This window comes from Scyliorhinus torazame, chromosome 6 (genome assembly GCF_047496885.1).
Source record: "Scyliorhinus torazame isolate Kashiwa2021f chromosome 6, sScyTor2.1, whole genome shotgun sequence".
NCBI lineage: Eukaryota > Metazoa > Chordata > Chondrichthyes > Carcharhiniformes > Scyliorhinidae > Scyliorhinus > Scyliorhinus torazame.
In genome coordinates this window covers 233,211,198-233,283,286 of record NC_092712.1, presented here as the reverse complement: position 1 = coordinate 233,283,286, position 72,089 = coordinate 233,211,198, and positions in this window count along the sequence as shown.

Genomic DNA, 72,089 nt, shown 5'->3' with positions numbered 1-72,089 from the left:
TCAGCATCATTGGCAGCAGTGCTAACCACTGTACCACCGTGCTGCCCCTCATTCTTCCTTTTGCCTATCGTTCTCCCTCCCACTTAACTGATGGTAAAATGTGTAAAGCTGTATAAAGTCACAACGAATGTCATTCCAGGCATATATATGCTCATGTCTTAGCAGATGAAATGACACATGAACATTATGCACAAACATGTGCAATTATAGACAAAATATGGGTGTGCAGTCTCCATTTGAGACACTAAGTGCCGATGCTGGGACTGAATGGCAGCTGTTCCACGGTCCCGATGGCGGAGCGAGTCCCAGAGCAATTCAGAACATGTTAATGTGCCAGCATTCACACCACGTGGAACGACTGTAATTCCAACTGATGCCGGCGTCAGATTTGCTGCGGTCAGGATTGGCATTGAAGAGCCTGACATACAAGCGCACCATTCCTCACACACTCTCATTCCAGCCGAAAAGATGGCAGCACAAAAAGGGGCCCCGAGATCCGCGGATGCAGAGCTCACGATACTGCTGGAGGCCATGAAGGAGAGGCAGGACACCCTGTTCCCCGGGATGGAAAGGAGGCTGCCACATAACCGAGTCAGATGCGGGTGGCAGATGCAGTTAACACCGTGGGCCACACTGCAAGGACTTGACAGCAGTGCCAGAGAAAGCTGCACGACCTCGCCAGGGCAGTCCAGTTAGTTACCACCTCCGTCCCCCTGGCACCATACACCCCAATCCTACACCCCTCACTCCCAAACCCCCAGAACCCATGCAGCCCCCACCAGGTGGACCAGTAGGCAGTGCTGGGTTAGAATGGGCAACCCCCCAGGCCAGACATGGTGCGCCACTGCACCATCCCTGGCCCACTCACACTCACCCCGCATCCATCACCCCCCACCATCCCACCCACTGGCAGCCCTCGCACTCCAACCTGCACCACACGGCAGTACCCGTACCGCTCGACATGACCACCTGTGCTTCCCGAGTCCAAGTCTCACACTGTGCATTATCTGTCCCCTCAGGAGTAGGCGGCCCACAAATGCCAGAAGAGAGAAAAGGCTGGCCGGAACTGCGGCTCCTCTCTGTCGTGGAGCAGAGGCCGTTGGACCTGGTCGGCGGGGTGGTAAAGTGGGTAGTCATAGAGACGGAGGACGCATGTGGCAACCAAGTCAGCCCTAATGCATAGCAAAGTCCGGACTGCACGTGAGTCATCCTTCCCCCCCCCCCCCCCCCCCACACCACACCTACCTGTGATCTCACCATGCATCTTGTATTGTATCTTGCAGGGTCACGATTAGACGATGCGAACCAGCAGGTGTCGCCCACTCCCAAACACAGCTCTGCGGTATCCCAGAGCACATGTCCGGGGACACCACCGAATTCTCGTCACTGCTGTCACCGGCAACCTCCACCATCCCAGCGACACTCGACTCGATTGAGCATTTTAGTGAAGAGGCTCCTGGGCACTATCTGGTGTGCACCACACACATGTAGCGGTACATTAAGTGGAGGAAGGACATTCGGAGGTTGGCCCAACCCCAGTGACTAGCTGCCGTCCAGACAGGTCTAGAACTTCTAGAAAGGACGGTCCCATCAATGTTGTAGATGCAGGTTCAGAGCCGGGGACTACATGAGGGGGTGTCAGCAACCATCCAGTGCCTAAAGATGCAGTGCAGTTGGAGTAGTCCAACCGTCCACAGGGGAAGGAGGCAGTGTCGACAATGCATGCTACCTAGGCCAACACCACACAGGTGGCGTCCACGGTGGAGGCCTTGGGTGTGACGGTATCAGCCATGGGTCAGGATGCTCAAGGCCTGGGAAACACGGCACGGGTGGTGACTGAGAGGCATAGGAGAAGGCGGTCATGTCACAGACAACCATGTACTAGGCCCACATAGACATTGCTGCGGCACTCCAGATCCACTCCGCCCGATCACAATTCGCGATTCAGGCATCGTTGGACAGAGAATCCCACCCCGTATGATGTCTGCTCAGAGTTTTGTCCACGATTTTGGTTACATGTTATGGGAAGAATTTAGTGTCATAGAATGTTTGCAAGGGTTTTCATGACAGAAGATAATTCCCTCACCGTATCTTGGGTTTTACAGGTGAGGGTTTTCTTCTGTGACATTGCCAAATGTTTATGAACGAGCGTGCAACCATGTGAATTCCTCTTTTGCCGTAAAATAAAGTTCACTATCAATTATCCTTGATTTCAGAGATTTCTTACAGCCCTACTGTATTCCCCCCAAAATGGATAATTTACATTTCTTGTTACGCGTTTGCATATACTAAACTGCTTACTCCCCAATGCAAACTCCTCAATAGTTAGCAGTCTGCTGACATGCTGACTTTTATAATTGCTACTGCATGAGTATTCCACATGATAGAACTTGCTCAATCTCTACAGGTGCAACAACGTACAGTCAGGCAAGAGCTTCATTACTGTTCAGACTTAAAACTTCCAAATGTTGTCATGGTGTTCACCATCAATTATCCTTGATTAAGGCCATAAGACATAGGAGCAGAATTAGCCCACTCAGCCCATCGAGTCTGCTCCGCCATTCAATCATGGCTGATATTTTTCTCATCCCAGTTCTCCTGTCTTCTCCCCACAACCCCTGAACCCTTTATTAATCTAGAACCTATCTATCTCTGTCTTAAAGATGCCCAGTGAATTGGCCTCCACAGCCTTCCGCGGCAAAGAGTTTCACAGATTCACCACCCTCTGACTGAAGCAATTTCCCATGGATTTCCCATTGAAACCACCCCACACTGACAGGAAACCTGTGGATGGGGTTGTGTTTCCGCCGGGAAGAGAGAATCCCAACGGCCGGGGAACTTTGGGGCCTTATTTTTAAACTGTGTCCCCGAGTTCTAGTCTACCCTACATGAGGAAACATCCTTCCAGTATCTAGCAAATCCCCTGAGGATCTTGCTTGCTTCAGTAAGATCACCTCTCATTCTTTTTAAAAATAAATTTAGAGTACCCAATTCATTTTTTCCAATTAATGGGCAATTTAGCATGTTCAATCCACCTACCTTGCGTATCTTTGGGTTGAGGGGGCGAAACCTTCGCAAACACGGGGAGAATGTGCAAACTCCACACGGACAGATCGAAGCTGGGACCTCGGCACCGTGAGACTGCAGTGCTACCACTGCGCCACCGTGCTGCCCTACCTCTCGTTCTTATGAAGAGAGCTCTTCAATAAGATTACCTCTGTGCACACCAAACTTTTGTGATTCATCTACCAGGACACCCAGATCCTTCTGTAGCATCACATTCTGCAATATCTCTCCATTTAAATAGTAGACTGCTTTTCTATTCTTCATGCTAAAGTAGATACGTTCACATTTTATCACATTAAACTCCATCTGCCAGATTTTTTTCCCATTCACTTACTTATCTATATCCTTTTGTAGATTCTTCACCTCCTCTTAACAATTTATATTCTTACCTACCTTGGTATGATCAGCAAATTTAGCTGCCATGTATTTAATCTCTTCATCCAAGTCATTGATATAAATTGTAAACAGCTGAAGCCCCAGTACAAGACCCTGTGACAGTCCATTTATTATTGTTGATAATTACCCATTCATCCCAACTCTCCGCTTCCTGTCAGCTAACTAATGCTTTATCGATGCTACTATGTTACTCCCTGAAAATTGTGCTCTTAACTTGTAACCTTTGAAATGGCACAATACAAATGATTTTTGGAAATCCAAGTACACCACATCTACAGTTTCCCTATATCCATCTTTCTTGTTACTTCCTCAAAGAGCTCTCATAAATTAAACATAATTTCCAGTTGATAAACCATGTTGACTCTAATTGATTCTGTTATGAATTTCTAAATTTTCTTCTATATCAACCTTAATAATGGATTCTAGCAATTTCCCGATGACAGATGTTAAACTAACTGGCCTATAATTTCCTGAATTTTGCTTCACCCCTTTCTTGAATAACAGTGTTACATTTGCTATTTTGCAATCCTATGGAACCCTTCCAGGATCTAAGGATTTTGGGAAGTTATAATCGATGCCTTTTCTGCCTCTGTCGCCGCTTCATTCAGGACAATCGGGGATGTACACCATTAGGTTCTGGGGACTTGTCAGCCTTTTGGTTGAATCATTTCACCAGTACCTTTTTCCTGGTGATGATGATTCTTTTAAGTTCTTCCTTCCTTTCACCCTTTGATTTTCAAGTATCTTTGACATTTTTTCTAAGTCTTCGATACGGAAGACAGACACAAAATATCTGTTCAGTGCTTTCACCACTCCTTTGTTTTCCATTAATTCCCCATACTCACTATCTAGAGGCCCAACATTCACTAATTATAATTTTCTCTATTAAATGCCTGTAAAACTCTTATTATCTGTTCTTATATTTCTAGCTAGCTTTCTCTCAATTCTCCTTCATTCTTTACTTGTTCTAAAATCTGCCCAATCTTCTGACTTGCAATTAATCCTTGTAGAATTGTACAGTATTCTTTCAATTTGATACTATACTTAACTACCTTATTTAACTATGAATGACGCATCCTTCTCAAAGAGTCTTTCATTCTCACTGGGAGAATCTTTGCTGAGAATTATTTAATATCTACTTAAATGTCAGCCACTGCATTTCTGATGTCTTACCTTATAACTTAGTTTTCCAGTTCACTTTAACCAACTGTCTTCATAACTTTATAATTACCTTTATTTAGATTTTAACTACTAGCCTTAGACCCACACATCTTTACTTCAAATTAGCCATCAAATTCTAACATGTTATGATCACTATTACCTAGAGATTCCTTTACTGTGAGGTCATTACTTAATCCTGTCTCATTGCACATTGCCAGTCTAGAATAGCCTATTTCCTAGTTGGTACTAGAAAGTACTGCTGTAAGAAGTTGACCCGAAAACAGTGCTTGATCTTATTTTCTGGGTTATTTTTGCCAATCTGATTCATCCAATCTATATGTAGATTAACATCACCCATTATTATTGTTGTACCTTTCTTACATACCCCATTTATTTATTCATGTATACCCTATCCTAAAGTGTAACTACTGTCCAAGGGCCTATGAGCTTCTCCCAATGTGACATCTTACCTTCCCTTCTTACCTGTACCCAAACTGAGTTTACATTTTGCTCTTTTGAGCTAAGGTAATCTTTCACTACTGTACCAATGCCATCCTTAATTAACAGAGCTACTCTGCCACTTTTTCCACATTGCTGTCTTTCCAAAATGTCAAAAGCCGTTCAATATTAGGTTGCAGCCTTGGTCACCTTGCAAACATGTCTCTGTATCGGCTATCAGGTCATATATACTTATTCCTATATGCGTTGACAGTTCATTGATTTTGTTACAAATGTTGCATGGCACATGCAGAGTCTTTAACTCTCTTTTTAACAGGTTTGAAATCTCTGGCCTTAACTGCTAGTGCACTCTTATGTGCGTAAACTCTGACCCTTCTTGCCACACTCTGGTTATCATCAGCCAAATTGCTACCCTGCTCTTGTCATTTCCTTTTAACTTACCACATTTCACCTCACGTTATCCCTTCCCTGCACTCTTTAGTTTAAAGCCATATCCATTGCCCTAGTTATACAACCCACCAGAACACTAGTCCCAGTACTGGTGTCAGTGCCCGTGAATCAAAACCCATTTCTCCCACACCAGTCTTTGAACCATGCATTGGTCTCTCAGATCTTACTTATCCCCTGCCAATTTGCTCATGGCTCGGGAAATAATCCAAAGATTACCTTTGAGGTTCTGTTTTTTAATTTGGCTTCTGTGCGGGTGGTGGGATCCAGAAAATCCTGTGGCGGAGAGGGTGTAATTATGCTGCGGGGGGGATGGGGGGCCCAGCCTACCGGTTCTTGCTATCGGGCCGCTCATTCAATATGGAAGCCCAATAACATGATTCGCGAGGGAATCCCTCGCTGTTTTCACCCAACATAAATTTGCCTGGCAATGATAATGAATAGCCTCTGGATTCTCGCTCCCAGCAAATCAAAGGTGATTCATTTCTGCCGGGAGAAAGTCTCCCAAACAGAGAATTCCGGCCTGACCTCTCCCTTCTTACTCCAAGAAATACCATTTCCCTGGAAGTTATAACATGGTATATATGAGTGATGAAGATGTCACCTGTAGATTCCACTTATTTCAATAAAAATAAATCTGCCCCAAAAAAGCAAGAGGTTATTTTGGGACAAAAATGAGGAAAAATATGGGCAAAATATTCATGTAATGCAAAAAGAAAATTTAGATTTATCTGAAAGAAACACAGTATTTTGAATGATTTTTTTTGTACTCAAAAGTTTGACATGCAGCTTGACAAGAAAATAACATGGAGATATTTCAATCGAGGTTATTGCGTATCAGCAGACAACGAGTATCCTGCTGACAGAGGAAACTTACGTTTTTGTGCAATTAATTCATAAAAGCAGTGCCATTTCTATGAGGACTGAAAGCACTTCAGCTCCCTCGGCAATAACACCTTGACTAAAACAAACAGCTCTGGCATGTTAATCTTCAAATGTGAGTTTGAAATTGTTTCACCAATGCATCTTTTAGACAAGCAGGTTCCATTCCCCACGAGCAATAGCTAAGACAATGAAAAAGAAGAGGAATTATTAGATTCTCCCTCCCCTCATATCATCAAGTGTGTTTCATATTTACTTGCACTTTTTATCCTGCTTTTACATCCTTTCTTCTGGTTTGTCACCAAATCAAGGCCACTGTGAATAACCTAATGTAGACACTGGAAGAACTAAAGTCCTTAGGGAGGCTGGTTTATTTTCTTTTGATTTTCATCTTGCAATTAACAGTTTTCCATATCAAACAAGACTGCTTTCCTCTGTTTCACAGTGACCAGTTCAGTTTCTAGAGTGTCCCATTATTTTGAAGGTGCATTCTATAAACAATCTTTTGTTTATTTGTAATCTTGAAAGCACAGTAAGAATAAGAAATAATTCAACAGAGAAGTGATAGATGATATACATTATTAAAATTTAATAAGCTGTTCCCAGGACTGAGTTAACAATAGACACACATTTGTCACATGGAGGCATAGCAGATATCGGACATGTAGAAATGCTGCTTACAATACCTAAAAGGTTAAAATAGTTTTTTTTAAGCTCACACAGCCTAAATGATATTTTAACCTTTGATATTTGTGGGAAGGAAGATCAATAGCATTTTAAAATAAAATACATAATCTTATGCTATGTGAAAGAAAAAGACGATTTTGTATTTGGTCTCAAAAAGCTTAATATGAAAGTCATTCTTTTCATGCTAAAGTACAACAATAGAAAACTCTTTTACCAAGCAGATTAAGAAGAAAAACAATGCAAGGATAATGCTTGAAATGGTAATAGCTGAGCACACAGATCTTTGAAAGCTTTTCATTTATTAAAAACACGTTTTAAACTTTTTAAGCCTGGCTTTTGTTTTGCTTTTTGAAAATGTTAACTTACACAGAAGCTAACAATATAGAAAGGGACAAAGATAAAGTAAAACTGGCATCAACAACATATGGTACACAGCAGAATAGCTATATTGCACCAGTAATGATAGAGATGGTTTTGTAATATTTTAGACTTTTATTAGAGACAATATTAGATTTATGTCAAATTCCTCATTTAAGAGAGTAATTTAAGAGAGTCAAGAGATGACTTGAAATTATCTGAAATGTTAACTCACTAGCTGAAACTCGGGTTGAAAAAAAAAGTGGCTTTGCGTTGGGTAGGGGTGACATTAACATCGAAAAAGCCCAACTCAAATCCACCCATTTCCAGCTCTAACGAAAGTCAGAGATTGGTCAAGCAGGCAGCCATCTCCAAGGAGCTGGGTTAAAACATTAAATATGACAGTGAAGCTGCTTCATTGAGGGAGGATTTGGTGGATTCAGCAGTATGACAGCCTTTGTACCCAGCTCCTGGATTCAGATAAAAGCAAATCACTGCAGTCGCTAGAATCTGAAACCAAAGAGAAAATGCTGGAAAATCTCAGCAGGTCTGGCAGCATCTGTAGGGAGATAAAAGAGCTAACATTTCGAGTTCAGGTGACCCTTTGTCAAAGCTGGATTCAGATGCCTGTCTGAGGATCACCTCTGCCTCCACCCACCAACCGCCCCCCCCACCCCACTCACAATCGACCTTCACTCGAGGGCTCCCATTTCACCAGGAGGTATCTGAATTATCCACAATGAGCTCCCTTTGAGTGACCCCCTTCCACACCTCAATGCACCACTCCTCCTTCCCCTGTGCCAACTTAACTGCTGCTGTGGCCTTCACCAATTTGGCTCACCAGCTTACGGAAATCCCCCAAAATGCAGGCTCAGCAGTCTCTGGAGAACCCCATATAGGCACCTCCAAGACAAGGTCAGAAGCCACAAGTACCTAAGCCAGTAGTACATAAAATGGAGTAGGTCACCTTCACCTTAACCTCAGCAACAAGGGGAGTACCATGCAGAGGTGGCCATGAATGCAAGGAACTGGTTGCACTTTTTTAAAGGTTTAACAACATTTATTTGGGAACAGATTGCAAATGTTTCCTTCCAGAATTCTTGTCCAGTGGATTATTGTCATCAGAAGGGATCATTTTAATGCCACATTGCATTTACTACAACCATTTTAGTGATAACGCATTACAACTTAACATACAGGACAACAAGATCGACAGCCCTGTTGAACAATAAAACACTTTCAGGCCAATCAGGATGATGACCTTGCAAAAAACTAGGGAGAGGAGAATCTCCTAAATTTGAGTGAGAGCATGCATCAGTCAAAGACAAAAGTTAGCAAACTTCCTGTGGTGCAAACACTGTGAAGCTCCAGTTGATACAGTCTTCCTCAGCGAACCCCATTACTTTGAGAATTCTTACATCCCATTCTCCTGTGTCTTACCATGATGAGATGAAAACATACAGGTCCACCTGAGTGCAACACCATGCCCAATGCTTTATCATTTAACAACTCTCTAGTATTCAGACTAGAAGCACACAAGTTATGCCCAAAATGACATCGGCCAAGCAGTAGACTATGTGGACCGTTGCTCCCACAAAATGTTTTCCCTTGTGGAGGTAGTGCCTGACTGGGACTGCGATGCCTATGGTGGTCAGCCTCATGAGGAAGGTGCTGGGGGGCTGCTCCAATAGCTGCTGCTCGCGAATCACTGCAGAGGAAGGTTTTATCACAGGGGCTGATTCTGCAGATGCAGCACCCATCAGAGGGACCATGGTAGTGGATGGTGGTAATGATATCCTATGATAGTCAGCCCCCTCATCACTTTCTGTCATCAATTCAGACCTTCCAATGTGCCTTTGATTACTAGAGAGAACCACCAGTTGGAGAGCAACCAGCATTCAATGTCCCGGAATTGATGGCTTGCCAGGGCATTCCAGAGGGCATTTAACAGTCAACTATATTGCTGTGAGTCTGGGGTCACATGTTGGTCTGACCAGGTAAGGGCACAGATTTCCTTCCCTAAAGACATCAGTGAACCTGATGGGATTTTACAACAATCGACAATGGTCTCATTAGACTTTTAATTCCAGCAGCATAGTGGCACAGTGGCTAACACTGCTGTCTCACAGCGGCAGGGACCTGGGTTCAATTACGGCCTTGGGTGACTGTGTTGAGTTTGCGCTTTCCCCCCGTGTCTGCATGGCTTTCCGCCGGGTGTTTAGGTTTACCCCCACAGTCCAAAGATGTTCATATTAGCTTGACTGTCCATGTAAAATTGCCCCTTAGTGTTCAAAGGCATGTGGGTTAGGAGGTGATTAGGGGATAGGGCTGGGGAGTGGACCTAGGTCGGGTGCTTTTTCAGAGCGTTGATGCAGGCCGAGGTGCCGAATGGCTTCTTTCTGCACTGTAGGAAATCTGTGCTTCTATATTTTTATTGAATTAAAATTTCACCATCTGCCTGATTTGAACCCGGGTCCCCAGAGCATTATCCTGGGTCTCCAGACCTCTACGTCAGTGACAATACCACTGTGCCACCACCTTCCCTAACTCTGCCTTGTGGGTACACAAAACATGCTGGTTCTCCAAAGAGCTGCCCGTTTCATGTCTCCCGAGGTGGTGTATCTCTGTCCTGTTGAGTGTGCCAGTGTCTGCTTTCAATCCTCTTGGGGGAAATGTCCACAGCTGACCCAACCCCTCAGACCCCTTCAGCTTTTAATTGCAGTTTGAAACACATCACCCTCAATCATGAATAGTAATTAAAATGAAGAGCAAATAAGACGGGATTAAGAAAAAGATGCGAAAGGAGAGAAATCATTTCATACGTTTATTTCTTTTTAATCTTTCATAAATCTGCAACAATAATTAAAACCAGAAGGAATGAAGATCTATATTTATAAAAGTCAATATCAATGCCAGAAGTGCTGTTAGCAATAATTAAGACTGAACACACTATTAAACAGGATTATCAGGCTAGAATGGACAAAGCCTAAATGTTTATCCAGGGATGGCGGGACTGTCATATGAGCAGAGATTGAATAGGTTGGGATTGTTCTCGCTGGAGTTCAGAAGAATGAGGGGGGATCTCATAGAGACTTATAAAATTCTAACAGGACTAGACAGAGTAGATGCAGGGAAGATGTTACCAATGATGGATGTGTCCAGAATCAGGGGTCACAGTCTGAGGATTCAGGGTAAACCATGTCGGACAGAGATAAGGAGACACTTCTTCACACAAAGAATGGTGAGCCATGGAATTCATTACCACAGGAAATAGTTGATGCTAAAACTTTGAATATATTCAAGAGGCGGCTGGATATAGCACTTGGGGAGAATGGGATCAAAGGCGATGGGGAGAAAGCAGGATTAGGCTATTGAGTTGGATGATCAGCCATGATCGTGATGAATGGCGGAGCAAGCTCAAAGGGCCAAAAGATCCCCTGCTGCTCCTATCTTCTATGTACCTATGTATGTATATTATGTAAGAAAGCCATTACATAATGGGGGGATTTTCCGACCCCCTGCCGGGTCGGAGAATCGCCGGGGGGCGGCGTGAATCCTGCCCCCACCGGCCGCCGAATTCTCCGGCACCGGAAATTCTGCGGGGGCGGGAATCGCGCCGCACCGGTTGGCGGCCCCCCCTCCCCCACTGGCGATTCTCCGGCCTGCGATGGGCCGAAGTCCCGCTGCTGTCATGCCAGTCCCGCCGGCGGGAATCAAACCATCTACATTCCCAGCAGGACTGGCGGCGCGGACGGGCTCCGGGGTCCTGGGGGGGGGGCGGGGGTGATCTGGCCCCGGGGGGTGCCCCCATGGTGGCCTGGCCCGCGATCGGGGCCCACTGATCTGCGGGCGGGCCTGTGCCGTGGGGGCACTCTTTTCCTTCCGCCTCAGCCACAGCCTCCGCGATGGCCGATGCGGAAGTGACAACCCCCCCCTGCGCATGCGCAGGATTGACGACAGCAGCCGCTGACGCTCCCGCGCATGCGCGGACTTCCGCTGCCCGGCGCAGTCCCTTCGGCCCAGGCTGGCATGGCGCCAAAGGCCTTTCCCACTGGCCGGCGGTGCGCTAACCACTCTGGTGCGGGCCTAGCCCCTCAAGGTGAAGGCTTGGCCCCTAAAAGTGCGGCGAAATCCCTGCCCCGCCGGGTAGGGGAGAATCCCGGCCAATGTGTTTCAATGTCATGTCTCTGTGATGAGGTACTGAAAGTTTTGGTGGAACAGGGCAACTCCAACAGTAACTTCCTGATTTCAGTGCTTCACTGCGCAAGGGCAGTTACCAGATGTTACTCCCAATGTATTCTTTATTGACAATGATTACTGATAGTCTCACTATCATTGTTTACTCAACATCAGGGCCAAAGTTCTGAAACATTGATCTCGGAATCTATTGGGCATGCAATATATTCAGCACTGGATGTGTGTTACCCCTTATATTGGTAATGGGTCCTAAAATTACAGGTTATAATCTTAATTAAAATTTTGATTCCTGCTTATAAAATCTTCAGGAGCCCGAGAAGGTGATTTAAACGTAAGTTTATTTGTAAAGCAAAAGTAAAGGCTGCAAATTGGTGTTGTGTAATGAGCAGGGATTAATTGATGACATCATAGTTAAGCATCTTCCAGAGAATAGTGACCATGGTATGATAGAATTCAAAATTCAGTTTGCGGCGAGAAAGTGGAGTCCTACACTAGCGTTCAGAAATTAAACACCGGTCATTTCACAGTCACGAGGACAGATTTGGCCCAAGTAGAGTCGGCAGGAAGGCTAAAAGGTAGGACAGCTGATGAGTAATGTAGTTGTTGAAGGAGATACACAATTCCTCACAACTAAAATAAATTTCAGAGAGGAAGAAAGATGGGAAGAGGGGTAAAAAACATACATGGCTAAACAAGGATGTTAAGGAAAATATAAAGACAAAAACTAAGGTATACCATATTGTAAAGACCAGTGGTAGGCTGGAAGATTGGGAAACTTTCAAACATAAGCAAAGAGCTACTAAAAAAGTCATAAAAAAAGCTACAGCAAACTATGAAAGAAAACTAGTGCAAAATATCAAAAAGGATAGCAAACGTTTCTATAAGTACAGAAAAGGAAAGAGAGTCGCTAAGGTGAATGTTGGTCCCTTGGAAGATGAAACCGGAAAGTTAATAGTGGGGAACGGAGGAGGGCGCGAGTACCATTCCTATAGGAACGGGCAATTCAGAGGTAATAGAAAGGGTGGAACTTAGAACAATCAGGGAAACGGTGCTCAACAAACTATTGGGATTGAGGGCAGACAAGACCCAAGAGCCTGATGGCCAACATCCTAGGGTGTTAAAGGAAGTACCAGTGGAGATTGTGGATCCATTGGTTATAATATTCCAAAATTCCCTGGATGCGGTAAAGGCACTAGTGGATTGGAAAAACGCTAATCTTCGAAGATGTAATAAGCAAAGTGGATAATGGGGATCCTTCAGATGTAGTAGATCCGGACTTCTGGAAAGCGTTTTATAAGGTGTCACATCAAAGGTTAATACACAAGGTTAGATCACATGGGGTGAGGGATAATTCATTAGCTCAGATAGAAGACTGGCTGACAGATGGATTTTCTGGATGGCAAGATGTAATTAGTGGGGTACCACAGGATTCCTTCTTGGGCCCCAACTATTTTCAATCTATATTGACAAATTGGGAAAGTTCTATAGCCAAATTTGCAGAGAACACAAAAATAGGTGGGACAATAAATTGCAATGAGGAAATAAGAACCTTAAAAATGGACATAGGTGAGGAGAGTGGGCCACAATGTGGCAGATAGAGTTTAACATGGATAAATGTGAAGACATGCATTTTCATCAGAAAAATGGGAAGTCAACGTGTTATCTAAGTGTGGAGATGCTTTGGGGTGCTCCGGTGCAGAGGGATCTGGGTGTCCTTGTACATGAGTCGTAGAAAACTAGCATACAGGTGCAGCAGGTAATAAAGAAAGTGAATGGAATGTTGGAATTTATAGTTAAAGGAATAGACTATAAAGATAAGGACGTGTTGCAACAATACAAGGCATTGGGGGCTTCCGGTGGTGACCATGGAGGAGTAGGTCGCACATTCGATAGCTCCCGCCCGGAACGGACTTTCGGACCTTTTTTCCCGACTTTTCTCGGACTTTAGGGGATAGATCGGTGCAGTGGATAATATTAAGAAGGATTCCCCCTCCGATGGACTAGAAGTGGCTGTGTGAAAAGGCTCAGCCCAGATAGAGTGAAGCAGACGGAGCTGGTACCGCGGCGCAGCATGGCGGAGTGTCAGGACCAGGGAGCGGTGGCTCAGTGGTCTAACGAGCAACAGTTGAAGTTCTTTAAGGACTGTTTCGCTGAGCTGAACAAGGACCCAATCAAGGCTGCGATCGATCAAATGGTATGGAGTCAGGCGGCCCAAGGGAAAGCGATACAATAAATTGAGCTGAAGTTATCTAGCCAGGAGGATTATCTAACCGTGCTGGAGCACAAGGTGGAGGTATTGGATGAGTGCCACAAGAGAATGCAGGAGAAGCTGGAGGACCTGGAGAACAGGTCCAGGAGGCAGAACTTAAGGATTGTTGGCCTCCCCGAAGGAATTGAGGGGTCGAATGCGGGAGCATATGTGGCGAGCATACTGGAGACGCTGAAGGGGGCCGGGGCGTTTTCACGGCCTCTGTTAGTGGATGGAGCACATAGAGCCCTCGCAAGGAAGCCTAAGGTGAATGAGACGCCGAGGGCCATGGTGGTGCGTTTCCACCATTTGTCGGACAAAGAACTCGTCTTGCAGTGGGCCAAGAAGGAGCGGAGCAGCAGATGGGAGAACAGCGAGGTGTGCATCTATCAGGACCTCGGCCAAAAGACGTGCTGAGTTTAATCGGGTGAAGGCGATCCTCTTCAAGAAGGGGGTGAAATTCAGGATGCTGTACCCAGCGCGGTTGTGGGTCACGCACGAAGACCAGCATTTTTACTTTGAGGCACCAGACGATGAATGGTCATTTATTAAAGAAAAGAAGTTGGAAGCATCTTAAGGGACACTTAAGTCTCGAAGAAGTTATGTGACGGCGGTTTGTAATCTGTGTAATTTTTGTATCGGTTCAAATAAAACTGTATGTAGTTCTGGCTTAAGTATTGGGCTGGGATGGTGGTATGAGGGGGCTTTGTTTTTGCAGGGATTTGTTGCGATGGGGGGAGGGGGCCCCGAAGTTGGTGCTATTTTGTGGGAGGTTGGGTCTTGTTTCAAGCGATTGTTTCTTCATTGGTTTATGTTAATTTCTTTTACTTGAGGTTGTTTACTTACTATGGTGTTAAATGGTCTATTCAGGTCGGGAGAGGGGTTCGAAGAATAGGGAGCCAGACTGTTTGGCACCAGGGGCGGGGGTTGTCGGGGTCAGCATGGTTCCGCTGACTCTCGGAAGTGAGGTGGGAGGTGAGCATGTGCTAAGATGGTGCTTGACCTGGGGGATCAGGTTTTGGGTGCTGGGGGGGCGGGGGGGGGGGGTGGGGGCGAGGGACGCTGTTTCACTGACAGGGGAGGAAATATTATCAGGGAACAAAAGGGAGGTAGTGGTGGTTGCTGCTTGTGGCAGAGCTCGGGGGGCGGGATTGGGGCTGGCCAAAAACAGGTTATGGCTGGTCGGTGGGGGGAGGGGGAGGGGGTGGCAGCCCCCTGTCCAGGCTGATTATGTGGATTGTGAGAGATTTGAATGGGCCGATCAAAAGGGCTCGCATTTTGGCGCATTTAAAGGGACTGAAGGCAGACGTAGTAATGCTTCAGGAGACACATCTAAAGATTATTGACCAGATGAGATTGAGAAAGGGGTGGGTTGGTCAGGTGTTTCACTCTGGGCTGGACTCAAAGACCAGGGAGGGTAGCAATATTGATCAGCAAGCGGGTGGCGTTTGAGGCTAGAAGAATTGTGGCAGATAAGGGGGGTAGATATATAATGGTGAGTGGGAAGTTGGAGGGTGTACGGGTGGTGCTTGTGAACGTATATGCGCCAAACTGGGACGATGTGGGATTTATGAGGCGGATGTTAGGCAACTTCCCGGACACGGCCTGATCATGGTGGGGGGGGGGGGGGGACGACTTTAACTCGGTAATTGATCCCGATCTGGACCAGTCAAAATCCAGGACTGGGAGGAGGCCTGCCGCGGCGAAGGAGTTGAGGGGGTTTTATGGAGCAGATGGGGGGTGTAGACCCGTGGAGATTCGAACGGCTGGGGTCGAAAGAGTTTTCGTTTTCTTCGCATGTCCATAAAGTTTATTCCCGCATTGATTGTTTTGTTCTGAGCAGGGCGCTAATTCCGAAGGTGGCGGGGACGGAATACTCGGCAATTGCAGTCTCTGATCATGCCCCGCATTGGGTGGATTTGCGGTTGAGTGAGGAGAGAGGGCAGCACCCGCTGTGGAGACTGGATGTGGGGTTGTGAGCAGACAAAGCGGTCTGCGGGCGGGTGAATAAGGCCATCCAGAATTACCTGGATACAAATGATACAGGTGAGGTCTCAGCAGCGACGGTTCGGGACGCTCTGAAGGCAGTTGTAAGAGGGGAACTAATTTTGATTCGGTCCCACAGAGAAAAGGTGGAACGAGCAGAGAGGGAGAGATTAGTGGAGGAGATACGTCGAGTGAATAGGAGATATGTAGAGGCCCTGGATGCGGGGCTCCTGAGGGAGCGTCGGAAACTACACACAGAGTTTGAGTTGTTGACCATAGGGAGGGCGGAGGAGCAGTTGAGGAGGGCAAGGGGGGTGGTCTACGAATATGGGGGAAATGCGAGCAGGATGTTCTCAGAGAAGTTCTCAGAGGTGTTGTGCCCACTGCTGATGAGACCTTTAACGAGGCTAAAGACAGGGGGATCCTGTCGCAGGCCTCAATTTCACTCATTCTTAAATGAGAGAAGGACCCGGAGCAATGTGAGTCATATAGGCCGGTCTCGCTTTTGAACGTAGATGCCAAGCTGCTGGCTAAGATTTTGGCCACTAGGATAGAAGACTGTGTCCCGGAGGTGATAGGGGAGGACCAAACCGGATTTGTTAAGAGCAGACAGCTCAATGCTAACGTTTGGATGATTTTGAACGTAATTATGATGCCCTCAGAAGGAGAGGAGGCGGAGGTGGTGGTTGCGATGGAGGCGGAGAAGGTTTTTGATTGGGTGGAGTGGGAGTATTTATGGGAGACGCTGGGAAGGTTTGGGTTTGGTGCGGGCTTTATTGACTGGGTGCGGTTGCTCTACCAGGTGCCGGTAGCGAACGTGTGCACGAACCGGCTGAGGTCGGGGTACTTCAAGCTACACCGAGGGACGAGGCAGGGGTGCCCCCTCTCCCCGTTGCTGTTCACTCTGGCTATAGAGCCATTGGCCATGGCGCTGAGAGCATCAAGGAAGTGGCAGGAGCTGGTTCGGTTACGCTGTACGTGGACGATCTTGTATATCTCTGACCTGGTGGAGGGGATGGGGGAGGTCATGCAGATCTTGGGGGAATTTGGCAGGTTTTCGGGGTACAAATTGAACATGGGAAAAAGTGAATTGTTCGTGATCCAGGCAAGGGGGCAGGACAGGAGACTGAAGGACCTGCCGCTCAGGGTGGTAGAGAGGAACTTTCATTACCTGGGAATACAGGTGGCTCGGAAATGGGAGGCATTACACAGGCTCAACCTAACCCAGCTGGTGGAGCAAATGGAGGGGGACTTTAAAAGATGGGATATGCCCCCACTACGGTCCTCCCCAGATTTTTGTTTGTCTTCCAGTGCCTCCCCATCTTCACCCCTAAGGCCTTTTTCAAGCGGGTGTAAACAAGATTATTTCAGGCTTTGTATGGGCGAATAAAACCCCGCGGGTGAAGAAAATGTTGTTGGAGCCCAGTCGGGGGAGGGTGCGTTGACGCTGCCGAACTTCTGCAACTACTACTGGGCGGCGAATATAGCGATGATTAGGAAGTGGGTGGTGGGGGAGGGGTTGACATGGGTGCGGATGGAGGCGGCGTCATGCAAAGGCACCAGTTTGGGAGCACTGGTAACGGTAACGGCACCTCTGCCGTTCTCGCCGGCCCGTTACTCCATTAACCCGGTGGTGGTGGTGGCATTGAGGATCTGGGGGCAATTGTGGAGGTATAAGAGAGTGGAGGGTGCGTCGGTCTGGACCCCGATTTGCAATAACCACAGGTTTGCACCGGGCAGGATAGATGGAGGGTTCCGGAGCTGGCAGAAAGCAAGAATTAGACGGATGGGAGATCTATTCACAGACGGGAGTCTTCCCAGTCTGAAGGCGCTGGAGGACAAGTTCAAGTTGCCGCCGGGGAATGGTTTCAGATATCTGTAAGTGCGGGACTTTCTGAGGAAAAAGGTGTTGGCTTTCCCGCTGTTGCCGCCACAAGGGATACAGGACAGAGTAGTGTCCGGTACTTGGGTAGGGGAGGAGATATCTATCAGGAGTTGTTGAAGGCAGAGGAGACCCCAATGGAGGAACTGAAGGGCAAGTGGGAGGAGGAGCTAGGTGGGGAGTTATAGGCGGGCCTATGGGCGGACGCCCTGTGGTGATACACCACTGTACTTCCCTACCATTGTACATAGTACATAATAGTTGTGTGTAACGTGGCCCTGTAATACTGTGTATTGTACTGTAGCTCTGTAGAGGTTCGGTCACCGGTAGGTAACCCGACCTGGCCACAGAGAGCTCCGCCTTAGCCACTCCCCCGGGAGTTACGTATAAGAACCCTCTTCTGGGACCGGCTCCATTCTGTCTGGGGTCGTCTGTGTCGGGTAAGCGTCCCATGTAGTATATTAAAGCCTCAGTTAAAGTCTCACATGTCTTTGTGGTTCTTTACGCTTAGTGCATCACGCCCTAAGCAGGGTTAATTCCTCCTCCTCATGTGCCAGGCTCAGTCTAATACAGTTTAAAGTGGTACACTGAGCACACATGATGGCGCCGAGGATGAACAAGTTTTTCGGGGTAGAAGATAGATGTGCGAGGTGTGCGAGAAGCCCAGCAAACTATGTCCACATGTTTTGGGCATGCCCGAACCTTGGAGGATTCTGGCAGGGGTTTGCCAAGGCAATGTCCAAGGCGCGGGTGGTGCCGAGTCCAGAGATGGCGATCTTTGGAGTGTCAGAAGACCCGGGGGTTCAGGGAGTGAAAGAGACCGACGGTTTGGCCTTTGCCTCCCTGGTTGCCCGGAGACGGATCCTTTTAATGTGGAGGAACTCAAAGCCCCCGAGTGTGGAGACTTGGGTCAGTGACATGGCTGGCTTTCTCAAGCTGGGGACAATAAAGTTTGCCTTGAGGGGGTCAATGCTGGGGTTCTCTCGGAGGTGGCAGCTGTTCGTCGACCTTCTCGGGGAAAATTTAAATGTCAGCAGAAGCAGCATTCTGAAGGGGGGGCGGGCGGGTAGGTGCAATATGGTTAAGGGATGTACAGAAGGGGTTGGGTGGGAAATGTATAGCTTACCATGTTGATGTTTATGTTATTATTATTTTGTTATTGTTATAAAAATTTTGCAAATACTTCAATGAAAATATTTTTTTTTACACTATACAAGGCATTGGTGAGACTGCACCTGGAGTATTGTGCACAGTTTTGGTCCCCTTATTTGAGGAAAGAAGCATTGAAGGCAGTTCACAGGAGGTTCACGAGATTGATTCCAGAGATGAGGGGTTTGTCGTTTGAAGAGAGATTGAGCAGATTGGGCCTATAAGTAGCACAGTGGTAGCACTGTTGCTTCACAGTTCCAGGGTCCCAGGTTCGAGTCCCGGCTTGGCTCACTGTCTGTCTGGAGTCTGCACTTCCTTCCCGTGTCTGCGTGGGTTTCCTCTGGCTGCTGCAATTTCTTCCCACAAGTCCCGAAAGACCTGCTTTTGGGTACTTTGGACATTCCAAATTCTCTCTCTGTGTACCCGAACAGGCGCCGGAATGTGGAGACTAGGGGCTCGTCATGGTAACTACATTGCAGTGTTAATGTATGCCTACTTGTGACAATAAAGATTATTATAATTTCCAGAGTTTAGAAGAATGAGGGGAGATCAAATTGAGGTATATATGATGAAAAAGGATGTAGATAGAGTAGACGTGTTGTGGATGTTTCCTCTTGTGGGGCATTCTAGAACGAGAGGTCATAGTCTTAGGATAAGGGGTAGCAAATTTAAAACAGAGATGAGGAGAAACTACTTCTTCCAAAGGGTTGTGGAATTCGCTACCCCAGAGTCTGGTAAATGCTGGGACAGTGAGTAAATTTAAGGAGGAGTTGGACAGATTTTAATTGGCAATGGTGAAGGGTTATGCAGACAGGCAGGACGGTGGAGTTCAGGTCTTGATGAGATCAGTCATGATCGAATTGAATGGTGGAGCAGGCTCGAGATGCTAAATTGACTGCTCCTGTTCCTAGTTCTGATGTTCTAAGAAAGAACTGTTCTGTCTGATTTCACCTTCCAGTTCTTGGTCTGTAGCCCTGTAAGTAACAGTACCTCAATTGGTATACCTAATTAATAAGGGGATTTCTTGGTCAAATTGGAGATCAGGAATTATGGGGAGAAGGCAGGAGAATGAGGAGCATATCAGCCATGATGGAACAGCGGAGCAGACACGACAGGCCAAATGGCTTAATTCTGCTCCTATATCTTACGGTCTAACGTTGCGTACAGCATATATATCCCAGCCGGGACTATCGTTCACGTCGGTCCCCCTCCGGGCCAGCTTTTAAGTGTAACGATGCCAGTACATCGCCAGATTTGGAATGATGTTTCCATAATAATTTACAAGCCACAGGAATGACCTTAGCTCCCGTCGTATTCTCTGGTGTTGGGGCCCGCTTGATAACTCTATCCTGGGGCGAAATTCTCCGACCCCCCGCCGGGTCGGAGAATCGCCGGGGGCTGGCGTGAATCCCGCCCCCGGCAGTTGCCGAAGTCTCCGGCACCGGAGATTCGATGGGGGCGGGAATCGCGCTGCGCCGGTTGGCGGGCCCCCCCCCGCGCGATTCTCCGGTTCGGATGGGCCAAAGTCCCGCTGCTAAAATGCCTGACCCGCCGGCGTAAATTAAACCACCTACCTTACCGGTGGGACAAGGCGGCGCGGGCGGGCTCCGGGGTCCTGGGGGGGTCGCGGGGCGATCTGGCCCCGGGGGGTGCCCCCACGGTGGCCTGGCCCGCGATCGGGGCCCACCGGTCCGCAGGCGGGCCTGTGCCGTGGGGGCACTCTTTCCCTTCTGCCTCCACCACGGTCTCCACCATGGCGGAGGCAGAAGAGACGCCCTCCACTGCGCATGCGTGGGAAGCTGTCAGTGGCCGCTAACGCTCCCGCGCATGCGCCGCCCGGAGATGTCATTTCTGCGTCAGCTGGCGGGGCACCAAAGGCCTTTTCCGCCAGCTGGCGGGGCGGAAATTCGTCCGGCGCCGACCTAGCCCCTTAAGGTTGGGGCTCGGCCCCCAAAGATGCAGAGCATTCCGCACCTTTGGGGCGGCGCGATGCCCGTCTGATTTGCGCCGTTTTGGGCACCAGTCGGCGGACATCGTGCCATTTCTGGAGAAATATGCCCCTTATCTTCCACCGGATGTAAACTGTCCTTATCAACCTGGTATCCCAAGTATATGACCTCTCTCACCTTTAAGATGCACTTGCCCCTTTTCAGACAGACGTCTACCTCCGAGAAGCAGTAGAGAAATTCCTTTAAGTTTTCAAGGTGTTCCTTCTCGGTGGCTCCTGTAATCAGTACGCATCCAGGAGCCCTTGAAGAATACTCTCCATAACCAGGAAGATTGCACAGGTGGATGATACTCCAAATGGGAACCTGGTGCATTCATATAGTTTCCTGTGGGCATTGATGGTCAAATATTTCCTGGACGCTGCATCATACTCCAAATGGAGCTATGCATGTCCCATGGGGCAGCACGATAGCATTGTGGATAGCACAATTGCTTCACAGCTCCAGGGTCCCAGGTTCGATTCCATCTTGGGTCACTGTCTGTGCGGAGTCTGCACATCCTCCCCGTGTGTGCGTGGGTTTCCTCCGGGTGCTCCGGTTTCCTCCCGCAGTCCAAAGATGTGCAGGTTAGGTGGATTGGCCATGATGAATTGCCCTTAGTGTCCAAAATTGCCCTTAGTGTTGGGTGGGGTTACTGGGTTATGGGGATAGGGTGGAGGTGTTGACCTTGGGTAGGGTACTCTTTCCAAGAGCCGGTGCAGTCTCGATGAGCCGAATGGCCTCCTTCTGCACTGTGAATTCTATGATGTCCAACTTGGAGAAAGAATGACCTCCAGCCAACTTTGCATAAAGGTCCTCCACACATGGCATTTGCTACCCATCCAACTGTGAGGTCTTGCTCACCATCATTTTATAATCGCCGCAGAGGCTGACGGTCTTGTCTGGCTTCAGCACAGGGACCACTGACGTTGCCCATTCCGCGAACTGAACTGGGAGAATAATTCCCAAGTTTTCCAGCCGGCTGACCTCGTCGTCCACTTTTGACAGTGAGGCATATGGAACTCGGCAAGCCCTGAAATACTTGGGTTGTGCCTCTGGGTCCACATAAACTTTGGCCATGGTTCCCTTTAGTTTCTCTAAACCATCGTGGAAAACATCGGGTATTTTCCCAGGATCTCATACAATCTGCCTGTACCCATTTAAAAGATCTTCTGCTAGTTTAGGCAGAGTCTCTGTAACCAGTTGCGGCCCAACAGATTGGTTCCATGCCCCTGAACCAGTATTAGTGGCAGGCGATCTGATTGCTACCCAAAGGTATCGGGAGTGGTCATTGTCCTAATGATGGTTGATGGCTCTTCGGTGTATTTCGCCAACCATGCCTTAGTGTACCTTAGGGCCAGGTGTTGGATCCCGATATGAACTTTCCAATGTCCTTGTTGTCCAATGACCGAGACAGCACCCCTGTAACTATTTCTATCTCTAATGGGTGGCTGTTTATCTGGATGTGATCTAGATGGGGGCTATTTTTTGGGCCATAATGCAATTTAGTTGCATGCAATCATCTTCATTGGGCTGTGCTAAGTGTAAGATCCTCGCTCTGCGTAGATGTGAAACCCGACCAGGGCGACACATTTGCTGTTGGTTCCAGCAATCCAAACCCCGACAGTTCCTGCGGCATAAGTGCGGCACAGTTGTGAGTCTTCTTCTTGGACCTTAAGAGAGATGTCTCTTGGCCAATGGATCTGACCATGACGTTTTTCGGATGGCGACTGAGTACCATAGGCCCTGATCTTCGGAGGGGGGGGGTATTCATAATATTGGGCCCAATCTTCTATACCTGCATCGAAAGCCTCAAGTCTCACAAAATGTAGCATTTTTAAATTTGCTTTGACCTGGCTTTCTTGCTGAGGAATTCAAGTGGGATCCGCACATCCAAAATTGCAGCTGTAGTTTATCCTCGTCACCAATATGGAATCTTCAGGAGTTCCGAGAAGGTGATATAAACGTAGGTTTATTTGTAAAGCAAAAGTAAAAGCTGCAATGAGGCATAGAACACATATGTCCCAGCTGGGACTACCGATCATACCGGTACCAAATTGGGCCAACTTGTAAGCATTAGATTCACGGGCTCCAGCTGCTAGGCGTCCACCCCTCAGCGGGGAAGCTCATATTCCACAAGACCCACAGGGAGATCAATTGGGCCATCCCCTTGGGTCTAGTGAGGGTTATTACACGTCTCTTTCTTGGTCAGCAAGGTGGCACGGTGGTTAGCACTGCTGCCTCACAATGTCAGGGGCCTGGGTTCAATTCTGGCCTTCGGTCACTGTGTGGAGTTTGCACTTTCTCTCCGAGTTTGTGTGGATTTTACACTGGGTGCTTCGTTTTCCTCCCACAGTCCAAAGATGTGCAAGTTAGCTGGATTGACCATGCTAAATTGCCAATTATAGTCCAAAGATGTGCAATTTAGGCGGGGTTTACGGGGATAGGGTGGGGGAATGCGCCTAGGTAGGATACTCTTTCAGGAGGTGGGTGCAGACTCGATGGGCTGAATGGCCTCTTTCTGCACTGTAGGAATTCTATGGTTCAATGGTTGGAGGCAGGTGTAATAGTGATGGAGAGAATGGAAGAGGTGTGGGAAGTGAGGTGTTTGGTGGAATTTCTGGAAGTTAGACTAAGACCTGTCCTAACCAGGTTTCCACAGCAGTTATGGACAAAGATAGCTGCTATCTCCTGACTTCGGTCTGAGTGGCTATCTGGGGGCATTCATGGCTTTCTCACAAATTCTTTTTAAAAATAAATTTAGAGTACCCAATTCATTTTTTCCAATTAAGGAGCAATTTAGCGTGGCCAATCCACCTACCCTGCACATCTTTGGGTTGTGGGGGCAAAACCCACGCAGACACGGGGAGAATGTGCAAACTCCACACACACAGTTGACCCAGAGGCGGCATCGAACCTGGGACCTCGGCGCCGTGAGGCAGCAATGCTACCACTGCTCCACCGTGCTGCCCCCACAAATTCTATCAGATATGCGATTGAAAGTTTTACCATTCCCTGTAGAGAGATTTTCCTGGCCAACTTTCGGTGCCAGAAAACAGAAGTCAAATGGCAATTAAAAGCACTTCTCTGGAATGGACTCGCATCCTTAAAAAGGTTACATCCCCATCGCTGTGAAGAACGGAGATTTGACTACCAGAGACCACCCCCCTCAACCCCAACACACTGCCACCCCCTCCCACAATTCCCACCACAACCCTAGCTACATTTCTGTACTGCCAGAATTCCTGAGTTTCTATGGTAACTTTTGATTCTAATTTGGTGCTTCTCATTACTGTGGCTGAGTAAGGCTCAGATGTGGTGTGTCAGAGCTTCCAATTTGGAAAAGTCTTGGGATTTCATATTTGCGAGGTCCAGCTAAATACACTGCTTTGCATTTTCTCCATGTATCCAGCAAGATTGAATCTTAACATCTGTGATCCAAGGCTATAGTTAAACAAAAAAAGCAAAGCTGCCAGGTAGATTATCCACCCAAAGATTCAGAACAAATCTCTCCCTTATTGTCCTCTCTTCTACAACAGTACAACGTAATGAAGCAGGTGGTCACAGCCCTCCCCTTCATTTCTATCCCTAAAGATGTGAGGGTATCCATTTTTGAGAGGTGTCCAGAATAAATGAACCTTATGAGCAAAATTTTCCCAAAAATAGTTGGAATGGTGCAGCGGCGGGGAAAGTAGGAAGGAAGCCGAGAACCGAGAGGCGGCTTTCCCCGCTGTATTATTCAACTCTGATTAAAGGGCACCCCAATACGAGAAATTAAAAATAGAAATCACCCTGAAAAACCCTCCATCCCACCCTTGCCACAACCTTCACAGAGCAACCCCCACGGAACCTCAGTCCAAACAACGTAAACATGCTGATCTGCGCATGTGCAGGCCTCTCCCGGCCTGTGCATACGTTGGAGGTCCGGGCTTTGCCAGGACATGGAGTTCCCACCTCCATGCAGCCTGGCACCTGGGCACCTCCAAGCAACCTGACACCTGGGCATGCTCGCACTCCCAGCCTGGCACCTTGGCAGTGTTCCCGCCAGGGTGGCACTGCGAGGATGCCCAGGTGACACTGCGAGGATGCTGTGCTGGCAGTATCAAGGTGCCCAGGTGTCATACGGAGTGCCAGGGTGCCATGCTGCCCTGTCCATGTCTACCTGGGGTGTCTAATGGCCTGGGAGACTCCCCACATGCCATTTTGACTGGTCCCTATTTGTGGCAAGGTCTTGCAAACGTGGCCGTTAGGACGCCGGGAGAATCCCGCGAATGCATATTTAAATGAGCCATTGTGTAGATCTGGAACATACCTAGTGAGGGCGAGATCCAGATCGCAACATCTCATGAGATTTCATTAAATCTCCAAGATCCTTTGAGCGTGAGATGCCTCTCGTGAGATTCAATGCCCTCGGCCTGACACCAAGTTGGGCTTGACAAGTCTGCTAAATCGCATGCGTGATAACTTTCATTTAAGTTCATTTTCAGTTTCCATTTAAAAGGATCTAGAATTCTTATTTGTTGATTATTTTACTGTGTTTGAGTTGTACAGCTGCGTAAATTTCGAGTTTCCACTTTGCCCATTGAAAAAACGCGCTTTGTGTATTCGCCCTCAGTGTCCTACTTGCAAAATTACTTATTTCACATGTTTGTCCGTATATTCCAGATAGAGCCATTTTTCTTTAATCTAGAGTGATTAGACCTTGATATGTTCTTAAGCTACTCGTTCACTGTCATCATCACCTTTAACAATGACCTTAAACACCACCAAACCTGAACCTGCCTTTGCTGCATGTCCATTTGCTTCTTTTCTGTTGAGAGTCACTGACCGTGTATGGAAATTCCAGTCGATTTCCTCCCTGCTCTCCAACTCCCCTCTGAATCCAGGTGAGTGGAAGCCAAATATAATTCTTTAGCTGGTTTACTGCAAAGTTGGGTCAAATGATCATGTTGCTCAGTTTAGTTTTATCAACTGAGCCATGGGCAGAGCTTGCAAACATGTTTTTACAATCTACAATCTGTGATGTTCTCTATTACCCTATTCACTACAGGCGACGCTAAGCACAAGGAAATACTTTTAAAAATCAAATTGTGATTATTTATTTTTAAGTAAGCTATTAACTCACTAAATTGCGTGACATGGAAAGAAAGAAAGGCCTGCATTTACATAATACCTTTCATGATCTCCGGATGTCCCAAAACATTTTACAATGAAATACTTTTAAAATGTAGGCACTGTGGTCTTGTAGGAAACACAGCAATCAATTTGTACACAGTTTAGATGATAGAAAGGAAGACTTGCAACTCTCCAGAGTTGTGATGTCTCCAGAAATTAATCTCCAGGACACTCCTAAGACAATTCAGGCAGAAAAATCAAAGGGGCATTAAAACATTTTTCTCCCTTTGAGCACTTTTCACTATTCACACAAAGGATTGTGGTCCTTTTGAATTCTTTATCCCAGAGGGTTGAGGATGCTCTTTTGTTGAATATTTTAAATTTGAGATTGACACATTTTTGATCTTTCATGGAATCAAGGTCTGAGGAGCTTGGAACAATGCTTGTCCGAGGTCTTCTGGGGGAATCAATGGGAGTTGGTGGGAAAGTGGATTTGATGCTAAGGATCAGCCATGGTCTCATTGAATGATCGAGTGACCTTGAGGAGTCATGTGGCCCACTCCTGCTCCAATTTCCTATGTTCTTCTCTTTATTAGTTGTATCAATATTGCAGACGAGCGAAAAGGCTATTTTATTTTGCAAAGCAACAGGAGGCAGGAATATATCTGACCAGAGTTGGCATACCTAAAGTGTGAGGTGGAGAGAGAAGGGGCAGAGGGAGAGGAGAAGAGGGGAAGGAAATGTGGAGCACATGAACTGGAGGGAAGATAGGGATAATGTGGAGTTGCGGAGAGAATCAGTGTTGGGGGAGGGAAGGAGTGGGTGAGGAGTGAGGAGGTGAGTATTGGAGCATTGTGTTGAAGAAAAGTATGAGGAAAGGAGCAGAGGAATGAGGAGGGGTGGGATAAGGAGGGCAAGGACAGAGTGAAGAGGGGAGAGAAGGGGCAAGCAGGGGAGAGAGTGATGAGAGGAGAGAGGAAGGGAACAGAGAAGCAGGGAGGGGAGTAATATGGAGGGGTAGAGAGAGGAGGACATTGTTGGAGTGGGGCGGGACAATTGGGAAGTGGAGGTAAGGATGGGGAGGGTAGGAACACGACAGGCTGACTGGTATTGGTTTGATTTTATATTCCACTTGTGATGACATTTGCGGTTTGTGGGTCATTGTTTGCCCTAACCTATGTTCAAAGTTTGTCTTTTGGGACACACCCTAAGAAAAGTAAAACACAGCTGTAGTTGTAGAAAGGGTTTCCAACCCTGCTATAGTATCTGGCTATAATATCTGGTGAGATTTTCCAGCCCTTCCTGCTGGTAGAATCTTCTGGTCCCGCCAAAGACGAACCTCTGCGATGGGTTCCTTAGCAGTGGGATGGGCGAGCCGCGCAAACCACCATAGACATCAGCAGTACTGGAAGGTCCTGACAGCAGCCATTGGTGATTGCCTCCACCACCGGGAAACCATGCCACAGCGGGTGGGGGTGCAGAAAATCCAGCCCATCATTTCTGAGAAGTTAGACCTGGGTCTGGTTGCTAGGAAAACTGAAGCTAATTGATGGAGACTAAAAAAATCTGAGAGGTTGAGTTCCAGTCATGTTCAGGACACACACTGAGCCCTTAGTGTTTGGAATTTCAGCAGAACAAGATGAGATTTAGAGTAGGTACAGACCAATGCTAAGCAGAACAGACTATTAAGGTGTTTAGATTTTCTGTAGAAGGGGAACTGTTCAAACAGGCTGTGAAATGGAGCTCCATATGAGAAACTGCTAAAGGGATGATACGGGCAGCTGGGAAAGAATACCAAAAAGACTGATTCCAGGAGCAGAGCTGTGAAGGATCAGGAAAAGTATGTCTTTGGTGGACATTGAATCGTTGGAACATGGAGGCTCAGTGTGTTCTGAGCACCTCTGAAATGCAACCTCATGGGCTGATTTACCAACCCGCCGCATGTTAGACATAGACATAGTATTTACAGTGCAGAAGGAGGCCATTCGGACCATTGAGTCTGCACCAGCCCTTGCAAAGAGCACCCCACTTAAGCCCACACCTCCGCCCCTATCCCTGTAAGCCTAGTAACCCCACTTAACCTTATTGGACACAAGGACAATTTAGCATGGCCAATCCACCAAACCTGCACGTCTTTGGACTGTGGGAGGAAACCGGAGCACCCGGAAGAAACCCACACAGACACGGGGAGAATGTGCAGACTCCGCAAAGACAGTGGCCCAAGCCGAGAATTGAACCTGTGACTCTGGTGCTGTGAAGAAGCCATGCTAACCACTGTGCTACCGTGCTGCCCAAGTTTTCCCATTGACTGCACCTCTCGCCATCGGGAAACCTTTGCGCTGTTGGTGGGACCGGAATATCCCGCTGTCGTGAACAGCCAGTAAATTCCACCCCTCAGCTTTTCTTATTCTTCACCAATTAGTTTCAGTTACCCTAGCAACTAGATCCAGGTTTATTTCTCAGAACCAACTGAATCCAATGAGAATAAAGAAACTGAAACTCTACCTGGGAAGACCAGAGTTGTTTGGGTCTCTGCGGAGGAGCTTAATGTCATACATGCTGAATGCATGGAAATCTATGAGACCTATTTTTGTTTTCTAAGTGGCCCTCCCCTCTGTGCCCAGTGGAAGAATGTGCCTTGTGCCAAGGAACTTGGAGGGGTGGGGAACCTTATTTGTGTGAAATTTGTATTCTGAATGATTCTTGCACACAGTTTTCCACTGTCACTCTGAATGCTAAGCGCAGGATTTCTGTTCTTCCCACTACTTTCAGGGAATGCAGACAAGGTGTAAAATTGACCCGTTCTGCTGGCGGTTCAGGTATTGCTGAGGAAATTGCCTGACCATCTATTATGCTGCACACCACATTTGGGGATTGATGAAAGGAGACAAGGATCAAGAGGCTGCATTGTTGGTCTGTACCAGCTTCAATGCAACCACAAACATTATGTTTTATTTTTGCTTTCTTCAGGTGAATACCACTTACCTCACTCCTGCAAAATGAGAACACAAATTATCTATGGACTTAACCTGGTGAGGTCAGATTCTTGCTCAAAATGCGATGTAAAGGTCGACTTGAAACTTGAGTGTTTGGTTAAATTGATCAATAGCTGCATTTTCCTGAATTAGTTTCATTTGCTGTGGAGGGCATCGTTTTGCACCTTAATTGTTTTCAACAAGACTTTAGTTCCAGTAATTATTCGATTGAAGTTACATCAAATGCTGAGGTTGGGAATCATTTTGAAGATTCCAATAACATTTCATGATATAGTTGATGAATCTTGCGACATTTATGACTTTGAAGTTGGGGTGGTAGAGGCTGGCAAATGGTGGTTGGACTGATTTCCTGAACCAGTCCGGTCTGGGGGTGGAGTGGGTGGTGCAGGGAGGGGGGCAAATTAACCTTTTGTCTAAAGCAGACAAGCAACTTTAGTACTTTAGTAAGTGTCCTGTAGTAAGTGTCCTGCACTATTTTCCAGCTTGTGGATTTGTTGAAGGCAAGCCCACATTACCCTCTATGAAAACTGATGAGGAACAAGCTTTGCACGGACCTGCAGGTAAGGAAGCCTGTAAAAGATCTGTAAATATTATCGGTACATATCAAACATTTTAAAGGCCCTTCTTGTAAGGAATTCGCACCAATTGGCACTTTCAAGAACCTTCCTAACAGTTGTACTTCGTTGTTATTTATTGGCACTAGTGGGTTGATAAGAATGGATCCCCTGAGCTGGCATAATTGGGGGAAGAGGGAGAGCTGCGGAGGAGCATTAGGGAGGCCATTTTGCTCATGGTGAGACTTATTAACATGCAGGTTCAGTCGGCAGTTAGGAAGGCAAATGCAATATTAGCATTCATGGCTAGAGGGCTAGAATACAAAACCAGGGATGCACTTCTGAGGCTGTATGTCTCTGGTCAGACCCCATTTGGCGTATTGTAAGCAGTTTTGGGCCTCGTATCTAAGGAAAAATGTGCTGGCATTGGAAAGGTCCAGAGAAGATTCACAAGAATGATCCTTGGAATGAACAGCTTGTCATGTGAGGAACAGTTGAGCACTTTGGGTCTGTATTCATTGGAATTTAGAAGGGTGAGGGGGGATCTTACTGAAGCTTACAGGATACTGCGAGGCCTGGATAGAGTGGACGTGGAGAGGATGTTTCCACTTGTAGGGAAAAACTAGAACCAGAGGACACAATCTCACACTAAAGGGACGATCCTTTAAAACAGAGATGAGGAGGAATTTCTTCAGCCAGACGGTGGTGAGTCTGTGGAACTATTTGCCACAGAAGGCTGTGGAGGCCAAATCACCGAGTGTCTTTAAGACAGAGATAGATAGGTTTTTGATCAATAAGGGGATATGGGGTTATGGGGAGAAGGCAGGAGAATGGGGATGAGAAAAATATCAGCCATGATTGAATGGCGGAGCGGACTCGATGGGCCGAGTGGACTAATTATGCTTCTATGTCTTATGGTCTTATAACATGCCTGCTTGCAGATGTTTATCCAATGCATGCACACTCAAACTCTGACACAGCTTTTAGAAAACAGGGAGTAATTTTTGGTCATTTTAAAATTTATTTTAATAGCAACAAACAGTAAAGTTACCTTTGACCAATAGTGAGGTGTGTTTGTTCTGTAAGGTTTTGTTAGCTTCAAAGATCAGAAACTGGGCAATTCAGGCTTGATTGTAACAATGTGCATTTCGTGTCTCTCAAATGACTTAACAGTCACATTGCCAGTGAAGTGACAGCCAAAGACTTTGGGCAGGATTCCCCGTTGCCCGACGCCGAAATCGGGAAAGGAGATTGGGCAGAGAATCGGTTCCAAAGCCGAAATCTCGGTAGGCGCCAAATTGCAATGCTCCAGCACCTTGACAGCAGCGTCAATGCGTTCAGGAATGCACGTACAGTAGACACCGTTTGCATATCATTAGCGGGCCCGACCCGGTATTCTCCGGGGTCTTGACGATTCTCCATCTCCGATGGACCAAGTTCCTGATGGCATGGTTCACTTGTGCTTTTAAAAATCGTGAAACCGGCATGGCGGCTGCTGATGGTGGGAGACGTGGTACGGGAGGTTCAACATCTCGGTAGTTTTCTGACAGTTGGATGGGGGGCTTCTGCCAGGGCCGGTGGGGAATAGTGGGGGGTGGCCAGTGTCGTGTTATTCACCCTGGGGTAACACGGACTGCAACACGATGCAGTTAAATGATCAAGCATACACCAAACGTAGGCGTTGTTTCAATAAGATTTATTGAACTTTAGTAACGAAGTACACTGCCTGTGGGTTGACTCTCTACTACTCTAAGGAAACTAACAGTAACTATCTAGACCAGGCTAGCTCTGATCCACATGTAGAAGGGGTTGAATGATTTGTACACCCTGACTGTCACTACAGTTGTCACCAGTGGAAAGAGGCGGAGTGCTGATGCCTCGTGTGTTTTATAGTTGGAAGCCCCCCTCTGGTTTTCTGTCTGGTGATTGGTAGTGTTCTGTTCTGTATGTTGATTGGCTCACCTGGGTGTCTGTCACTGCCTGCTTTTACCTCATGATGTGCATGGGTGCATCTTAAAACATCCCCATTTTTAAAAAGAATTGTCGGCTGCTTAGAGCATATACGAGATATTTACAAAAGTAACTATATACAGCAATTGGTGAGTGACTGGATATGTACATGTAAGGTGTCTAGCGTGCAGAAACATAACAGTATTTATACAAAGGAACTATTTATAAGTCCAGTCATTGGGGCTGTCATCGGATTCTTGTGGACCGCCTGGGAGGTGGAGGCGGGGATGATGGTGTCTTGACAGGTTGGCATGCAGCCAGATTGGTGGCCTCGTGGAGCGAGGTGTCCGGATAAGGCAGAACGACATCTGGGAACGTGAGATCCGGTGGTGGGCAGGCAAGTTTGTGTAGTGCCCTTCTGTTGCGCTGGACAATAGATCCATCAGCCATGCAAACCACAAATGACCTGGGAGCAGCCTGTTGAACAACAATAGCTGGAACTGACCAGCCTCCACCAGACAACTTGACGCGAACAGCGTCCTTCGGAGAGAGCACGAGCAGATCAGTAGCATGAGCATCATATGTCAGCTTTTGCCGGGTTCTGATCTGCTGCATCTTTTGCAGCACTGGAAGGTGATCCAGGTCAGGTACATGAATGGCCAGAACAGTCGTCCTCTGGATCCGTGATGGGATCAGGTTCCAAATCCAGCAGCCCTTGCTGCACACTTCGAACGTGTCTGCGTTGAAACTGGGATCGCTGGCCCTCGATCGGAGGTGCAGACCTGCACAAAGCCGCATAATGGCCAAGCTTCTAGCAGTTGAGACATCGCCTGCCTCTGCAGGGCATTGCCGCTTTAAATGGGCAGTGCCACAGTTGGGGCACATCATCACGTCGACGTCGTGACGTGCATCGTCGCACATGCACAGTGCGGTCAGCCACCTGCGCAGTGTAGTTTTCGGCCGCATCGTTCTCCCGCCCGTGGTGCGCATGCGTGGGACCCCTGGAAAAGCACGTGAAATGGCTGCCTTCATCGATGCTCAGGCGCCGCATTCGGGCGATGGCCTGTACACTCTAAGGCTGGAATAGCGACTTTTCACCTGTACAAGGACTTTGCACGTCTTGATGACCACTGGCAGGGTCATATTTTTTATTTTTAAGAGCTGCTCCCGGAGGGCGTCGGAGTGGACGCCAAACACGATCTGATCCCTGATGAGGGAGTCAGCGGTGTCACCGTAGTTGCAGGATTGCGCTAGAATGCGAAGACGAGTGAGAAAAGACTGGAAAGGCTCATCCTTACCCTGAAGGCGCTGCTGGAAGACATAACGCTTGAAGCTTTCGTTCGTCTGGACCTCACAGTGACTGTTGAATTTGGCTAAGATGGTCTGGAACTTGGTGTTGTCCTCACCGTTGACAAAAGTGAGCAAATTGAAGATTTGGATGGCCTTGTACCCCACAGTCGACAGTAGCCGGGCATCGGAGGCACTTTCGAGGCCTGAGGCCTCAATGTATAGACTGAATTTCTGCTTGAAGTTCCGCCAGTTGGCGCCAAGGTTCCCGGAGATCCGGAGCTGCGGAGGTGCCTGGATCATTTCCATGCCGCTGGAAGGCAGTTGCTTGTCGTCAGTGAATTTTCTAAGGTAAATTACTAAGAAGCAGTAGCCACTCCTGGTATCATGTTGTGCTATTCACCCTGGGGTAACACGGACTGCACCACGATGCAGTTAAATGATCAAGCGTACACCAAATGTAGGCGTTGGTTCAATAAGATTTATTGAACTTCAGTAACGAAGCACACAGCTGCCTGTGGGTTGACTCTCTACTACTCTAAGTAAACTAACATTAACTATCTAGACCAGGCTAGCTCTGATCCACGTGTAGAAGGTGTTGAATGATTTGCACACCCTGACTGTCACTACAGTTGTCACCAGTGGAAAGAGGCAGAGTGCTGATGCCTTGACTGTTTTATAGTTGGAAGCCACCCTCTGGTGCTCTGTCTGGTGATTGGTCGTGTTCTGTTCTGTATGTTGATTGGCTCATTTGGGTGTCTGTCACTGCCTGCTTTTACCTCATGATGTGCATGGGTGCATATTATGACAGCTAGGTGGTGGGCTGTGGGGTCGGGTTCACGGGCACGGAACACCATTGTCGCAGCCAGCAAGGCAGGCATGCAGCTGCGCACACCGCTAACAGCCCACTTTGAACCTAGTGCCATGGGTTCTATAGGTGTCCCCCCAGGGCACCCCCCTGGGTACGCTCTGGCCCAAGCCAACCCATCAGCTGTATGGGCGTGCTCCAGCACAATCAGTGCCATTCTTTTGGCTGGGTTAAGTGTGTGTGGGTAGTGTAATTTGTATGTACGACTGCAGCTTGTCAGCCTCTCAAGTGTCGATCACGGACCTGGCGAATCTCGCACCGTTTTTCTTTGGAATCGATTGAGTTCCACACGGCACCACCTGTGCTAGCCCCTCAACGGTAGCTGAATCGGTCCGGGTGCGGCACCGGTTTTGCTGTCATAAATGTCCACGGATTCTGCGTTGGCGTCAATAATTAGTCTCAGAAACGGAGAATCCCGTCCTTTAAATTAGTCCTAGGGTTTGGAAAACAGTAGGAACTTCAGCACAGCAGCAAATGCAAGCATATTGATTTAATGGCAGTTCCTGATTTTGAAAGACTGATTTCTAAATAGGTGACTTATTAAAAATGTATTTTAACAGGATGTGGGCTTTGCTGGCTAGGCCAGCATTTGTTGCCCACCCCTAATTGAGAAGGTAGGGTGAGCTGCCTTCTTAAGCTGCAGTCCATATGGTGTAGGTATACCCACAGTGCTATTGGAGAGGGAGTTCCAGTATTTTGACCCAGTGACAGTGAAGGAACGGCGATATATTTCCAAGTTAGGATGGTGAGTGACTTGGAGGGGAAATTCCAGGCGATGGTATTCCATGTATCTGCTGCCCTTATCCTTCTAGATGATTGCGGTCATGGGTTTGGAAGGTGCTGCCTAAGGAATTGTGGTGAGTTCCTGCAGTGCATCTTGAAGAAGATGAACACTGGCGTTATTGTTCGTCAGTGGTGGAGGGAATGAATGTTTGTGGAAGGGGTGTCAATCAAGCGGGCTGCTTTGTCCTGGGTGGTATCAAGTTTCTTGAGTGTTGTTGGAGCTGCACTCGTTGGGCAAGTGGAGAATAGTCCATCACACTCCTGACTTGTGCCTTGTATGTGATGGACAGGCTTTGGGGAGTCAGGAGGTGAGTTACTCACCACAGGATTCCTTGCCTTTGACCTGTTCTTGTAGCCACAGTATTTATATAGCTCGTCCAGTTCAGTTTCATGGTAACCCCCAGGATGTTGATAGTGAGAGATTCAATGATGGTAATGCCACTGAATGTCAAGGGTTGATGGTTAAACCTCTCTTATTGTAGATGGTTATTGCCTGGCACTTGTGTGGTGCGAATGCTACTTGCAACTTGTCAGCCCATGCCTGGGTATTGTCCAGGTCTTGCTGCATTTGGACATGGACTGCTTCAGTGTCTGAGGAGTCGCGAATGGTGCTGAATATTGTGCAATCATCAGCGAACATCCCCACATCTGACCTTACATTAGAAGGAAGGTCATTGATGAAGTTGCTAAAGATGGTTGGGATGAGGACACTACCCTGAAATATTTTTGTTCTTATATACACATTCAGCACGTAAGTTTTTAATTCAGTAACAAAAGGATAATACTTTTTTCTGGTTTCCCAATGGGAGCTGCTCTTGAAAGACAGCTGAATTGGAGGTCTACAACATTGAATGAAATGAAAATCGCTTATTGTCACAAGTAGGCTTCAAATGAAGTTACTGTGAAAAGCCCCTAAGTCGCCACATTCCGGCACCTGTTCGGGGAGGCTGATGTGGGAATTGAACCATGCTGTTAGCCTGCCTTGGTCTGCTTTAAAAGCCAGCTCTTTAGCCCTGTGCTAAACCAACCCTGATAAGGTTACATTGGCAATTTGCTGATTGCACTCCCTTTGAGTGTGCCTCCTCACTGGGTGAACAAGAACACCCAATTTTCTTTAAAGAATAAATTCCCAATTCAAGATCTAAAAGTTGACTACACTGTCTACTTCAATAATTTTTTTTTTTTAAAGTTATATTTATATTGAATTTTAATTAGTCCTGGTCTTTTTACCCACAGTGATTTATTTAAACAACTTAAACCTGAGAATTTTGAAACAAAATCTAAAATACTGCAGATGCTGGAAATATGAAACTGAAACCGAAAATACTGCAAGCTCTCAGAGAACCAGGTGCAGCATCGGCCGAGAGAAGTGACAAATTAATGATTCAGCATAACCCTTCAGAAGGGTTTCCAGAATTTTCTATTTTGTCTTGAGATTTTGGACTTCTATGTGAAGTGAAATGTACAGCTGAGCTTTATGTTCTTCAAGAATTTGTCTTTTACATCTTGAAATGTTTCCTGAACTGAGATCACAGGGCTTTAATTACTGGTAATTGCAGAGTAATAAACTGTTTGAAAGCATGATGGTCCTTTGAAGGGTGCATAGTTGATTGCCAGTGCAGGCCGCACTCCAGCAGTGAAAGCATTGAACCAGGCAGTACAATAATCAGAGCAAAATCTCTGTTTATTAACACAGCCAAGGGTTTTCAGGTGCTCCATTGTTTCATTACTTCCAGCTCAGCACATGAGCTGATTCCTGCCCTATCAGTTTAGTTTCACCAATTAAAAACTGCTCAATCTATCTCTGAAAACTCACTAGAAAGGCCTTCTCAACGAACATCCAATTTTTCAAAAGAAAATGTTGCCATTAGTTCAAACAGTGAGTGTCAGAGAAAGCGGGAGCACACCAGTTTTAATGCCTGCTTCTGCCTCCGTTGCAGTGAAGCACAATAAACAGCAATAGAAAATGGCTGCATAAGGAGTGTATATTATATTTATCCCCGGGTTTCCTCCGGGTGCGCTGGTTTCCTCCCACGAGTCCGAAAGACATGCTGTTCGATGAATTGCACATTCTGAATTCTTCCGAACAGGCGCTGGAATGTGGTGACTAGGGGATTTTCACATAAACTTCATTGCAGTGTTAACATAAGCCTACTTATGACACTATTTTTATTATTTAATAAAGATTAATATTATCCAAGAAACTCTCTAGCAGGAGATAGGCTGTTGCTTCCTATCTCCTGTGGTGATGACTATTTTGTTGATACCAAAATAATATCCGCTGCTGCCTATAGATTTCTCACATGTGAAAGAAATGTGAGGCCCAAGACTGCAAATTGTGGCAATTTGGGTGTTTTGAACATTATGCTATTTCAAAATAGTAAAATAAATAATAATCTTTAGAGTACCCATATCAGGTAGAATTACTGGGGGATTTTCATTTTAAAGTAATGACCTGTTCTTGAGACAATATAGCTTGATGTGTAAATGTTGTCTACATGTGATTTATAAAGAAAACACATACAGTTTCAATTCAATACTTACAGTCTGAGTACATGTGCAAATACTGAAATATCATCTGGAGCACTCCAACACCATCTTGCCATCCCTGGATATTTGAATAATACAATGCAAAATCGTTAACACACATCATTGCGTTAGTAGCCTTCTTTGCATGCGAGTGATTTAGACTGAGATAAAGCCTGAAATGAAAGTATAGGTGTGTAAGCCGAAATGTTATGGAAGAGCAGCGGTATTGGTTGGGCTGGATGGAAACGAGCTGCGACAGTGATTGAATTCAGTTGATGGTATCAGCAAAGCTGTCATCATCAGCGCAGGAGACCTGGGACCATCAGCCTGTCTCCTGGCAGTGATCATTGCAATGTCTGACATCAGGCAGGTAATGTTAATGCTCGTGCTGTAAAGGGGGCATGAACTACGATCAGAGATAGACTCATCAATAGAAATCCATTTTGTTGTTGCACCATCAATGTCACCAGCCTCAGACCCTTCAGTACTGCGGCATTATGATGAAGGTTATGGAACTCCATTTGGTTTTATGAGTCTATTCTATCAGATGTCATTGCTACCAGCGGTGACAAGGTGGCAGCCACCAGTTCCCACTACGCTCGCTTGCTTTCTATAGCCAGACCATTCACATGAATTAAATAAAAAATGAGAACAAATCAGGTAAGAAACTTGGTATTTACTTGGCAGTTCAGTGTTTTCATTGAAAGCTTTGGGCTGAAACATACAGCCATTTAGCAAGTTTTTTTCTCAGCGGATTGACTCGAGATTATATCGTCTTACCTTCTTAAAAGCATCAAATGTAGAAATCACTTTTTTTTTAGAAAATGCTACAATAAATAATTGATCTCTTATTGCTGTGTCAAACTGTTCTGCCGAACATACACTTTGGCATTTCTTAACACTGAGTTTGCTGAGAAGTGACACTAATGTATCTGTGTTTGTACACTTGTTTACAAATAGGGGCAGTCAGCCTTCTTTGTTTCAGATGCATAGGTGCAGACAGAGATGTGACTTGCCTGAATGCATCAGCAACAAAAAGTATGCAATGTTAAAAATTTATTAATCAGACAAAGTAACAAAAGCAAGAGGTTGCAGAAGCGCCCAGGGAAAATGAAAAGTTAAAATTAAATGACCTTTAAGGAAGATATCAGAGAACATTGTTGGCAGTTAAAACCTATAACAGTATCCCACATGAGAATTAAGAGAGCCGAATAAGCCAATTTATTACGTTTGTAAAATCTGCACAAGCTTTATTCCAGTGTGTAGGTGAGCTGCAATGCCAAATTGAGTTGGGTACACGTGACAGGTTTCAGCATAGATACACATTGTAAAGCATCGTAGCAAGACAGACGAGGGCATGTCAACTCAAGAATAAGAAATCAGTATTGTATCTGTGTTTCATTCTGGTGTGCTTAACATCAAAGCAGGCACAGGCTTGTCCAACATCCGGCCCGTGAAGCCCCCCGGTATGGCCGCCAGAAGTAGTTTATAAAATGGCAATAAGTGGAATGGAAGATTCTAAAAGAAACTGCTGCTCCAATCGCAGGCCATTTTTGTCCAATGTTTGTTGTGAGTGGGCACAGGGGTAAGTCTTGCGGTCCCGGCCAATACGGGAATCGTCGCGGGCGGGACAAAAATTTGATGGACTATTGAAAGGTCTGTTGAGCTTGAAATGAAATTTCCGGTCTCTGGGCGTATTGGGACTGGAAAATCCAGCCCGCCGAGTGAGTATATCTGCAGCAAATGTGGGAGTGAAATAGTCTGTGATCGGAGGAGCAGCAAGTGTGCTTTGGAAAAAGAGGTATCTGAGTATCTACTGCTCATTCTTTGTATTCTATGAACGGTCTTAAACGTCCAAAAAGGCACCTGTGCACCCTTCTAGAGCTAATTGCATTGCCTGCTTTATTGGTGAGGATATCAACACATGCATAGTGAACATCTGACAGAAGTATTAGAGTAGGTAGGTCATGATGTCAATCATTGTGCAATGCTGTTTCGGAATCCCTACAGTGCAGAAGGAGGCCATTTGGCCCATCGGATCTACAGCGACCCTCGGAAACAGCACCCTACCGAGGTCCACGCCTCCATCCTATCCCCAGTAATCCCACCTAACCTTTTGGACACTAAGGGACAATTTATCATGGCCAATCCACCTAACCTGCACATCTTTGGACTGGGAAGAAACCTGAGCACCCGGAGGAAACACATACACGGACACAGGAGAATGTGCAAATTCCACACAGATAGTTGCCTGAGGTCAGAATTGAACCAGGGTCCCTGGTGCTGTAATGAAGCAGTGCTAAGCACTGTGCCACCGTTCTGTCCTAATGCTAGTTCAGCCGTTTTAGAGCTCGCCGCTTGAGAAAATGCCGTCTCTCAATCATGCATGACTGAATTGACATTCAGTAGCAGGAAGGAACTCCCACCAGTGCAATTTAAAGAGATCATCAACTTCTTGCCGGTTAATTGCTGATTGACTCCTACTGGTAGTTGCTCAATTTGTACCAGTGTTTGATATTATTATAAGACCATAAGAAGGTCAAAAGAACTCAAGAAATAAGAGAATGAGTAGTCCATTCAGCCCATTGAATAAGATTATGGGTGAGATTCTCTGGTTGCCAAAGTCGAGATCGCATTCGGCGATCAGCTGGAGAATACCCTTTTCTGACCAAATCGGGGGCAGCGCCGCATTCGCAATACTCCACCCCCTTCAAAGTGGCATACTCTGCAAGTACGACGGCCTCAGGACGTTGACTGAGGCCCAACCCCCGATATTCCATTCCTTTTTTTTTTCTTTTTTTTAATTCTCCTTCTTTTTCACATTTTCTCCCACATTTACATCCATCAACAATAAACAATAATCAGCAAGATATGTCAGTCCCCATAATAACAACGATCCCATCTACCCACCAACCCCCGAACCTCAACCCGCATGTTTACATAAACAAATGACAAAAAGGAATCAGGGATTACCCGTAGTCACCCTTAATCTTACACAGCTCCCCCCCTCTCCCGCCCCCCCCCCCCCCCACCCCCCCCACCGCAGGTCTCCAGCTCCTCCCGTCCACTGCCTCTTGTAAAACTCCTTCTCCCAACCTCGGTTCCTTCGCCCCAACTTTCCACCCCGGCTAGACCACTCGGACCCTGTTCTGCCAGGCTCCAATGGTCGCAGCCCCTCCCCCCACCTCACTCACGTTCACTGGCCGGCTTTAACATGCCAGCATGGAGGCCCCCGCCCAGGTCCCTTTCCCACTTGCCCGGCCCTAGGAAAGCCCAAAGATCCCCTTTTAGCACACAAACCCCACATATCCACCTACACCCCAACGAACTCTCATTTCGAGTGGAAGTCCCATTCCTTCCCTTGTCCAAATATATACCACATTGGCTCCTTTAATCTCTACACCCGCGCGCAGTGATACAAAAAAGAAGAAAATACAGTCATGAGGTTACATCGACACATGGCCATTCCTCTATTTGTCAGTTCTGCCACAGTCCTTCTGCTTTCACAAACACCTCCGCTGCTTCCGCCGTTCCAAAATAAAAGTCCCTGTGCTTGTAAGTCACCCTCAGCTTCGCTGGATATACAATGCCGCACGTCACCTTGCTAATGTACAGTGCCCTCTTCACCCGGTTGAAGGCAGCCCGCCTCCTTGCCAGCTCCACCATAAAGTCCTGGTATACACGTATACCAGCTCCAGCCCACTGCACCACCCGCTTCTGCTTGGCCCAGCTCAGGACCTTCTCCTATACCCTGTACCTACGGAAGCACAGAGTCACTGCCCTTGGCGGCTCACTCACCTTTGGTACAGGCCTCCACAACCGATGAGCCTGATCCAGTTCATATCGGGAGGGATCCTCCCCCTCCCCCAATAGTTTTGCCAGCATCGCGGCAAAATACTCAGTCGGCTTCGGTCCTTCAACTCCTTCGGGCAGCCCCACAATCCTCAAATTCTGTCGCCTGGATCTGTTTTCCAGGTCTTCCATTTTTCCTCGCAGATCCTTGTTAGTATCCATCACCTTCCGCATCTCTTTCCCCATAGAGGCAAGTTGATCACCGTGCTGCAATAACGTCTCCTCCACTTCCTTCAGCGCCTCCCCTTGCTCTCGCACCTCCGCCACTGCGCTCGCCACCTCCGTCCTCACCGGGGAAACCGCCTCCTCCACCAGCACACTCAAAACCTCCCTCACCTCCTTCCTCACCGTCTCCATACATTTCTCAATCTGTGCCAACTGCTTTTGGAATTCCGCAGCCATCACCTTAGTTATTTCTTCAGCCGTAAGCCTTCCCTGGTGCTCCAGCCTCCATTTTTCCTGGTGACCCCGCGGTGACCTTTCCACTCCCCGACGGACCTCCAGCTGTTTTTTTCTCGGCCGTTTTCTTGCTCACCCTCGACACCTTTCTTTGTTCTTTTTTTCCTCCTGTGTCTTCACTGTGCCTCCTCCGTGCCTTCTCATTGCTTCAGCCACCTCCGCGGACCCTGGGACCGGGCTTAAAGCCCCGAAAATGCCGTTGCCGAACGGGAGCCCTCCATTGTGCGGCCGCCTCCCACCCGCCATCACCGGAGGTCCCCCGATATTCCATTCCTGACTGGCCGAATTCCCGCCAACGTCGGTCGCGTGTGCTATCATCCGTCAGGAACTCAACGTGCTGCCACAGTCGGGGGAGAGCCGATCCGTGGGCAGGGGGTCTTTATCAAGGGCTGGGGGCACTGTTGGGGGGTGGTCCAGGGCTCGCAAGCTGGCCAAAGGGGGAGCACTATTTCGCAGGCAGGGTCTGCGAGCGGCTGGTGCCATGTTGCACGGCTCGGCCGCTGCAGGCTGCCGCGATGCGCATGCGTGTCCACGGGCCTGGCAATTCGCTGGCCCATATTGGCAGCTAGAGCTGAATGCTCTACGCTGGTCGGCTGCTAGCCCCCAGCAAAACAGGATCGGTGGCCGTTTTACGCCAAATTTTCGGTCTTAAAATGCCACAGTTCCCATGCCGGCGCGGGGACATAGCCTCAAAATGGGAGAATCCACCTCCATGTCTGATCTGATTATGGCCTTTCTAGAATTGTTTACAGTGAGATGTGTGGCAGGAGCTGAAGGAAATGATCCTGACGTCAGGATTTCTGTACAAACCAATTATCACAGACATAATAATAATCTTTTATTGTCACAAGTATGAAGTTACTGTGAAAAGCCCCTAGTCGCCACATTCCAGCACCTGTTCGGGTAAGCCGGTACGGGGAATTGAACCCACACTGCTGGCCTTGTTCTGCTTTCCAAACCAGCTGTCTAGCCCAGTGAGCTAAATCGACCCTTTAGTAGTAGGCATCCCCATTGGAATACAACATAACTGGATGAATGAGCCGCGGATATGCATGTTAGCAAAGGCAAATTGGTTTTAATGGGCATTTCAACTTTCATATGGATGGGGATAAGCAGACTAGGCATATCAAAAAGTAGTGAATTTCATGGATTGTATCAGGGATAGTTTTCTGCAGCAGCATTACCTAGAACCAAAAAGTGGGAATGCCATATTATATTTGGTAGTGAGTAATGAGCCGGATTTCGTTCTCATCCTAATAGCATTCATCTAATAGTGATCATAAGATGATCAAGATCATTGCAGTATTTGAAATGGAGAAACACAAAACAGCTACCAAGATTCTAGATTTAGGTAAGACTGACATCATTGGGATAAGACAGAGACTGTTCACAGTAAACTGGGCTAATCTGTTAATGGGTAAAATGACAGAAGATAAGTGAGAGATGCTCAAAAAAAAATGTAATATGATACAGAACAAGTTTATAGCCCTGAGGGACAAGAGCTTTACTTGACAAAAAAGACAATCATGGATGACAAAGAGGTAAGAGACAAGATAAAACTAAAAGAAAAAAGCTTTCAAAAATGCAAAACACAGACCCTGGTGAGTGGGAAACACATAAATAATTGGAAATGGTGACAAAGCAGATAGTTAGAGCTGTAAAAAGTGAATATGCAAAGAAAATTGCCAGGAATATCAAAATCAATTATTTTTTTTACAATAATATTAGACAATAGTGGGTCATCGGGGCAACATGTTTCCTTTGAAAACTGAGAGGGTGCAGAAGAGATTTACCAGAATGTTGCCTGGTATGGAGGGCATTAGCTATGAGGAGCGGTTGAATAAACTCGGTTTGTTCTCACTGGAACGAAGGAGGTTGAGGGGCGACCTGATAGAGGTGTACAAAATTATGAGGGGCATAGACAGAGTGGATAGTCAGAGGCTTTTCCCCGGGGTAGAGGGGTCATTTACTAGGGGGCATAGGTTTAAGGTGAGGGGGCAAGGTTTAGAGTAGATGTACGAGGCAAGTTTTTTACACAGAGGGTAGTGGGTGCCTGGAACTCTCTACCGGAGGAGGTGGTGGAAGCAGGGACGATAGTGACATTTAAGGGGCATCTTGACAAATACATGAATAGGATGGGAATAGAGGGATACCGTCCCAGGAAGTGTAGAAGATTGTAGTTTAGTCGGGCAGCATGGTCGGCACGGGCTTGGAAAGCCGAAGGGCCTGTTCCTGTGCTGTACATTTCTTTGTTCTTTGTATGTCAAAGAAAATAAGGAAATGGTGGATATGTTGGATAGTTACTTTGTGTCAGTATTTACAGCAGAGGTAGAGATCAACATGCTGAAAATTCCAAAGAAACTGTTGTTGAATTGGGGACTGGGACTCAGCAAAATTAACATAAGCAAAATAACAGAAATGAAGGAAATGATGGCACTAATGAGTAACAATCAAGTGGTGTCTTCATCCCAGGTTTTATCGGAAGTAGAAGAGAACATTGCAGATGCCTACCTATAATCTTTCAAAGTTCTCACAATTCATGAAACATGTATTTAAATGGAAAAAAACTGCATGTCCCTCTGCTATTTAAGAATTGTGAGAAAGGAAAATGGAATTGTAGATCAGTTAGCCTAGCATCAGTTGTTAGGAAATTACTGGAGTCTATTGGCGTGTAGGGATAGACCTGAGGTTCTGATGGAAGGCCACAGACCTGAAAATCTGGGCTGCATTTCCATCTCTTGCCATTGAACAAACCTGTGTCAGGAGGTATGATGGCTGCATTTTTAAAATTTCCCTTCAGTTCCTGACCTGCTATTTTCACTAAGTCAGGAAATGTGGTGAATTGTGACTCAACCGATGCTCAAAGATGGTGATATTGGGTTTGCTGTTTAAATGCTTGCTTAAAATTCATGTTTCTTTGCCTTTGGTCGAGGCAGGTGGGTGCCGGAGTACTGTGGGAACCTTGCAAGATAAGTCAGTTTGTGAGCCTTGGGGGAAAACTGCTGTGGAGTCAGGGACCTTTTGGCAACTGTCTGTCAAAATGTAATACTTTATGGTGATTATCACTGATCATCAGACTCTGTTCTTAAAAGATAAGGGACGTTAAATTGACCTACGCTGTGTAAGGATTTGAATGCATTTGAGTCCTTTCACCAGTGGATAAAGTCATTTTCTGCATTCAGCAGTACAGAAAATCAGATAGCAATGTATGCAGGGGACCCTGTGGATTTTGTTTTACATTGACATAAGCTGAGCCTTTGAGGCACTCTTCCGATATTTACTAAGTATGGAATCGATGAGCTATTTAATGACACTGGCCAGTCTTCAAAATGCTCATGTAACAGAAAAAAGTCAGCTGTTCAAAAATCCTTTTGAAAAACATACCTTTCTTATATCCTCAGAAAATTGTCAATCAAACACATTCAGTGAAAGTTCTATTGATGAAATCTTTAGTCCTCTTAGCACATTTTAATATTGATCAAACAAAGAAATAGGCATTGGAAATACACTTCAAAATCAGATAAACATATTATAAACTAATAAAACTGTCACAAAGCAGTCTCCTTTTAAATTACATCAACAACTCCCCACAGGGGCTAGATGCATTTGCCTGTCTTGGAGCTTGACCATGTATTCATAATGTGGCCATCTGGCAACTATGTTGGCAGATGCAGGTTGAACATATGACCAGGCTACCCTGAACTAATTAAGGCTAATGTCCACATAAACGGAGCTGAGCCGTTTAATCTGTTGGCCTCACCATCCACCCATCAGGCTTTCCATGGAATCGGCCCTGACTCCAGCGCACATCCAACTCCTGGCAATCAAAATACCAGGCAAACGTACTGCTTTTTAGAAGTCAGGACTGCAGTAGAGTTCGGTCACAGCCAAAATCTTAGTAAATGGTAGAACAGGCTTGAAAAGCTAAATAGCTCATTCCTGTTTCTTTGTTACTATGTTCTTGTGTTCAGGCTAGAAGAGGGAGGAAACATAGAAACATAAAAATTAGGAGCAGGAGTAGGCCATTTGTCCCTTCGAACTGTACTGCCATTCATTGTGATAATTGATAGAACTCAATAGCATGTTTCCGCCTTCCCCATATTCTTTGATCTCTTTCGCCCCAAGACCCATATCTGGGAAGAGGTGGGCAAGAAGGGCTGTTGGCAGGAGATCATATTTCTGCCGTGGGTAAACAGAGAATAATTCTCCGACCTGAATCGCAGTGATAAACAGTGTATGACACATTTAAGTTTCAATAAGAATGTTCTCTCTGAAATCTGGCAAATGCTGCAGTCACATCAGCAACCTCAGAGCAGGGTCAGATACTTATTGCCAATGGCTGTGAACGTAACTGATGTTATGAACTTTTATACATGGTTAAATGGTACGCCAGCCTTCATAGTGAGAGTATTCGACTACAGGGGCAGTTATACAGGGTTTTGGTGAGGCCACACCTGCAATATTGTGGTCTACTTATCGAAGGAAGGATGTTCTTGCTACAGAGGGAGTGCAGCAAAGTTTACCAGACTGATTCCTGGAATGGCAGGATGGACATATGAGGAGATATAGAGTCATAGTCACAGAGGTTTACCACATGAAAACAGGCCATTCGGTCCAATTTGTCCATGCCACCCAGTTTTTACCACTAAGCTCGTCCCAATTGCCTGCATTTGGTCCATATCCCTCTATACCCACCTTTCCCATATAACTGTCTAAATGCTTTTCAAAAGACAAAATTGTACCCACCACTACTACTGCCTCTGGCAGCTCGTTCCAGACACTCACCACCCTCTGTGTGAAAAAATTGCCCCTCTGAATCCTTTTGTATCTCTCCCTTCTCACCTTAAACCTATGGCTTCTAGTTCTAGATTCCCTTCCATTTAGGAAAATATGTTGACTATCTACCTTATCTATGCCCCTCATTATTTTATAGACCTCTATAAGATCACCACTAAGCCTCCTATGCTCTGGGGAAGAAAGTCCCTGAATATCCAGTCTCTCTTTATAATTCAACCCATCAAGTCCCAGTAACATCCTAGTAAATCGTTTCTGCACTCTTTATGGTTTAATAATATCCATTCTATAATAGGTTGTACTCAGAATTCCACATGTGGCCTTACTAATATTTCATACAACTTCAAAAAGACGTCCCAACTCCTGTATTCAATGTTCTGACCAATGAAACCAAGCATGCTGAATGCCTTCTTCACCACCCTGTCCACTTGTGACTCCACTTTCAAGGAGCTATGAACCTGTACTCCTAGATCTCTTTGTTCTATAAATCTCCCCAACACCTTACCATTAATGTATAGGTCCTGCCCCGATTTGATCTACTCAATTGAGTTGGTTAGGATTGTATTCGCTGGAGTTCAGAAGAATGAGGGGAGATCTCATTGAAACCTATAAAATTCTAACAGGACTAGAGAGGGTAGATGCAAGAAGGATGTTCCCGATGGTGGGGTATCCAGAACCAGGGGTCACAGTCTGAGGATATGGGGACACTATTTAGGACAGAGATGAGTAGGAATTTCCTCACCCAGAGAGATGTGAGCCTGTGGAAGTCGTTACCACAGGAAGTAGTTGAGGCCAAAACATTGTGTTTTCAAGAAGCAGTTAGCTGTAGCACTTGGGGAGAAAGGGGTTCGAAGGATATGGGGAGAAGGAGGAATTAGGCTATTGAGTTGAATGATCAGCCATGATCATAATGAATGGCAGGACAGGTTCATAGGGCTGACTGGCCTCCTCCATCCCCTATTTTCTATGCTTCTATATTGTTTCCAGTTTGGAGCAAGAGATATTTGCATCAATGTAGTTTGCCATCGACAATTGCACAAGGGAATCCAGTGAGGCTCTCTATTTGAAGAAAGTTGACTGCACTTCATTGTCTCTAATCAGAGAGCAGCAGGAGCAAGCATATGCCTTCCCCATGTTGCAGGGTGCCAATGACTGCATACACATCCTTTCTCGGCATCACATGTTAACTTGTACATTCCCTCAAAGTTCAGCTTCTATGTGACCATATGCCATGCCTAGTATTCCAGCAGCAGTCAGCTGTGCCATCTGCAACTGAGCCACCATGCCAAACCAAAGAGTGGTTACAAGAGCTATATCTGCTCATGAAATGGCTCATAATTCTGGTGCGGAACTGACACAGCTGTGCTGCCACACTAAATAGGATAGAGCAGCCCATTGGCATGTGCAAAAGACTACTGCTGCCTGGACTACTCGGGAGAGATTCTGCAGCAATGAAGATTCTGCAGTAATGATTCTGCAGGAATGAAATAAGGAAGTAGTGAGGAGAGAACCTAAACAGCCATTTACAACCTGGCTGTTGATGAACAAGTAATCCAATTGTTTCATTGTCAAAGGCATTCGGAATGGAATTAAACGCCTTTCAATCATCAGTGAACGTTCTCACTTCTGACCTTATAGTGGAGGGAAGGTCATTCTTGAAGCAGCTGGTGATTAGACTAAGGACACTGCCCTGAGGAATTCATGCAGCAATGGTGATTGACTTCCAACAATCACAGCCATCTTCCTTTGTAATCTTTTTGACTCCAGCCAGTGGAAAGCTCTCCCCCAATTCTTACTGAATTCCATTTTGGGGGGCAGTGGGAGGCAATGAAATTTAGCTCCCTGTTACAATTAACCAGCAGGTGTTCATGATATTAAGTGATTTGTAAGAAAATAAGAAGCCTTAATATCTAAGTGCTCATAAAAAGAAATGTAACTATTTTCCATTTTAAGCCATTGTAAAGTAAATTGTAAGCAACTGCTTTTGTGTATACAAAATGACCTGCAGGCCTTCTAGTCAAATGGAAAATGTACGTGTATTCAAGTCAAGCCTGAAGCAAAATTGAATCTGGGATTTGGAAGGATCCTTGGGTCAAATGTGTATGAATTGGAAGGTTAAAGATGGCAATAATTTTCACTACATTTAAAGAATTGCCTGTGACTTTAAAGAGTCAATCGTAGATTTTCTAATAAATGCTGACAAGTTAATTTTAAAGCGTATTCTTATTTAAAACACGCCATCTCCCTGGCCCTACACTCATCCTGAGAGCATCTCGACAACAAGGAGTCCTACATCAGAATCCTATTTATTGACTACAGCTCCGCCTTCAACACCATAATCCTAGCCAAGCTTATAAGAAAGCTCCAAAACCAAGGACTTAGCTCCTCACTCTGCAACTGGGTCCTCGACTTTCTAACCCACAGACCGCAATCAGTAAGAATAAACAACAACACCTGCTCCACAATAGATAGTATTCAATACCGGGGCCCCGCAAGGCTGCAAACTTAGTCCTCTACTATACTCCCTGCACACACACAACTGCATGGCAAAATTTGGTTCCAATTCCATCTACAAGTTTGTTGACGATACGATCATAGTGGTCCGGATCTCGAATAACGACGAGTCAGAATACAGGAGGGAGATAGAGAACCTAGTGGAGTGGTGCAGCGACAACAATCCATCCCTCAATGCCAGCAAAACTAAAGAGCTGGTCATTGACTTCAGAAAGCAAAGTACTGTACACACCCCTGTCAGCATCAACGGGGCCGAGGTGGAGATGGTTAGCAGTTTCAAATTCCTAGGGGTACACATCTCCAAAACTCTGTCCTGGTCCACCCACGTCGATGCTACCGCCAAGAAAGCACAACAATGCCTATACTTCCTCAGGAAACAAAGGAAATTTGGCACGTCCACATTGACTCTTACCAACTTTTACAGATGCACCATAGAAAGCATCCTATCTGGCTGCATCACAGCCTGGTATGGCAACTGCTCGGCCCAAGACCACAAGAAACTTCAGGGAGTTGTGAACACAGCCCAGTCCATCACACGAACCTGCCGCCCATCCATTGACTCCATCTACACCTCCCACTGCCTGGGGAAAGCGGGCAGCATAATTAAAGACCCCTCCCACCCGGTTTACTCGCTCTTTCAACTTCTTCCATCGGGCAGCAGTCACAAATGTCTGAGAACACGCACGAACAAACTCAAAAACAGCTTCTTCCCCACTGTTACCAGACTCCTAAACGACCCTCTCATGGACTGACCTCATTAACACCACATCCCTGTATGCTTCACCCGATGCCGATGTTATCTGGTTACATTGTGTACCTTGTGTTGCCCTATTATGTATTTTCTTTTATTTCCTTTTCTTTTCATGTACTTAATGATCTGTTGAGCTGCTCGCAGAAAAATACTTTTCACTGTACCTTGGTACACGCGACAATAATCAAATCCAATTCAAAAGGTCTCACCCATATTCCTCACACTGCACTGTACTACCATCATGTAGCATTTTGGAATTTTCCTTGTGTGGTTAGACCCTATCTTCTCAACCTTGCCCCTCAACTGAGAGAGAGTCATGGAGGCAGAGAGTTTTACAGTACAGAAAGAGGCCCTTCAGCCCTTCGCTTCCGGGCCAACCATAAACCACCTAACTATTCGATTTTCCAGAAAAACCGCCCTGCTCTTATATTTAATGCCTCAGTTAATAAAGGCAAGAATCCCATAGACCTTCTTAACCACCTTATCTACCTGTCCTGCTGTCTTCAGATATCTGTGAACCTGCTCACCAAGGCTTTTTGATCCTCTGTACCTCCTTGGGTCCGACCATTTGTTCTATAGTCCCTTGCCTTGTTAATCCTCCCAAAATGCATTACCTCATATTTTTCATGGTTATATTCCATTTATCACTCTTCTGCCCATCTAACCAATCTGTCTATATCATAGAACATATAACAGTACAGTACAGGCCCTTCAGCCCACGATGTTGTGCCGACCATTTATCCTAATCTAAGATCAACCTAACCTACACCCCTTCAATTTACTGCTGTCCATGTGCCTGTCCAAGAGTCGCTTAAATGTCCCGAATAACTCTGACTCCACCACCTCTGCTGGCAATGCATCCCACACACTCACCACTCTCTGTGTAAAGAACCTACCTCTGATATCTCCCCTGTACCTTCCTCCAATCACCTTAAAATTATGTCCCCTCGTGACAGCCATTTCCATCCTGGGGAAAAGTCTTTGGCTATCCACTCTATCCATGCCTCTCATCACCTTGTGCACCTCTATCAAGTCACCTCTCTGCCTTCTTTGCTCCAGTGAGAAAATCCCGAGCTCCCTCAACCTTTCTTCATAAGACATGCCCTCCAGTCCAGGCTGCACCCTGGTAAATCTCCTCTGTACCCTCTCCAAAGCATCCACATCCTTCCTATAATGAGGCAACCAGAACTGGACACAATATTCCAAGTGTGGTCTAACTAGAGTTTTATAAAGCTGCAGCAAAACCTCACGGCTCTTAAACTCAATCCCCCTGTTAATGAAAGTCAACAAACCATACGCCTTCTTAACAACCCTATCAACCTGGGTGGCAACTTTGAGGGATCTACGTACGTGGACCCCAAGATCCCTCTGTTCCTCCACACTTCCAAGAATCCTGCCTTTAACCCTGTATTCTGCATTCAAATTCGACCTTCCAAAATGAATCACTTCACATTTATCAAGGTTGAACTCCATCTGCCACTTCTCAGCCCAGCTCTGCATCCTGTCAATGTCCTGTTGTAACCTGCAACAACCCTCAAAACTATCTACATCTCTCCCTATCTTTGTGCCATCGGCAAACTTACTAACCCACCCCTCCACTTCCGCATCCAACTCATTTATAAAAACTATAAAGAGCAGAGGTCCCAGAACAGATCCTTGCAGGACACCACTGGTCACTGACCTCCAGGCAGAATACTTTCCATCCACTACCACTCGCTGTCTTCTTTTGGCCAGCCAATTCTGTATCCAGACAGCCAAATTTCTCTGGATACCATGCCCCCTAACTTTCTGAATGAGTCTACCATGTGGAACCTTATTAAATGCCTTACTGAAATCCATATACACAACATCCACTGCCCGACCTTCATCAATGTGTCTTGTCACATCCTCAAAGAATTCAATGAGGCTTTTGAGGCATGACCTGCCCCTCACAAAGCCATGCTGACTATCTTTAATCAAACTATGTTTTTCTAAATAATCATAAATCCTATCTCTCAGAATCCTTTCCAATATTTTGCTCACCACAGACGTAAGACTGATGGGTCTGTAATTCCCAGGGATTTCCCTATTCCCTTTCTTGATCAGTGGAACAACATTTGCCTCCCTCCAATCATCCGGTACTACTCCAGTGGAGAGTGAGGACGCAAAGATCATCGCCAACGGCGCAGCAGTCTCCTCCCTCGCTTCCCGTAGTAAACTTGGGTGTATCCCGTCAGGCCCAGAGGACTTATCTATCCTGATGCTTTTCAAAATTTCCAGCACATCCTCCTTCTTAATATCAATCTGTTCGAGTCTATTAACCTGGTTCACACTGTTCTCATGGGCAACAAGGTCCCTCTCTCGAGTGAATACTAAAGCGAAGTATTCATTTAGGGCCTCCACCATCTCCTCAGACTCTTGGCACATGTTCCCTGCACTATCCCTATCGGCCCTACTCTCACTCTGATCATCCTCTTATTTCTCATATAAGTGTAGAACGCCTTGGGGTTTTCCCTAATCCTTCCCGCCAGGGATTTTTCATGCCCCCTTCTAGCTCTCCACAGTCCATTTTTGAGTTCCTTCCTGACTACCTTATAACCCTCTACAGCCGAGTCAGATCCTTGCTTCCTCAACCTTACGTAAGCTTCCTCTTCCTCTTGACTAGAAGATCCACTTCTCTTGTCATCCAAGGGCCCTTCACCTTACCATTCCTTCCTCGTCTCAGTGGGACAGAGCTTTCAGCACTCCCAGCAAGTGCTCCTTAAACAATCCCCACATTACTGTTGTGCATTTCCCCAAGAACAATTGTTCCCACTTTATGCTCCTCAGCTCCTGTGTCATAGCAGTATAATTTCCCCTCCCCCAATTAAATACCTTCCAATACTGTTGTGTTCCTATCCCTCTCCATGACTATGGTAAAGGTAAAGGAGTTGTGCCCACTGTCACCGAAATGCTCTCCCACGGAGACATCTGACACCTGGCCTGGTTTGTTGCCAAGCACCAAGTACAATATGGCCTCCCCCCGAGTCGGCCTATCTACATATTGAGTCAGGAATCCTTCCTCTACCCACCTGACAAAATCTGCTCCATCCAAACCATTTGCACTAAGGAGGTTCCAGTCAATATTAGGGAAGTTGAAGTCACCCATGACAACAACTCTGTTACTTCTGCACTTTTCCAAGATCTGCCACCCAATCTGTTCCTCTAGCTCTCTGCTGCTATTGGGGGGTCTATAGAAAATTCCCAATAAAGTGACTGCTCCTTTCTTGTTTCTGACTTCCACCCATACTGACTCAGTAGACAAACCCTCCTCAACTACCTCCTTTTCTGCAGCTGTGGTGTACTCCCTAATTAACAGTGCCATTTCCCCTCCTCTTTTACCTCCCTCCCTATTCTTCTGAAAACGTCTAAACCCCGGAACATCTAACAACCATTCCTGCCCCTGTGAAATCCATGTCTCCGAAATGGCCACAACATCGTAGTTCCAAGTACTGATCCATGCTCTAAGTTCATCTCCCTTATTCCTGACACTCCTTGCATTGTAACAGACACACTTTAACCCATTCCACTGAGTGCAACTTTGCCATATCAACTGTCTATCCTTCCTCGCAGACTTGCTGCATACTATTTCTGCCTGTTCAACAGCTATCTTACCCTCTGATCCATAGCTCTGGTTCCCATCCCCCTGCCAAACTAGTTTAAACCCTCCCGAAGAGGTCTAGCAAACCTCCCACCCAGGATATTGGTGCCCCTCCAGTTTAGGTGCAATCCGTTCTTCATGTACAGGTCCCACCTTCCCCAGAAGATATCCCAATGATCCACATATCTGAAGCCTTCCCCCCTGCACCAGCCTTGTAGCCACGTGTTCAGCTACACTCGCTCTCTGTTCCTTGCCTCACTTGCAGGTGGCACCGGTAGCAAACCTGAGATCACTACTCTGCTTGTCCTGCTCTTTAGCTTCCAACCTAACTCCCTAAAATCACTTCTTAGATCCTCATCCCTTTTCTTAGCTATGTCGTTGGTGCCTATGTGCACCACGACTTCTGGTTGCTCCCCCTCCCCTTTAATAATACTGCAGATTCGATCCGAGACATCCCTGGCCCTAGTACCCGGGAGGCAACATACCTTCCTGGAGTCTCGATCGCGACCACAGAATCTCCTATCCATTCCCCTGACCATTGAGTCTCCTATCACTCTTGCTTTTCTTATTCTCCCCCTTCCCTTCTGAGCCACAGAGCCAGACTCAGTGCCAGAGACCTGGCCGCTAGGGCCTTCCCCCGGTAGGTCACCCCCTCCAACAGCATCCAAAACAGTATATTTGTTTTGAAGGGGAATGGCCACGAGGGATCCCTGCACTGTCTGCCCGTTCATTTTCCTTCCCCCGATTGTAACCCAGCTACTCTTGTCCTGCACCTTGGGTGTGGCTACCTCCCTGTAACTCTTCTCTATTACCCCCTCTGCCTCCCGGATGATCCGAAGTTCTTCCAGCTCCAGCTCCAGTTCCCTAACATGGTTTCTGAGGAGCTGGAGTTGGGTGCACTTCCCGCAGGTGTAGTCAGCGGGGACACTGGTGGCATCCCTCACCACCCACATCCTACAGGGGGAGCTTGCAACTGCCCTAGCCTCCATCCCCTCTTACCTTACAGAATGTAGCTGCCCTGAGGACCAACTGGAACTCCGCCCTCTGAGTCTGCTCCCAGTCAGCTGCACTCTCTGTAAACTCCCGACACCCTTCTCGCTCTTTGAGGAAATGAAATGAAAGGAGGACCTTGCTCCCTCCTCACTTAACTCCCTCAGTCACCAAACTCTCACTATAGCACTCAAATGCCTCTCGCACTCAAATGCACCCAAATTCAGCACTCAGTGCAGAGCTGGCTCACCTTTATGCTGTGACTGTAGCCTCTGAAAACTGGCCTAATCCAATGTTGTTCTGCAATCTAAGGTCTTGCTCTTCAATATTTGCCACACCATCAATTTTTGTGTCATCTACGAACTTACTTATCATACCCCCTACATTCACATCCAGATCATTAATGTATATTACAAATAACAAGGGACCCAGCACCAATCCCTGTGGAACACCATTGGACACAGGCTTCCTGTCACAAAAACAAACTTCGACCTTCACCTTCTGCCTCCTATCATTAAGCTTTCTTTGGCTCCTGTTTACCAAATTGCCTTCGATACCATGGGCTCTTACATTCTTCATCAGCCTCCCGTGTAGGACCTTGTCAAAAGCCTCAACCAAAGTCAAGTCCATGTAGACTATATTAACCGCACTACCCTCATCTACGTACCTAGTCATCTCCTCAAAAAATTCAATCAAATTTGTAAGACATGGAGTGGGATTCTCCGGCCGCCGACGCCGAAATCGCATTCGGCGATTGGCCAGAGAATCCATGTTTCTGATGAAATCGGGGAAGGCGCCGCTTTTGCGATGCTCCGCCCCCTCCAAAGCGGCATGCTCTTGGAGTTATGGTCACTGTTTCCAAAATACTCCGCCACTGAAACTTTAACCACTTGCCCAGCTTCATTCCCTAAAACTATCCAGCCCCGCCCCATCGGTAGGACTTTCTCCGTAGTGGCATAAAAAGCTCTCCTGGACACATTCTATGAATTCTGCCCCCTCTAGACCTTTCACACTTTGACTATCCCAGTTAAAATTGGGGAAATTAAAATCCCCTCCTATTATTACCCAATTTTTCTTACAATTCTCAGAGATTTGCCTACATATTTGCCCTTCTACCTCTCCCTGACTGTTTGAGGGCCTATAGTACACTCTCAGCAATGTGATCTTTTTATTACTATGTTCTACCGATATGGCTTCATTTGAGGATATCATCTCTGAGTACTGCCGTGATGTTCTCCCGAATCAATAATGCAATTCCTCCTCCTCTTTTACTCTCTCCTCTCTATTATGCCTGAAACTTCTTAACCCTGGGATGTTCAGCTGCCAGTCCTGCCCTTCTTTCACCCAAGTTTCTGTGATTGCAATAATGTCATAATTCCATGTGCTGATCAACACTCTGAGTTCATCAATCTTATCCGTCAGCCCTTTTGCATTGAAATAAATGCAGTTTAGCCACCCATGGGGCTTATCATACTCCTGTCTGCTCTGCCCACTGGACTTGCATGATTCATCCTCTATCTTTGATTCCATATTCTCACCTACTATACTGATACTTTGGATCCCATCGCCCTTCCAAATTAGTTGAAACCCTGCTCAGTGGCATGAACAAACCTTCCTGTTAGGATATTTGTCCTATCCAGTTCAGGTGCAACCCACCCACTTGTACAGGTCCCAGCTGCCTCAGAAGTGATCCCAATGACCCAAGTATCTAAAGCCCTTCCTCCTGCACCATCCCTCTTGCCACATGTTTATCTGACCTATCCTCTTATTTCTATATTGACACACCTGTGGAACAGGAAGTAATCCCGACATTGCAACATTAGAGGTCCTGTTTTTTAACCTTCTGCCTAACTCCCACAGTCTGAGGCTGTGCCCTTGGTGGAAACATCTTCTCCACATCCACTCTATCTAGGCCCATACCCCCATCCCATCCCTACAACCTCATAACCTAACCTGTCCATCTTTGGACACTAAGGGGCAATTTAGCCAATCCACCTAACCTGCACATCTTTGGACTGTGGGAGGAAATTGAAGTACCCCGAGGAAACCCATGCAGACAAGAGGAGAATGTGCATACTCCACAGTCATCCAAGGTCGGAATCGAACTCGGGCCCTGGCACTGTGAGGTAGCACCACTGTGCCACACGCCACCCATCCTCTATAAAGGTAGGTAGAATGCCTGGCCTACTGGTTTAATTTGTCTCCAGCTCCAATTTTGAGTCCTCATTGATTGGGGAAGCAGTGGCGTAATGGTATTGTCACTGGGCCTGTATTCCAGAGACCCAGGTAGGTTTCTCTGTCCCGCTGCGTCAGATTTCTGGTTCAGCATGCCAGCGGGATGCTCCGTTTCGCCGACTTGTCAATGGGATTTCCAATTGTGGGGCAGCCCCACGCCATCGGGAAACTCTTGGGCTGCCGGCAAAACGGAACATCCCGATGGTGGAGAATCCAGCCTCAAGAGTCATGCTCTGGGAAATCGGTTTTGAATCCTGCCACGGAGATGGCGAAATTTGAATTCAATAAAAATATGGAATTAAAAGTCTAATGATGACCATGAAACCATTGTCGTTTGTTGTAAAAAAGGACCTGCTGTAAAAACCCTAAATGTGACTCCAGACTCACAGCAATGTTGTTGACTCTCAAATGCCCTCAGGGGTGGACAATAAATGCTGGCCCAGCCAGCAACACCCACCTCCCATGAAGGAATTTTTAAAAAACACAGCATTTGAATTATTTCAGGATTGCCACAGGATAAACTTTCTTGAAGATTATGTGGACTTCGCTGACTTGGCCGCATTATTGTCCATCCTTGAGGGCATTTGAGAGTCAAAAACATTGCTGTGGATCTGGAGTCGTATGTAGGGTTTTGTTCAGACCATTTTCATCCTTCATATTTCAGCGAGGTGTGAGCTCATCAGAGACTCTAAAACTGGCAGATTGGCTATGCCTGCTCCTGTCAATGATTTGCAGCACTGTGAGTATTTGCCAAAGTCGATTCTTCAGTGTTGGCGATGAATTACATTTAAACGTCAGTGTCCAAATTGCAGCACTAATAGTTGCTGGCTCTGGGTTCTCATATTGTCTCCATTAGGAGTACACTTTAACTTGAGACACCTCCAAATAAAGCACTTCCTCCGCAAAGAGACAGTAGGGTACCCCGGGGCCCCAGAAAGCACACTACTAGAGGACCTGATAGGCACAAGCAGCGAGAAGGGCGGGGTTATGTGGGAAAATATACAGACAGCTACTGGACAGAGCCCGGACTCCACTGGACGGGACCAGACAAAAATGGGAGGACGACTGGGGACAGAGGTAGAATGGGGACCTGGAGCGAAGCACTGAGCAGGGTGAGCTCCACCTCCTCCTGCGCAGGGCTAAGCCTAATGCAGCTCAAAGTGGTGCACAGAGCTCACCTGGCCAGAACCCGAATGAGCAGGTTCTTCCCGGAGGTGGAGGACAAATTTGGGCAGCACGGTAGCATTGTGGATAGCACAATTGCTTCACAGCTCCAGGGTCCCAGGTTCGATTCCGGCTTGGGTCACTGTCTGTGCGGAGTCTGCACATCCTCCCTGTGTGTGCGTGGGTTTCCTCCGGGTGCTCCGGTTTCCTCCCACAATCCAAAGATGTGCAGGTTAGGTGGATTGGCCATGATAAATTGCCCTTAGTGTCCCAAATTACCCATAGTGTTGGGTGGGGTTAGGGGGATAGGGTGGAGGCGTTGTCCTTGGGTAGGGTGCTCTTTCCAAGAGCCGGTGCAGACTCGATGGGCCGAATGGCCTCCTTCTGCACTGTAAATTCTATGAAATGTGAACCAGAGGGGCCCGGCCAACCACACCCACATATTTTGGGCTTGCGGGGTTCTGGAGAGCCTTCTCCGAGGCAATGTCCAAGCTTGTGGGGGTGAGGGTGAAGCCATGCCCAATAGTGGCAATCTTCGGGGTATCGGAGCAGCCAGAGCATGTTCCAAAACCTGTTCGAGGCCAGCAACGAGGAGTGAGTAAAGAACCTACCTCTGACATCTGTCCTATATCTATCTCCACTCAATTTAAAGCTATGTCCCCTCGTGCTAGACATCACCATCTGAGGAAAAGAGCTCTCACTGTCCACCCTATCCAATCCTCTGATCATCTTGTATGCCTCAATTAAGTCACCTCTTAACCTTCTTCTCTCTAACAAAAACAGCCTCAAGTCCCTCAGCCTTTCCTCATAAGATCTTCCCTCCATACTAGGCAACATTCTGGTAAATCTCCTCTGCACCCTTTCCAATGCTTCCACATCCTTCCTGTAATGCGGCGACCAGAATTGCACGCAATACTCCAAATGCGGCCGCACCAGAGTTTTGTACAGCTGCAACATGACCTCATGGCTCCGAAACTCAATCCCTCTACCAATAAAAGCTGACTCACCGTATGCCTTCTTAACAACCCTCTCAACCTGGGTGGCAACTTTCAGGGATCTATGTACATGGACACCGAGATCTCTCTGCTTATCCACACTCCTAAGAATCTTACCATTAGCCCAGTACTCTGTCTTCCTGTTATTCCTTCCAAAATGAATCACCTCACACTTTTCTGCATTAAACTCCCTTTGCCACCTCTCAGCCCGGCGCTGCAGCTTATCTATGTCCCTCTGTAACTTGTAACATCATTCCGCACTGTCCACAACTCCACCGACTTTAGTCGCATCTGCAAATTTACTCACCCATCCTTCTACGCCCTCCTCCAGGATGAAGGGGGATCTTATTGAAACTTACAGGATACTGAGCAGCCGAGATAGAGTGGACGTGGAGAGGATGTTTCCACTAGTAGGAAAATCTAGAACCCGAGGGCACAGCCTCAGACTGAAGGGACGATCCTTTAAAACTGATATGAGGAGGAATTTCTTCAGCCAGAGTGTGGTGAACCTGTGGAACTTTTTGGCACAGAAGGCGCTGGAGGCCAAATCACTAAATGTATTTAAGACAGAAATAGATAGGTTCTTGATTAATAAGCGGATCAGGGATTATGGGGAGAATGAAGAAGAATGGGGATGAGAAACATATCAGCCATGATTGAATGGCGCAGCAGACTCGATGGGCCGAATGACCGAATTCTGCTCCTAATCGTTAGGGCAGCACGGTAGCATTGTGGTTAGCATAATTGCTTCACAGCTCCAGGGTCCCAGGTTCGATTCCCGGCTTGGGTCACTGTCTGTGCGGAGTCTGCACATTCTTCCCGTGTGTGCGTGGGTTTCCTTCAGGTGCTCCGGTTTCCTCCCACAGTCCAAAGATGTGCAGGTTAGGTGGATTGGCCATGCTAAATTGCCCTTAGTGTCCAAAATTGCCCTTAGTGTTGGGTGGGGTTACTGGGTTATGGGGATAGGGTGGAGGTGTGGACCTTGGGTAAGGTGCTCTTTCCAAGAGCCGGTGCAGACTGGATGGGCCAAATGGCCTCCTTCTGCACTGTAAATTCTATGATTCTATGATTATGTCTTATGGTCTTATAAAAATGTTCATGTGGAGCATAAACAGCAGCACAGATCAGTTGGACAGAATGGCCTGTTTCTGTGCTGTGCATTCTGTATAACGTTCAATACACTTTTTTACATATGGCTGTAGCCTCTCCATATTGCAAAAGAGAAGCTCCATACTATAGGTTCTGGAGTTTTCCATAGCCAGCTTGCCTTTATTTAGCCTAATGCTCAGCAAAGTTGCATTGATATATGTTGCAATTTCTTTTATTTGGCAAAGTAATTTTTCGGGACTGGTTGAAAATTTGGTAAGCTCCTTTCAAATATACAAATACAACTATACTCTGGATCATGACTGTGACATCATTACTTTGTTTTCCTCACTGCAACACTGCACCTCATCGCCAGGAAATTACCCCCAGTGGTGGAGATAACAGATGGGAAACCATTGAACCTACACTGCTTTCAATCCAAAACCAAACTATGACCATTCCAACCTCAATCATCGAGCTTTAGTAGCCAGTTGACACTTGTGTGTGCACTCACTCAGAAACTGAATTCCAGGTTATTGTTGACTCCTTCTCTGAAGCTGATGAGAAAATGGGCTTTTGACTAACTACCCAGAAAACTAAGGTCCTCTTCCAACCAGCTCGGACAACAGAACAACTTGCACCCCCTCCCCTACCCCGAAACGAGTAAAACCAACTACAAGATCCTAGAAAATTTGGACCATTTTCCGTATCTTGGGAGGCTCCATTCGATGATGGCAGACATAGTGATGTTTGGATAGTGATGACCTTTCATTGAGGTAAGCCCTGTAGAGACAACAGGCTCAATTTTAATGTTAGAGGTGGGTAACGGGAGCTGGATAGTTTCCCGGTTTGGTGGGGCTGCATGGGGCTGCATGCTGGAGTTTATCCACCACCCCCAGAAACAGTTCAGAGGCGGCCGCAGGAGCTGCTGAGTGCTGTGGTGGGCTGGTTACTAGGCCCAGCTCAGTTCTCTGGGACTTTGTCCTAGTTATTTTGCTAAATATTAGACATTCACCCCTCACATACCCTTACTTCCAACCCACTATCCATCCATAACAAGCACAACCATCCCAACTGGCTCACATACCTCCTCACGATGTTCAACCCCAGTTCTCCCCCCAACACCTCCCGGTATCTGTCTCCCTTCCTTTCAATCCATTATTTTTAACTGGGCTCCACAGGGGAGCTGCTGGATTTCCTGTCCATGTTGATCTGCAACCTGCGTGTGAACGCTGATTATGCGCTCGCAATTCCCCAATAGATAGAAATGTAAACATTCCCCTGAAAAACTAGGGCCTCTGTCCGGGAACATCAGAAATATGGGACAATCGCTTGAAGGGAATTTCGGTTACTGTAACTGTTTATCTGCTGATAATGTCAAATCTAATTCCTTGACTGTAGGGTTTTAAATGATACTAGTAATAAATGGATTAATATAGTGGACTGAGATTTTATACACATCTGTCATTGTATTTGTTACTGAGATATCAGTATGGTTTGACAGCCATAATGACATGCTATTGTATTTGTTATTGATATCACAGCATGATTTGAGTTCCATAATGACATTCCCCTTATGTTACAGGTTTGATGGATATTGAGAAGTGCACTGGGACAGCTCAGAAAGTTGACAAATTACATTAACCCTCCCCAGATTTATTTAAAACGTAGAATCATTCAATACTTATTGTTATCTTTTAAATTGCAGGAGATTTTAAAAGACAAATATTCCTATATTCAGAGTAGAAAAATGCAATTCAACTTGAATTTTATTTTAGATCAATTGACCTTACCTGATCAAATGCATCATCCCATTCTTTGAAACTGCAGTAACGTAGAACCTTGGTAAGCTATTTAGGAGAAAATGTTTTACAGTCTTAAGACAGCACTGTTCCTGTGTTCTGAAGTTGACGAAGTATACTTTTATTATTAACATTCAGCCAGAGAGTGGCTACTGAGAAAAAAGAGATGCCATGAAGAATCCAGAATCTGTGCATTCTGATTTACAAAGGTAATTTGTTCCCTAAGGGCTTCTCTTAAGCTATGCTGTCGGCATATGAAAGACCGTTTCTGTTAAGATCATTTCTACCCATTTCCTTGCGCCCTGGTAGCGAAGGACTAACCCAGTGCCGCACTCTAGTTTGCCATTATCTGAACATAAAAGTTGAACTGGACATTAATTTTTCAGCACACAGCTGTGGAGGCCCACGCTGTTCACTCACATCACATAAGAAAGGTCTATTAATTTAGTGAGATCATAATCGGCAGAGATTCAATTATTTGTGAGCCTAACCATAATGCTTTGGAAGGACAGGCCATATATTAATAGCTATATTTATTTGTGTGAACACACAACTCATAGAGTGTCGAAGAAGAATGCAACCATGAAGTATGTATTTCAACACGCTACATGAATTTTAGTTTGATGCTTGTTTGACACAATAGTTTTTTGTTCAGTTCTAACTATGCTGCCTTGCACTAACTCATAAAATTAATTCCCATTTACTTGAATTGTCAGATATGCGGATTGTTCTGACCCTGACTTGAACTCATCAGCTGAAATGAAGTTGTTCAGCGAGCTGGAGAAGACAAAGCTTAGTTCCAACAAATTAATCAACTCCATCAGACTTTGCAGTAGACTTGAAATGGTCCATATCCCACTGACCCTGAACAGCTTTAGATTCACTCTGTAAATGAAATCTATCACCTCTGACTCAGATGATACTAAGTTATGAGCTTTTAAATTTGATTTTGTGTATATCCCAGTTTTTTCAATTTAACATCATGTTTTGTAAAGTGAACAGTAGCTTTCAGCGATTTTTTTGCAGTTTAAATACTCTGTACTACGAGTTCTTGAAATACCTTGATTTGTTTAAATATTCATATTTTAAAAATAGATCATGGTTTTAGCAAGAATGAATTGTAATGTGACGCAAAAAGATTATTTTTGAAGTTCACAGCAGGTCAATCACCATCTGAAAGGGTCTCAATTAAAATGATAACTAGCTTTTTCAAGCTTCATTTCAGAATTCAAACATTTTTTTAATCATTATTTTGGGGCAATCTTTTGAGTCAGCGACTCTTCCACTGTCAATTGGAAATTCAGGGGTGCACTGCCTGCAATTTTCTAACCAATAAAATGAATGGTCCAAAATACATGAGCTGTGTACCCTATGCATTAATGATTTACACTGTCACTGGGCGAGACTCTGACTTGAAAAATTACTCTATTTATCTTTTCATAACATTTTTGACTGTGCAGATCTTAAACTGATTGCCAATGGCACAGTGACAGTGCTACCATATATAGCACAATAATCAATGGCTTATAGGACAACATAAATATCAATTTAGTAAATTCTCTATAATATGTGAAGTCTTGATGAAGACGATAAAGAGAACTTGGTGAACTAGTGATTTAAGTGCCCTCTGGTAGAATTTGGAGATTTCTTTTGAGTACATGAATTTGTGCTTTTTTCCCCACTGCTGGTGTCAAGGATATATGATAGAGATAAAAGTTGGACCTTTATAAGAGTAGTTTCTGTAAAAGGGAATCACATTCGAAGAATGCCAAGCACTCCAGATTTTACAGAGTTTAAAATCAGGACAGGAAAAGTCGAGGGCAATGTATCCCCAATTTTCAAATGTGCATCTGGTAGGTGAAATTCTCTATTGTTAGTGTACTCTCAGATGAAATACCGCCTATATAGATTTAGATTTCATAGAATTTACAGTGCAGAAGGAGGCCATTCAGCCCATCGAGTCTGCACCGGCTCTTGGAAAGAGCACCCTATCCGAGGTCCACACCTCTACCCTATCCCCATAACCCAGTAACCCCACCCAACACTACTGGCAATTTTAGACACTAAGGGCAATTTATCATGGCCAATCCACCTAACCTGCACATCTTTGGACTGTGGGAGGAAACCGGAGCACCCGGAGGAAACCCACGCACACACGGGGAGGATGTGCAGACTCCGCACAGACAGTGACCCAAGCCAGAATCGAACCTGGGACCCTGGAGCTGTGAAGCAATTGTGCTCTCCACAAGGCTACCGTGCTGCCCCAATGTTTGACTATTGCTGTCACATTAAGTTCTGTTGTGGTTTTAATTCATGACACTAGAGGTTTTAGCTTGGATTATTCATTGTGCAGAGCAATATGCTGCCTGCATTTTTCCTTAAACACCTGAAGTTGTATTTTCAAACAAATATTAATGACCAATATACAGATCAGAATATTCTATAGACCAGATGAAAATTAGCAGTCTAGTTGATGTTGATTTGACTGATAAAACATTAATAGAAAATCATTACAGCTATACATTATATGATCAAAAGTATGTAAACTTATGTATAATAAACTCTGTAATATAGAACCATCTTCTCAGGAATTACCAAAAGGTTTATATTTTTGTACTTGGAAAATTGTTTTTAATGAGCAAATGGTAAAAGTGGAATCATATGTAAACTAACACATTTGCACATATATAATGCCTTTTAAGACAGTTCTTAAGAGCTTCAGAAGTGCACTCATTGTTGTTTTGCAGGCAAAAGCAGAAACAACATACCACAGATATACAGCTTGGATTTTTGCAGTCATAGAGACTCAAGGGATTTTCCAAAATGGTGGGTGGGATCCGGGTCTGGAAGTCCTGCCCCCATTTCCTATTTTCTCAGTGCTCGTAGTGCTGAAAAACACATGGCTATTCAATGTGACTTGTGTTGTATATGGGGCTTCAGCAGTGAATGCACAGCCAAGACTGCACAGAGCCCCATTGTGTACTCTGGGGAGATCCACTCGCCAGTACTCCCCAGTGTAGCGAGAGATCAGACGCCATTTTTAAATGGTGTCCCGATCTCCGTGGCCCCTGAAGCAGTCTCTGACCCCCAGCATGAATGCACTATGGGAGGATTCCGGCCTCCCTCCATGCACATCCCCAACATCCACGCAGGGCACCCATGCCAATTCACATGCATGCAAGAAACGCCAGCTTGTCACCTTGGTAGTGCCAACCTGGCAGTGCCCATGCCAGCTGGCAATACCACCTGGGCACCTTGTCAGTTCCAGGCTGCCTGCCAGGGTGCCAGTCTGGCACTGCCAGGGTGCCCGGTGGCACCAGCAGTGCCAGTGCACTACCCTGCTCAAAGGGCATGCAGCTGGGGTCCTCCGATCCCTTGGAGACCGCCACAAGTGCCATTCCGTCTGTGGAGACCCGTGCGGAATGGCACTTGCCCGAGGTCTCTGAGGAAAAAGATTATTATTCTTATTTATGAATCCCAAAGCCTCGGGAATCTGCACATTAGTATGAAACTAACTGTCTCGCTCTAATATCTAGATCTGCCAAAAAGTGATCCCACCCTTTGTATCGCAACGCCCCGCGAGTTCGCGTCGGATCTCACGAGGCATTGCAAGGTGGGTAGATCCCGGGAGCAGGATCTCCCGGTTTTTATCAGTCATGTGCACTGCAACACACTGCTTTTCAGGCATAGTGTGGTCGTTGAATCGCGCCATGTATGTTTTTTTCTTTCAGTTCAATACAATCCTTTAGTTCCTTGGTGAACCATGGTTGATTTATCCCCTTCCTAGAACCCTTCTTCCTCACTGGGATATATTTGTGCTGTGACTCATGGGGCGAAATTCTCCCGAAACGGCGCGATGTCTGCCGACTGGCGCCCAAAACGGCGCCAATCAGACGGGCATCGCGCCGCCCCAAAGGTCCGGAATGCTCCGCATCTTTGGGAGCCGAGCCCCAACATTGAGGGGCTAGGCCGACGGCGGAGGAATTTCCGCCCCGTCAGCTGGCGGAAACGGCCTTTGTTGCCCCGCCAGCTGGCGCGGAAATGACATCTCGGGGCGGCGCATGCGCGGGAGCGTCAGCGGCCGCTGACAGTTTCCCACGCATGCGCAGTGGAGGGAGTCTCTTCCGCCTCCGCCATGGTGGAGACCGTGGCGGAGGCAGAAGGGAAAGAGTGCCCCCACGGCACAGGCCCGCCCGCGGATCGGTGGGACCCAGATCGCCCCGCGCCCCCCCCAAGACCCCGGAGCCCGCCCACGCCGCCTTGTCCCGTCGTTCAAAAGGTGGTTTAATCCACGCCAGCGGGACAGGCAATTGATCGGCGGGACTTCGGCCCATCCGGGCCGGAGAATCGAGCGGGGGGGCCCGCCAACCGGCGCGGCGCGATTCCCGCCCCCGCCGAATCTCCGGTGCCGGAGACTTCGGCAACCAGCGGGGGTGGGATTCACGCCAGCCCCCGGCGATTCTCCGACCCGGCGGGGGGGGGGTCGGAGAATGACGCCCTTGATCTATTTTCACAAATGTCTGCCATTTTTGATCAACCGTCTTTCCTGCTAAACTTCTTTCCCAGCCTACTCCAACTGACTCTGTCCTCATTCCTTTATAATTACCCTTTTTAAGTGTAGCACAGCTATTTCTGATCCCAGTTGATCCAAGATACTCAAATTGAATGCTAAATTCTAAAATGTTATGGTCACTGCTTCCTGGTCGATCATTTACTCTGCAATTGTTTGTTAAACCTGCCTCATTACACATGACCAAATTCACAATCGCCCGATCCCTGGTTGGATCCCTAGCATTTTGTTCTCGGAAAGTGTCCTGAATACACTCTATGAACTCTTTGTCATGCCTACACCTGCCAATTTGGTTTTCCCTATCTGCATGAACATTAAAGTCAACCATGATTAAAGTACTGCCTTTTTTACATGTCTTTATTATCTTCTGATTTATTCGCTGTCTTACAGTACAGCTACTGTTTGGGACCTAGAGACAACTCCCACCAGGGGCCATCTCGGCCTTTAAACCCATTAGTTTCCCGAGTACTTTTTCTTCCCCTTGTTATTTCTTACCTCCACCCAAATGGATTCTACATCATCCCATCCAAAAAATTCAATCTCGTACTAAAAAAGTTATCACACCACCCTTTCCTTCCAACCTGTCCTTACGAAAATTCACATACCCGTGAATACAAGTTCCCAGTTTTGATCTCCTTGTAACCAAGTCTCTGTAATGGCTATAAGATGATACCTATCAACCTCAATTTGTGCAATTAATTAATTTATTTTTTGCGTGCATATAAGTAAAGAACCATTAATTTTGTTTTGTAACCATTCTTTCCCCCTTTTGACCCTAATTGTTGCTATATTTTTATTTGTGTATATTCTGTCCCTTCCTTTCATACTCTGGGTATCATTGCCTAAATATCTGCCTTGCAAGGCTGTCATATTCTTTGTCTAGATATGCTGTTTGCAAGGACACAAGTTCCAGCACCGTTCAGATGTAGGCTGTCCTAATGGCACAGCCCCCACTTCCCCAGTGCTGATGTGAGTACCCCCAGAACTGAAACCCACATCCCCTGTGATAAATATATGAATTTCAGATATATTGGGCGGGATTCTCCGAGGCTCCGTGCCGAAATCGCCCTCTGGGGTGGAGAATGGGGCGTCAGACCCGCGATCGGGTCCGACACCTTCCCGCGATTCTCTGCGGACCGGAGAATCGCCGGCAGTCGTGTGCGCGAAGTCAATGCGGCGCCGGTTGGGGGCCATTGAAAGAGGCCCCCGCGGCGATTCTCAGCCGGAAACTGGCCGAGTTGCCGCCGGCGTGGTTTCCTCATGGTTCCTCCCAGCAGGCATTCGGAGTGGCGGCTGCGGGTATAGTCCGCGGCCGCCCTGGTGCAGGGTGGGGGGATATGTCACTGGAGGGGGGGGGGGCCTCCAGGACGGCCAGGGTTCCGATTGGGGGCCACCGATCGGCTGGCACGCACGATCTGGGGGGGGGGGGGGGGCTATATTGTTGGGTCCGTCTTGCTGTGTGGATCCACCATGTTGCACGGGGCCACCGCCACAGGGACCCACCACGTGCATGCACAGACCTGCGGCCGGAAGTGCAGGGCCCCATATCGGCAGCCGGAGCTGCGTGGAGCACTCCGGGGCCCTGTAAGACCTCTTCTAAACGGAGAATCATTCTGGACTTTCTCGTGGGCATGAGGGCATAGCCCCATTTTCTGAGAATTCAGCCCATTGTTTTATCAGTATTTGGTGCGGTAAGGGCTAAAAACCTGGATTAGTATGTGAGTGACTGCAGCAGTAGTATTTTTTAAAATCCTGGTTTGCAAGAGAGCTAGGCTTTTTGGGAGGCAAGTGTGCAATTAATCACCATAAAGCTTGGGCTCATGGATGTTTGTTTGGATTGTAATGGTCCTTCCTGTTCCTTCTTATTTATTCTCTGTCTATCCTTTGCTTTCCCTTTCTTTTATTTTTGCCATTAAATGTTTGATTGATGGATGATTTCTGGACATATGTCTTTAAGGCAGCCTGCCATTTTAATTTAAGCTGAAGGAAGCCATGCCTATACCTTTAAGACAGACAGTAGTACCCAGAAGGCTGTGCTGTTTTCGACTGCTGATTGGAGGTTGGCTGGACGCAGTGGTGACTCGGTTTTATTAATGTGGCTGGTGGCCAATGAATTGGCCCAAAAGGCTGTGCTCTGCCCAGTAAATGTGTCTGTGTAACATCACTCCAGGGTGATGTTGGCACTGTCAGTGGCTCACCATACAAGGCAGAAGAGTGATCATAAATCTCTGTGAGGAAAGATCTGTTGCTCCTCAGTTTTTGCAAAAGTCTGACTCCTGTCTCTCTGCTGACACTGCGCTCACATCCTCCAAGCGGGGGCTGCATCAGGGCTTTTATGCCCGAAGGGTGATGGGTGAGCAGAGGGCAATGGGGGACGGGAGTGTGGGTAGGCCCGCTGGAAAGATTAATGTGACAGAGGTTTCACATATATGAAATGTGACATTATTTAATAGTGAACATTTTACTGTGACATATTTCTATTCCCCCTAGCTACAGATAGTCACTTTACCAGTTCCCACTCAGTTATCCTCACTCTTTTTGATCTTACATGGTCTGCTGCTATGTCAGGTGTGTCCCACAATGCACATCAGAGGTGGAGGCTGTCTGCTGCCTTCTGCGCCCTGTGGGCTTTGATGCCCTTGATGGATATCCCATGGAGGGCCTGGAGCCCCGGTGTCACGGGCAGTGCCACCCTGTTCTGCCCACTGCCCTTGAGATATGCAGGTGTCAGGAGGGGGTCTTCAGAAGTGCTGGAGACTGCTGTAGTCTTCTTGGCGGCAGGTCCTGGGTTGGCCTCCAGCATTTTCTCCTCCCTGACGGTGCCCATAGGGTCCTGAGGGACTCCATGGGATATAGGGGCAGATGGAGTGAGCTCCAGAGGCCTCTGTCATCTGGCGCTGCCAGTCCTGGAGTTTCCCCATTGTCTGCACCATTGTGTCAACGCTCTCAGTGATGCTCCTCAGTGACTGGGCCATGCTCTGCAGTGCCTCGGCAATGTCCCCCTGTGTCAAGGACATGTCCCTCAGCGACTTGGAGATGATGTTGAGGCCCTCAGTCATGGTCGTCAGAGACTGAACCATGCCTTGGAAACTACCACTCATGACGCGGACGACGTGCTCCAGTTTTTCCACTGTGGTCACTACCCTAACAGTGTTGGCCTCAATGCCACGCATTGTCGGCAACATCTCCTGCGCCTGAAGCCTTTGGGATCCCTTCAATTGGCCTGGCAGTTGGAATGTAGCTGACACCCTCACCTGAATCTCATGTGTGTCCTATCATCAGCTCTGGGAGAACCTTGTCCAGAGGCTTGGCACATGGCTGGGATCCAGCTGTGTTCTGGAATCCAACAGAACTCCAACCTCTTGGACATTCCTGCCTAAACCTGATGTGCATCAGCAACTGTGTGTTCCTCACCGGATTGTGCGCCAGAGGTTGTCCACTAATGAAGGTATTTGTCTCTGTGCTGGTGGAAGGTGCTGGTGATAGCTGTGACCACCTCACCGATGGTGTTCTGGGAGCTCTCCCCTGAGGTGTTATCTTGGGTGGCAGGGGTAGATGACTCCGAATGACCCGGCTCATCAGATGGAGATCCTGCAAGACAATTAACATGTGGTTGGTGAGAAGGAAGGATCATTTTGTCTGACATGAACTTGAGACAGGTCATCTGAGTAAAAGGGCAATGGATCCTTGTCTCTCTGACACAGGCCAACTTCGTTGCTCTCTCTTCAGGCAACCCTGTGATTTCCAGGGCCCGTTCCTCATGGGGGTGGTGGCTCAAATCTCTGGGATTCTGTGCCCCGTTTTGGCCCTTTCCTGCTTATTATGGGCTATCTTCTCCTACGGGGACAAAGAGAGGGCATTGTGAGCTGCACGCTTGATGGGTCAGGGGGTTCTAAAGCAGGTGGCCTGTGTGGGCACTGCACCTGGACATGGAAAGGTTGTGTTGGTGGGTTCCAGGGGTTCTGAGGAACAAGCATGAAGATCGGATATGGGGAGGGTGCGGGATGTCAGTCAGTGGATTGGTGGGAGTGGAGTTTGGGAATTTTAGGGGTGGCAGGAGGAACTGATGCCAGGAGAGATGTGGTAACTTACTCTTGCAACTTGTTGGAGGTCGTTTGCCTTCTTACATTGGACAGCAATTCTCCTTGTCATGCTGCCCAGACTGACAGTCGCTGCCAGTCCCTCCCAGGTGACATTTCTGACTCTGCTGCTGGTCCTCTGACCCCATCAGGGGTACAGGGTGCATCACCTCTCATCAACTGCATTGAGAAGCCTTGTGAGGTTGGCATCACCAAACGAGGAGCAGATCTGCGCATTGACATGCTTGTGTGAGTGGTGAGTGAGCGCTTAAAAGCAGCTCCCCTTGTTCGCGTCAAGCTGCTGAGGTGCGTGTCGGGTGAATCAGATGGCGAGGGAGCCAGTAATAGAAGCATAGAGGTCCTACAGTGCAGAAGGAGGCCATGCAGCCCATCGAGTCTGCACCGACCCTCTGAAAGAGCATTCTACCTAAGCCCACTCCCCCATCCTATCCCGTAACCTAACCTGTACATCCTTGGACACTAAGGGGCAATTTAGCATGGCTAATCCACCTAACCTGCACATCTTTGGGCTGTCGGAGGAAAATGGAGCAATCGGAGGAAACCCAGGCAGGCACAGAAAGTAAGTTCAAACTCCACACAGACTGTCACCCAAGGCTGAAATTAAACCCAGGTCCCTGGTGCTATGAGGCTCACTCCTGTGCCACTGCACTGCTCCATTTTCCCCCAACTGTTGAAAATCTCATAGGGGCTCATTTTTGGCACTACGTGCCATTGAATATGGGCCGTGATCTTGCCAACGTGACCGTCACAAAACATCCCGTCAATCGTGCCCAAAACCAGACTTTAAAATACTTCTGTTGAACCATGCCCGAGAACCATGTTCGAATGTGAAAACTCTTTGAACAGACTGGCCTTCTAAAGGTGAGGTTCAGGTGTGTGGCCACTTAAGAGCTACAGGATGCACCTTATAGAGTCGCCAGAATGGCAGCGGCCTACCACATGCTCCACAACCTGACATCAAGAAGAGAGTTGGTTTTAGAGGAGGAATGGGTCTTCTCCTCAGGTGAGGACGGTGAGGAGGAGTAGGAGGTGGAAGAAGCATTACAAATGCATGAGAAGATTGAGGTGGAAGGTCAGCAGGAATGCCCCCAGGGGTCATCCATGTACATGCTTTGAGAAGTCCATGTAGGATTTCACTGGCCCCTGAGACCTATTCATACAATGGGATTTACATTGAGATTGAAAGTTGACCAAGAGGGCAGGATAGGTACTTGGCTGCCACACAAGGTTCATTATAAGGCCGGCTACTCTCTCATGGTTGCTCAACATGTGCCTCCCACCCGAGGCATTGTCGATGTCATAACAGCGGTAGGTCCTTCCATTCAGAGTGTAATGCCTCAGGAAACTCAGCTACATGAGTACCTAACTGCATGAGCTCCAAGTGATCACTACCAAAGGGACACTCTGGAAGCTGTACCTCACTTGCCCATGGAGCAAGCCTATCATTATACTCCCCTTTTGATAAGCAGAACACAGGCATCCTGTCTCAAACTTCTCCAGCAGGCTGTTGTGCTCTTCAGTGAGCATCTATCTGTACGCAAAAACCAAGTGTTGTCTCTGGGCTGGTCATTGGTGCCTCATGTGATTGGATGTTGCATCCTCAGACAGCTAGGTTTCCTCCTCTTTTCTGAGCTGGGATTGCTCTTGGGAATTGGGGCCACAGCTGATGGCCCACTGAGAGAAACATAAGACAGTCATGAGCTGACGTCCTGAACATCATTCCCCCTTCCACTGCCCTTCTTCCCCAGCCACCCCTGACATGGCAGGAACATCAGTTTATGCCCCACTGTCTGTGCACTATCCTAACTTGGAATGATCACCTTTGGCAGTCCTACCATCCTCAGAGTATCATGCATCCTTAGTCCATAAAAGAGAAGACTGAGGAATAAACTATTAGAGACCTTTCTGATTATGAAAGTGCTTGAGGGGATAGAATTGGAGAATATTGACTTAGCTTGACTGCGTAGCTGGGAGCATTGATCGGGGGAGGGGTGTGTGGATACTGACAGATTGCGATGGTAGATAATGTGGGAGATTGTTGGAGAGGGATGGGATAGTTGGGGGGAAATGGGATTCTTGGGAAGTTTGTAGTGTTGGGGTGAGGAGTTCTTACATGTTTGCTCATTAGGCCTGGGGAAAGGCGCCTTCTCATCCTGATCCTCCTGCAGTAATTT